Source organism: Crocuta crocuta, unplaced genomic scaffold (genome assembly GCF_008692635.1).
Source record: "Crocuta crocuta isolate KB4526 unplaced genomic scaffold, BGI_CrCroc_1.0 scaffold113, whole genome shotgun sequence".
In the NCBI taxonomy this organism is placed as follows: Eukaryota; Metazoa; Chordata; class Mammalia; order Carnivora; family Hyaenidae; genus Crocuta; species Crocuta crocuta.
This window is the reverse complement of record NW_027530368.1, coordinates 228,587-299,171: the sequence shown is the minus strand read 5'-3', so window position 1 is coordinate 299,171 and position 70,585 is coordinate 228,587. Positions and strand designations below refer to the sequence as shown.

The window sequence follows — 70,585 nt, the reverse complement described above, 5'->3', positions numbered from 1 at the left end:
ATACACATCCCCCCCCCCCCCCCCCCCACATTTTAGGCTTTTTCAGGACATCTGGCTATCCTTGGCTCTCTATTTCTGGTCAAATTGTGGACTGAAAAGCTGGTTAGGAGCCTTGGACTCGTGGGAAGGGTTGTTTTTAGGGTTATCAGGGTGAACTCTTTTTGGGAGTTCCATCCTCCACATATGTGAATGTCTTGGTTTGGTCACATTCTCCAGAGTAGAGGCTTCCAGTCCCCTTCCTGGGTGGTAAGGAAGTGTCTGCCAGCATTGTGGGAATCTGATGGGGGAAGGATGAGATTTCTAGCACTATATGTGCTCGTCCATCTTTCCCCTCCCCACCAACGCTGCTGGCCTCAGTCGCGGAAGTCCAGGAAAACCCTCTTTCAGATCGATAGAGAATAAACTTCTGGACTTTTGCTGGTGTGGGGAAGGGCTAGATGAGCCATGGTGAGGAAGAGAGGAAGGGATATTAAGCATATAACCTCCAAATAGTTTTCTTTTTTTTTTTTTTAAATGTTTTATTTATTTCTAGGAGAGAGAGAGAGAGAGAGAGACAGCGTGAGCAGGGGAGGGTCAGAGAGAGAGGGAGTCACAGACTGAAACAGGCTCCAGGCTCTGAGCTGGCAGTCAGCACAGAGCCCGACGCGGGGCTCGAACCCACGAACCGCGAGATCGTGACCTAAGCGAAAGTCGGACGCTTAACCGACTAAGCCACCCAGGCGCCCCCCTCCAAATAGTTTTCATTAGGTTCTTCTATTGGCCGCTGTCCTTAACGCCCTGGTGCCGGAGTACTCAGTCTGCCGACTGGACAATTCTGAGGGTGAATTAGGTTGGTTCTCACCTTTCTCCACTGCTGGCTGGATTTGCCTTTCTCAAGCCTGCTCATCAGTCCATTATGCTTTGTCAGAATTGTGTTCTGCTGGTTTCTTGTCCTGTTCTCTCCTGTGGTTTTGTGTCTCATTCATAGGCTTTCAGTGTTTTGTACTGCGCCTCTTGTCCTGTTCTCTCCTTTCTTCTGGATTTCTCCTTTTCCCTGTGGTGTATTTTAATGGTAATTCGGATAATTCGTCTGACAAATTAGCCCATGTAGCCATTTTTTCTATGATAGATTTCTTATCCAAAATGAGTTTTAAGATACTAGCCTTGGGGTTCTGAGCATTCAGTGCATCCTTGATCTTTTTCACTAATAGTTGTTGTTACACAACCATCTGACTACTTTTAGAAAGCAGTGGATATCTTGCTGGAAAGCTCAAAAAATTTTTAGCAAGAGTCTTTGATATTTTTCTTCCTTTTTTTTTTTTTTTTTTGAGAGAGTAGGAAGGGTGAAGGGAAGTGAGCGAGAGAGAGAGAAAGAGAGAGAATATCTCAAGCAGGCTCCACGATGCAGGGCTCCATCTCATGACCATGAGATTGTGATCTGAAGCTGAAATCAAGAGTTGTGCTTAACTGACTGAGCCATTGAGGAGCTTGATACTTTTTTTCTCATCAACTTGTCAAAGATAATCATTAAAAGCCTGTTCATTTACCTTGGTAAACATACTTCATTCAACCTTGGTAGAGGAGCAGATGAAGGATACATTTCAAAATCTAAAGCTGTGTAAATATGATTAGCTCACAAGTACGTGTGTTCATAACACAATGAGTCCTGTTTTTCACTCTGTAAAATTATCTTTAAAATTCTTGTGAGTTTTCCTCCAGAAACAACGCAATCTTAGTATATTTAATGTATATAGGATAAAAATGTGTATTGTAAAATATATAACAAAATTTGCCTTTTAACCATTTTTAAATGTATGATTTGAGTGGCATTAATTACATTCACATGCTGTGTGGCCATCACATGTAGAACTTGTTCCTCACCCCAAACAGAAAGTTATAATCATTGAGTAATAACTCTATTCCTATCTCCTCTCTTCCAGGCTCCTGGTAAATCCCACTCTACTCTTTATTTTATTTATTCATGTTTTACTTTTTTTAATGTACCTATTCTAGATACTTCTTTTAAATGGAATCACAAAATATTTGTACTTTGCATTTGGCTTATTTTACTGAATATATTTTCAAGATTCATCCATGTTATAGCATCAGAATTTCATTTCCTTTTGTGGCTAAATAATATTCCATTGTATAATATATTTTATCCATTCATCTCTTGATAAATACTTGGGTTATTTTCACGTTTTGGTTATTGTGAGTAATGCTGCAATGAACACTGACATGCAAGTATCTCTTTGAGTTGCTATTTTCATATTCTCTTTAAATGTATTCCAGGTATGTACCCTGGGATGTAATTGCTGGTACATATATGTTTAAGTGTGCTTTCCAATTTCTTCTTTAACCCTTTTTCTGGATTTGCCTTGGTGCTATTTGATTCCCACCTATTTATGAATTTTCCTTTCCCTTTTGTCAGAGAGGATACTTTGTATGATTTCAGTCTTTTAAAATTTATGGAAAGTTGTTTTGTAGCTTAACATATGGTCTGTCCTGGAGAGCGTCCCACGTGCGCTTGAGAAAACTAGATTGTGTTGTTGGGTAGTGTGTTTGGTAAATGTCTGTTAGAACTAGTTAATTTATACTGTTCTAGTCTTCTGTTTTCTAATTGATCTTCTAAAGTGTTTTATCCATTTTTGACTGTAGAATATTGAATTTTCTAAAAATTGTAGAACTCTCTAGTTTTCCCTTCAATTCTGTCAATGTTTGCTTCATATATTTTGGGGGCTTGTTCAGTGCATAAATTACTATAATTCTATCTTTCTGATGAATTGACTTATCAATATGTAATATACTTTGTTTCTTGCAACAGTTTTTTGCTCATAGTCTATTCTGTTTTATATTACTATAGCCACCTCTGCTCTCATTTGGTTACTGTTTCTATAGAGTATCTTTTCTGGGGGACTTGGCTGGCTCCCTTAGAGCATGCGACTATTGAACTCAAGCTTTTGAGTTCAAGCCCCATGTTGGGGGTAGAGTTTATGTTAAAAAATGTACATGCATACACACACACATGTATCTGTGTCTTTGGCACGATAGTGAGTTTCTTACAGACGACATAGAGCTGGATCTTATGTTTTGTTTTTTTATCCATTTGACAATCTCTTTTGTTTGGAGAATTTAATACATTTGCATTTAAGTCAGTAAAAAGAATGGACTTCTGCTATTTTGTTATTTGTTTTCTTTATATTTTATACCCCTTTTGCTTCTTGTTTTCTCCATGACTGCTTTCTTCTGTGTTAAGCTGATTTTTTGGAGTCAACTGATTGTCTTCTTATTTCTTTACCTGTATATTTGTTAAATGTCTCCTTTGTGGTTACCATGAGAATTACATTTAACATTCTAAATTTGTAATAATCTAGTTTGAATTGATACTAACATGACTTCAATAGCATACAGAATCTCTACTATAAAGTTCTGTTCTCCTTTTACATTATTTATGTCACAGATTTCATCTTTATATAGTGCGTGCTCCATAATGGATTTATAATTACTTTGTATGCATTTGTCTGTACTTACCTTTACTGGAGCTCTTTATTTCATCATACAGATTCAAGTTACTGTCTGATGTTCTTTTATTTCTGCTTGAAGGACTCCCTTTAGCATTTCCTGTAGAGCAGTTCTGATGGCAAGGAACTCCCTCAGGTTTCTCCTTCATTCCTCCCTCATTTTTGAAGGACAGTTTTGCTAGATACAGAATTATCGGTTGGTGGTATTATTATTATTTGAGCATGTTAAATATGTCACCCCACAGCATTCTGGCCTCTGGTTTCTGATGAGAATTGGCTGTTACTTTTGTTGAGGATCTTTTGATCTTGAGGAGTAGCGTTTTTCCTTTGCTGCTCTTGAGATTCTCCCTGCCTTTGTTTTTCTACAGTTTTCATTATACTGTCTTGGAGTGGCCCTCTACCTTTATTACACTTGGAATTCACAGAGATTATGGAGTTGCAGATTCATGTCTTTGCTCAAATTTTGGATGTATTTGGCCATTATTTCTTCAAATCTTCTTTCTGCTCCCTTCTTCTGGGATATCAGAAGTGCGTATGCTGGTCTGTTTGCTGGTGTCCCTCCAGTTTATCAGGCTCTATTCACTTTTCTTGTTTCTATTTTCTTTCTAGTCCTCAGACGTGGTCACTGTAATTGTCCTGTTTTCAAGTTTTCTGATTCTATTTTGTTTTGCTCCAATTAGCTGTTAAACTCTACTAGTGAACTTTTAATTTCAATTATTGTACTTTTTAGCCTTAGAATTTGTTTGGTTCCTTTTGATAATTTCTGTGTATTTATGGATATTCTCATTTTGTTCACATATCCCTTTTCTGATTTCCTTTAATTCCTTGTCCGCAGTTCCCTTTAGTTCTTTGAGCATATTTAAGACAGTTGCTTTAAAGTCTTTGTCATTTTAATTCCGATTTCTGCGTTCTCCAGAAATGTTTTCTATTACTTTGTTTTTTTGAATGGCCATACTTTCCAGTGTCTTTGAATGTCTTTTGACTTTTTTTTTTGTTGAAAGCTGGACATTGAAATATTATAATGTGATTCTGGAAATCAGACTTCCCCTCCTTCCCCAGAGTTTCCTTTATGATGATTATTGGACTGTAGTCCATTTGTTTACTGATGATTCCAAACTGCTTTTGTAGAGATTTGATTCCTTATTGTGTGTGATCACTGAGTCTATTTCTTAACTTGTATTTGGATAATATTTTCTTGAAAGCCAGGAGCTAAAACAAATACCTCTCCCAGTCCTTGCCAATTGTTTCTTCTGGGTTACTCCCTCAACATTTATCCAGGGTTGCAACTAAGCCTAACACCCCAAGTTGAAAACTTAGGGTCCTCTTAGATCTTTTCTTACCGTGCTTCTTGCCTTTGGCATATGTGTGGCTTTCTGCATTTCCCTATCTATGCTTTTGAATATCGTAATTTCCCAAAGTAACTCCCTTTCTCCCTCCCCCAGCTTTTTCTTCCAGGCTTTAGGTGATCTGTTGTGTATCTCAATGATAATCTTCTCACCCAGGCCTTTGTGCATTGTTGGTTTGTCTTACACCTATTTTTGAGCAATACCTGCCACTTTCTGGACTGAGTTTAAAGTTAGGCAGAGCAGAGATGAGTGCTCTGCTTCGGTCCTTCTACCCATGGACAGGCTATAATAGATATATACCATAATTTGTGAGTAGTCTGTTCTGTTCCTTCCAGTGACAGGGACCAAGGTCTGACACTGAGAATATAGCTGCCATTTTTAAGACTGCTGCCACATCAAAAGAGCAAACAAAAATGTCACAAAGCTTTCATATCATTATGTTTATTATTTTTTCAGGTTTTATTGAAATATAGTTGACCTATAGCACTGTGTAAGTTTAAGGTATACAGCAAAATGATGGGACTTTCATATATTGCGAAATAATTACAATAAGTTTAGTTAATAATCATCATACATAAAACAAAAAAATAGAGGGAAAAGGTCCATCCGTATTGTCACAAATGGCAGGAATTCCTTTTTTCTGGCTGAATAATATTCCTGTGTGTGCTTTCCCATTCTGTAGGTTGTTCCTTTTGCTTTGCAGGAGCTTTTTAATTTGATGTAGTCCCACTTACTATTTTTACTTTGTTCCCTGAGCTTTAGGTGTCATATCCAAAAAGTCAGTGCCAAGACCTATGTCAAGAATCTCTTTTCCTGCCTGGGGCATCTGGGTGGCTTAGTCGGTTAAGTGTCCGACTTCGGCTCAGGTCATGATCTCACCGTACATGGGTTCGGGCCCTGCATCGGGCTCTGTGCTGACAGCCAGCTCAGAGCCTGGAGCCTGTTTCAGATTCTGTGTCTCTCTCTCTGACCCTCCCCTGCTCACGCTGTCTCTCTCTCTCTCAGAAATAAATTTTAAAAAAATCTCTTTTCTTCTTTTCTTCTAGGAGTTTTATGGTTTCCAGTCTTTAAGTCTTTAATTCATTTTGAGTTCATTTTTGTGAATGGTGAAAGATAGAGGTCTAGTTTCATTCTTTTATATGTGAATATGCAAATTTTCCACCACCATCTATTGAAAGACTATCTTCATTTAGTATTGGCTGTTTTGTCATGTATTAGTTGCTTGTGTACTCAGGGGTTTATTTCTGGGTTCTCACTTTGGTTCCACTGGTCTGTTTTTAAGCCAGGACCATACTGTTTTGATTGCTATAGCTTTAAAATATAGCTTACAATCAGGAAGTATGATGCCTCCTACTTTGTTCTCCTTTCTCAGGAATTCCTGGGCTATTTGGTGTCTTTTGTTTTCCATGTAAATTTAGGATTTTTTTTTTCCATAAAAAATGCCATTGGAATCTCAATGGGAATGGTATGTAATCTATAGATGTTTGGGGATAGTATGGGCATTTTAATGATATTAATTCCTCCAATCCATGAAAATGAGACACAGTTCCATTTATTTGTGTCTTTGATTTCTTTCATCAACACTGTATAGTTTTCAGTGTATAGAATTTTCACTTCTTGATTAAGGTTATTAAGTATTTTTATTATTTTTGATGCTATGGTAAATGGGATTGTTTTCTTCATTGATTTTCAGATAATCATTGTTCATGTGTAGAAACACTACTGATTTTTGTATGTTAATTTTATTTCCTGCAACTTCACTGAAGTCATTGGTTAGATCTAAAAGTTTTTTTGTAGAATTATTAGGATTTCATACATATAAAATCATGTCATGTGCAAATAAAGTCAGTTTTACCTCCTTTCCAATCTGATGCCTTTGTTTCTTCCTCTTGCCTGATTGTTCTGGCTAGGACTTCCAGTACTGTGTTGAATAGGAGCTGTGAGAGGGGGCACATTTGTCTTGTTCCTGATCTTAGAGGGAAAGCTGTCAACCTTTCACCATTGAATTTATTAGCTGTTGACTTCCCATAAGTGGTCTTTGCCTTTTGGCACTTCATAAGGTGTCTTAGTATAGCTCTATTCAAATTCAACCTATTTAGGGTCTTTTGGTCTTCCTAGATCTGGATGTTCATTTATCTCTCAAGGTTTTGGAAATTTTCAATGATTATTGCTTTAAATATACAATTGATCTTGAGCAACACAGGTTTGTGGGTTGTGGATCCACTTGTATGTGGTTTTTTTTTTCAAAACAATGCCATACTGTAAATGTATTTTCTCTTCCTTAAGATACTCTTAATATTTTATCTTCTCTAGCTTAATTGTAAGAATACAGTATATGTATTATATATTAAGTCCATATACAAAATATGTGTTAATTGACTGTGTTACCTGTAAGGCTTCCAGTCAGTTGTAGGCTCTTAAGTAGTTAAGTTTTGGGGGGAGTCAAGAGTTTTATGTAGATTTTCAAGTGCATAGGGGTTGGCACCCCTAACCCCTGCATTTTTAAAGGTCAACTGTACTTTCTATCCCTTTTGCTTTTTGAAATTCCCACAATGATATTGTTTCTTATGATGGTATCCCATAGGCTCCATACTTTCTTCACTTTTTAAAAAAATATTTTTTATGTTTTATTTATTTTTGAATAAATAAATTGAGAGACAGCGTACGAGCAGGGGAGGGGCATAGAGAGAGGGGGAGACACAGAATCTGAAGCAGGCTCCAGGCTCCGAGCTGTCAGCACAGAGCCTGATGTGGGGCTCATAGACCATGAGATCATGACCTGAGCCGAAGTCAGACGCTTAACCGATTGAGCCACCCAGGTGCCCGTCTTCACTCTTTTTCATTCGTTTTTCTTTTTGCCCTTCAGTGGATAATTTCAAATGTCCCATCTTCCAAGTCACTGATTCTTTTGCATGGTTGAGTCTGCTTTTGAGGCTTTCTGTTGAATTCTTCAATCATTGTATTTTTCAGCCCTACAATTCCCATTTGTTTGGCTTTTCTTTTTTGGACTTCTCATTATATTTATGCATTGTTTCCCTAATTTCCTTTAGTTGTCTGTGTGTTCTTGCAGTTCACTACATTTCTTTAAGAGGATTATTCTTTTTCTGACAGTTCACAGATCTCCATTACTGTATAGTCAGTTGTTAGAGTTTTACTAGTTTACTTTGGGGTGTCTGCTCATCTGACTTTTTGCAACCCTTGACTCCTTATGTTGGTATCTACACATTTGAATAAGCAGCCTCTCTTCTAGACTTTCTAGGATTGCTTTGGCAGAGAAAGTTCTTCACCAGTCTTCTCAGTTTGGATGTTTAGACTTGTCAGCTTAGTAGCATCCTTGGGCAGGCAGGGCTTGCTGTCAGGGTCTGTTTTGGGGGTGAGGCCACCGCAGGAGCTCTGAGGTGGGTGTGGGATGCTGCTGGCTTATTTCCCTGATCAAGCAAGGCTGTAGGATGGGCCCCGTGGTTGCCTGGGTTCTCTGGTCAGGCTTACTGGGCAGGATGAGGTACTGTACTCAGCAGTAGGTAGGATTATGGATTAGCCTCCCTGCGCTGGCAGGGCAGCAGAACAGGTCCTGGGTCCCACACTGGAACTTGTTTGGGGATGTACTTTGGGCAAGACTGTGCCCTGAAGTCCCCGGGCAGATGCTGCCAGCCGATCCTGCCAGCATCCCCACTTAAGTGTTGTTGGGCTTCTGGAGGTTTCCTGGTGTTCCAGCCGAGCTTTCTGGGCAGGCGGGACTCAGGGGCCACACTCAGCAGTGGGAAGGGCTGTCACCCAGCTTCCCTGCCGTAACAGAGCAGTTGAGCGAGCTCTAGGCAGCCTCCCAGCTGTTCCTGGTTAGTTTTCCCACTCAGATGGGGCCGGGGCTACTCAGCAGTGATTGGGCCTATGATAGGGCATCCCGCCCAGATAAAGCCGGAGATCCAGCTCGCAGCATCCCCTTAGCTGTTCCTAGTCAGGCTTCCCAGTTAGGAGCGGCCGGGAGCTACACTCGGCCATGTTTTAAATTTTTCTTCTCCGCCCTGGGCAGAGAAGGGAACCTAGCTTGAAGTCTGGACAAGCAGGCTGCTTGTGGTCTTGACTGAAGCTGACTTGCACCCCAAGTTCTCTGGCTGAATGGTGCCACTGGCTTTGCTCTGAGGCTGATCAACTCTGCCTGCTGTGCTCTCTGCTCAAGCATAACGCCCGGGTGTTCTGACCAGGCTTCTCCTGTGAGGTAAGACTTGGTGGGACCCCCCAGTAAGTGATGAAATGTGCTGGGGGACGCCGGACGCCTATCCTGTGTTCTCTTTTCCCACGGGGGGAACCACGGGCTGAGGGTAGACCTCTTGTCATGGTGCTGCCTCAGCCTAGAAGAGGGGCAGCGTGGTGAGCGTGGCGACGCTCGCCGTTTGTAATGCAGTCTGTCTCGGTCTGTGTGGTGTGTGCGTGGGGTGTTTCGGCCGCACTTCCGTGTTCTAGGTTTTTTCAGAGGTGCCCAGGCATACTTGTTAGCCTATGTTGGTATCTTAGTGACTTCCTGCCTTTTATAAGTTGTCTTTTCATTGACCCCAAGTTTGCTTGGTTAATGTAAACATGACTGTTTCCCAGAGTTCTGAAAAAGTTGGTTGTGACCATTCCTGCTTCTCTTTCAATGTTTCCGTGGGAGGACAAGACCTTGAATCTGCCCAGTCCATGATTTTGCTCAAGTGTGTGTTGTGTTGAAACCTCTGTTTAGTGTTGCAGTAGAACGATTAATGGTTTAAGAGAAATAATTACCCTGAGTCTTTTGTATAATGCACAGCGTTCAAACTGCTAATGTTCTTCCTATTAGAAAGAGATCTATTTAAATTTTCAGTTTTCAGGGATAAGCTAGTCTATAACCCGTTAGAAGGGCTCCTATGTTCCAGACACTGTGCAAGGCATTTCATGTCTCTTATGGTTCAGAAAACCTTGTGAGACAGGTGCTTCTACTCCATTTTACAAATAAGATCGCTTCGGAGAGGTCAGCAGCTGTTCTGAAGTGGCACAGATGTGAGGTGGTGGGGCTAATGTTAAACCTCACAAGTGCCTGAGGCAGAACTCGGTTTTTTTCTTTTTTAAGGTTTTTATTTATTTTGAGGTCGGAGGAGGGGCAGAGAGAGGAGGAGACAGAATCCCAAGCAGGCTTCCTACAGTCAGCACCGAGCCTGATACAGGGCTGGGATCCACGAACTGTGATATCATGAACTGAGCTGAAACCAAGAGTTGGACGCTTAACTGACTGAGCCACACGGGCACCCACCCCTGCCCTCCCCACCCAGAACTCTTTTAAAATCAGTTTTTAAAAAAGTCTCCAGGGGCGCCTGGCTAGCTTAGTCAGTGGACCCTGCAACCCTTGATCTTGGGGTTGTGAGTTCGAGCCCCAAGTTGGGTGTAGAGATTACTTAACAATAAAATCTTTAAAAAAAGAAAAATAAAATGTCTTCAGACTATATCAAAATACAAAGGATGGTGAGGGATGTTAGTGTTTTCAAAAGCTCTTGATGTGATTCTAATGTACAACTAGTTCTGAGAATCACTGCATTTAACATTTTGCCTCCTATAGAAAGAGCAGAATAGAGGTGAAATTCAAGCAGGTCATTTTGCTTTAAATTAGGCCTCTAACCAAAATGCTCGGGGCATTTTCAGTGAAGGTAGTAGAGTGACCAAATTGTCCTGGTTTGCAGCAGACTTCTCCAGTTTTAGCACCGGAAGCCCTGCATCTTAAAAACGCCTTAGTCCTCACAGACTGGGATGGGGGGGCCACCCTACCAGGCAGATACTTAAAGAATTTAATGATCTTTAACAGTCATTTATGATTTAAAAATCCTAGAGGTGTTCCTAAAAATTTGAGCACAACAGGGAACTGGTTACCTATGTTTTTCCCTCTTTAGCTTTAAGAAATCTAAACGGGGCACCTGGCTGGCTAAGTGGCTAAAGCACGCACCTGTTGTCCTTGGGCTGTAAGTTCGTGCCCCACGTTAGGTGTAGAGATTACTTAAAAATAAAATCTTATTAAAAAAAAGTCCAAATGTGTCTAGGAACATTATGTGTTTTTCAATGACAAAGCTATCAGTGGTTCTTTCTCACTTTATAGAGCATTTAGTTTGAAGAAGTTTTTAATCTTAAAAAATAAGTTTATTTATTTTGAGAGAGAGAGACAGAGAGATGGAGATGGGAGGGGGATAGAGAGAATCCCAAGTGTGTTCCTCAATGAGAGCATGGAACCCAACTTGGGGCTTGAACTCACAAACCCATAAGATCATGACCTGAGTGAAACCAAGAGTCACTTAAGCAACTGAGCCACCGAGGCGCCCTTTTCTGTTGTTTGTTTTTTTATTTACACCTAAATTAGTTAACATATTGTGCAATAATGATTTCAGGAGTACAATCCAGTGACTCATCCCCTACATAAAACACCCAGTGCTCGTCCCAACAACTGGGATGGGCCCCTTTGCCCATTTAGCCCATGCCCCCACCCAGCACCCCTCTAGCAACCTTCATTTTGTTCTCTCCATTTAAGAGTCTCTTCTGTTTTGTCCCCTCCCTGTTTTTAGATTAGTTTTGCTTCCCTTTCCTTATGCTGATCTGTTTTGTATCTTAAATTCTACATGAGTGATGTCATATTAGCCTTTCTCTAATTTCTCTTAGCATGAATACCCTCTAGTTCCATCCATGTAGTTGCAAATAGCACGATTTCATTCTGATTGCTGAATAATACTCCATTGTGTATATGTGTGTGTGTGTATACATACACACACACACACACACACACACATACATATATACCACATCTTCTTCATTCATTTGTTGATGGACATTTGGGCTCTTTCCATATTTTGGCTATTTTCGACAGCACTGCTATAAACATTGAGGCCCATGTATCCCTTCGAAGCAGCACATCTGTATCCTTTAGATAAATACCTAGTAGTGCAATTGCTGGGTCATAGGGTAGTTCTGTTTTTATTTTTTTGAGGAACCTCCATACTGTTTTCCAGAGTGGCTGCACCAGTGTGCATTCCCACCAGCAGTGCAAAAGGGTACCTCTTTGTCCGCATCCTCGCCAACATCTGTTGTTGCCTGAGTTGTTAATTTTAGCCATTCTGGCTGGTGTGAGGTGGTATCTCAGTGGTTTTGATTTGTATTTCCCTGATGGTGAGTGATGTTGAGCATGTTTTCATGTGTGTGTTAGCCGTCTGGATGTCTTCTGTGGGAAAGTTTCTATTCATGTCTTTTATGCATTTTTTCACTGGATTATTTGTTTTTTGGGTGTTGAGTTTGATAAGTTCTTTATAGATTTTGGATACTAAGCCTTTATCCAATATGCCATTTGCAAATATCTTCTCCCATTCCGTTGGTTGCCTTTAAATTTGCTGATTGTTTCCTTCATTGTGCAGAGGCTTTTTATCCTAATGAAGTCCAAGTAGTTCATTTTTGCTTTTGTTTCCCTTGCCTCTGGAGACATGTTAAGTAAGAAGTTGCTGCAGCCGACATCAAAGAGGTTTTTGCCTGCTTTCTCCTCTAGGGTTTTGATGGCTTCCTATTTTATGTTTAGGTTTTTCATCCATTTTGAGAATATTTTTGTGTATGGTGCAAGAAACTGGTCCAGGTTCATTTTTCTGCATGTTACTGTCCAGTTTTCCCAGTAACACTTGCTGAAGAGACTGTCTTTATTCCATTAGCTATTCTTTCCTGCTTCGTCAGATTAGTTGGCCATACGTTTGTTGGTCCATTTCTGGGTTCTCTATTCTGTTCCATTGATCTAAGTGTCTGTTTTTGTGCCAGTACCATACTGTCTTGATGATTACAGCTTTGTAATACAGCTTGAAGTCTGGGGTTATCATGCCTCCAGGTTTGGTTTTCTTTTTTCAGGATTGCTTTGGCTATTCAGGGTCTTTCCTGGTTTCACAGAAATTTTAGGATTGTTTGTTCTAGCTCTGTGAAGAATGCTGGTGTTATTTTGATGGGGATTGCATTGAATATGTAGATTGTTTTGGTTAGTATTGCCATTTTAACAATATTTGTTCTTCCAATCCAGGAGCATGGAATATTTTTCCATTTTTTTGTGTCATCTTCTTTTTCTTTCATAAGCTTTCTATAGTTTTCAGTGTATAGATGTTTCACCTCTTTGGTTAGGTTTATTCTAAGGTATTTAATGGTTTTTGGTGCAATTGTAAATGTGATCAATTCCTTCATTTTTCTTTCTGCTGCTTCACTATTGGTGTATATAGATGCAGCTGATTTCTGTGCATTGATTTTATATCCTGCAGGTACCTCTGTTTTTAAGGAATTTTTAAAGGGGCCCCCTAGACCACAAGAAATGCTTAGCACCACTTATTAACCAGTTAAGTCCAAACATTTAAAAATAATACACATACATTTAAAATATTGCATCCTTAAATTATGACTACTAATTGGAATGTGTGTATCTACCACTAAGCAACTTATCAAACCTTTGAATCAAATTGGATGTTACCACTCACTTTCTGTTCCACAGGGAATTTCACGAGGTACTTGGCTTTTTAATCACAGTGTCAAAAGTTCAGAAATAACAGAAGTAAAACCAGTGAATCACCAAAGTAATAATTAAAAATAGGCAGTTTGTGAACTGGGAGTCCTTAAACCAAAACATGGAATGAAGCTCATGTATGTGTTATTATTCTTTTAAGTTTTATTTATTTCAGTAATCTCTACACTCCATGTGGGGCTCAAACTCACGACACTGAAATCAAAAGTTGTATGTTCTGACTGAGCAGCTGGACGCCCCTCAGTTATATGTTGTTATAAGCAGTTTATATAGTGAGAAAGCAGTAACTTTATTCTAAAGTCATTGGCTCTATTAGAATTTTCTTAAATGATAGTGAATTGGTCAGTGGTTACCTCATATCCACCTTGGGAAACAGTTTAAATTTTGCTTATGATTTTTAGAGGTGTAAACAAGAAATGACCCAGGTCAAGTCGGTCTTGCAAAATAAGCTGAATTAAGCTTTGCTTATAGGACTAAACTGGGTTTGCCTGCTCAGGGAATTTTCAACACGTCTCTGTTTGCTTTTAACAACAGCAGCCTATGGAAACCCAGCTTCACAAATACATATTGTCTTCTAAAGTACTGTAACACAATCTGATGTTGACACCGAACAACTTGAGCTAGCAGCTCCAGTGGTTTGTGAGTGGTGTTGAGCAGTGCTGTCTCCCTTGAGAACTGAAGATGTCCCACAATGCCCTGTGGGTTATAGCAGTGCCCAGGGCATCTCATCTCAGTTTGGGACCTGTGGGTCTAGTTATTTAATTCTGTCTCGAAACCATCTACATGAAATTACTCAATTGAGTAGTCAACCTTAATCCTCTTTTTAGAGGCTTTTTATTAAATGTCAAATCTTTATTGACATTAATTCATAATTCTCTGGACTAACTCCACGAGACTTCACTATTTAAGAGAATATTGTCAACCTAAATTAGTCTTTGATTTACAGAATTTTCCTGGGGCTAGCTGTTTCTGGCTAGCAGATCACACAGAATCCCTCGTGTGAAATCCTTCAGGGCAGTGATTCAACGGCACTATTCTTGATGGAAATGTGTTAGGTTTAGGTTTGTTTAGGTTTAGGTAAAGGGGTTAAAAACCACTGGTCTGAGTGTTTCAGTCAGTTGAGTGTCCAACTCTTGATTTTGACTCAGGTCATGATCTCCCAGTTTGTGAGTTTGGCTTTGTGCTGACAGCACAGATTGGGATTCTCTCTCCCCTCTCTCTGCCCCTCCCCAACTCACTCCAGCTCCCTCCCTCTCTCTCTCTCATAATAAGTAAACAAACAAAAAAACCCAACACTGGTTAATGGACTATGTATGCTAAAAACAAAAACATCTCTGGATATCCATACCAGTTTTCCTTGGTTAACATCTAATGACCTTTGAAAGTATCACGAAGAGTAATTAGTATGGTATTCAGTGGTACTCAGCCCATTGAGAAGTGTCTGAGATAGTTCACTATTCCAGACACTTCTGATCTATAAAGTATTTTAAAAATTTGATGCAACATTATAACATTCAATAAAATACACAGATCTTAGGTTTTCCATTCAATGAATTAACAATTGAATGCACTCTTGTACCCATTTTGCAGATCATGTTACAGAGCATTTCCATCACTCCCAGAAGATTCCTTGTCTATGTTCATTCCTCTATCATTTTAGTTAGGTCTGTTCTTACACTGAATCATAAAGTATGTATTCTTTTCTAACTTCTTTAACTTAGTGATGTTTTTGAGATTTCCTTATTATATACCTCAGCCCATTTCTAATGTTGAGTAGTTTTCCATTTTATGAATACACTAGTTATACCTTCTGTTTTGGGCTAACAGTTAAACTTATGTATATACCTTTAGGTCTTTGTGAACATATTTTTCTTTTCTTTTTTATGTTTATTTTTGAGCGAGAGCGGGAGCAGAGGAAGGGCAGAGAGAGGGAGACACAGAGTCCAAAACAAGCTCCAGGCTCTGAGCTGTCAGCGCAGAGCCCAATGCACGGTTCAAACCCATGAACTGTGTGGGTTTGACCTGAGCCAAAGTTGAATGCTCAACTGACTGAGCCACCCAGGCGTCCTGACATATTTTTTTTCCTGTGTAAATGCTCAGGAATGGTTTAGCTGAATTGTATGGCAAATGAGTTTAACTTGAAACTGATGAAAAGTGGTGATTCCATTTTATATTTCTAGCAGCATTGTAGGAGTGTTCCAGTAGCTTCACATTCTTGGTATTTGTGGATGTTTTCTTTCAGTCATTCTAGAGCATGTGAAATGGTGTTATCATGGTGATTTTAATTTGTACTTCCCAGAGGACCTAAGATGTTGCATAAATTTTGAGTTTTGATTAAGTCCAGCTTGTCCTTTGTGTCCAAAGAAATCTCTAAGGTAATTTTTTTTCCTACATGCTTTTGTTTATGGGTTTTACATTTAAATCCATGATTTTGTGTGTACTGTGTGTGTGTGTATGGGCGTGTCTGAGTAGAAAATAATAGTCAAAGGTTTTTATTTCATACAAATATTGAGTTCCACCAATATTGTTCTTTCATTTTCCCACTGAATTAACTTGCCATCTTGGTCAAAATTTGTCTGTACGTCTGTCTCTGGACTCTTATTCTCAGTCTACTACCAGTCTTGATTAAACTTCATGTAAGTTTTTTTAATACTATAACTTCGTAATCTCTACACCCAGTATGGGGCTCGAACTCACAACCCAGGGTTCAAGAGTCACATCTCTTGCCACTCAGCCAGATGCCCCCTTTAAACTTTGACATCAGATAAGCATGTCTTCCAACTTAATATTGTTTGGCTCTTTTAAGGTCTTGGCACTTATACATAATTTTTAATGTATTAACAAATCAGTCTTTTTTTTTTTTTAAGTCGAATGGAATTTTGATCGGGATTGCTAACAATAAAGAGTCCCCTTATCCAAAAATTGTTTTCCAGTTCACAAACATGCTATGTCTCTCACAAGTTGTCATCTTCTCAGCAAGGTTTTGTCTTCAGTGCAGAGGTCTCACAGATCTTTCTATAAATCTGTTCCTGGGTTGTTTTTTTTTTTTTTTTGCTGCTACTAGAATGTTACTGTTTTTAAACTTTAAATTTCTAATCAGATCACCAGCATGCCCTGGGCTTTTTTTTTTTTTTTTAAAGAGCATGCTAAATTCTCTTACTAGTTCTGGCTAGTTCTTTTTGCGGAGTACATAGTTTTCTATGTAAACAGCCATATCATTTGTAAATGACTATTCTACTTGTGTTCCAATCTATATGAATTTTTGACTGTATGGCTCTGACCTACAGAACAGTGTTGAACAGAAATGGGGAGAGCAGACATCTTTGGTTTGCTTAGTGTTTCACCATGAAGCATGATGTTAAGCGTAGATTTTCTTTTGCAGATGCTCTTTGGAAGACAGGAATTTATACTCCTAGGGTTTGTATTGTGAGAGGATGTTGAGTTTTGTCCAGGGCATTTTCTGTCTCGTTGAAAGGATCATACCGTTTTCCTCTGTCCATAGGTAAATCATACTGACTTTTAATGTTAAATAAACCTTACTCTCCTGGAATAAAACCTATTTGGTCAAGATGTCTTATCCTTTTTATACATTGCTAGGTTCAATTTGCTAATGTCTGAAGGACCTTTATTCTCGTTTCATGAGGGATATTGGTCTGTTATTGTTACAGCTTTTTCAGGTTTTGAATCATATTTGGTATTTCTTGGGAGTCCTCTACATAAATATTTTGTCACAGGCTTAAGAAATGCAAAAATCAATTGTTTGGAGGTGTTTTTAGTGGCCATTTTTGCGTTCCTAACAGCCAGTATTGTTTTTTACAAAATAACAAAGATGACTTTTAAAAGTTTCTTTATGTGAACAAAAGGCTGAAAAAAGTCCAGGGAGAGAATTGAGATGTGAGATGAATTACTAACAGGAAAAAAAAAACTTGCACTGGGGATTAAGGAATTTTTGCAAATGTTTTTGAATATCCTCTTATAGTACATGATGGATAAAAATTTTGAGGTTCCAACACCAAGTATAATGAAGCCCAGTATAATGAAATTTAAATTACTGGGAGTTTAAATCAATTTGTAGTTTTGAAAGCAGTTCTAATATTTTCCATTCTATGAAAGAAAAATCTCTCTGACCAAGTTAAAAATGTAAGGGAGAATGTCCAGCACCTCTTTAATTAAAAATGCAGGGGTGCCTGGGTGGCACAGCTGGTTAGGTGTCCAACTCTTGATCTCGGCTCATGGTCTCAGTTCGTGATTTCGAGCCCCACATCGGGTTCTGCGCTGATGGTGGGCCAGCCTGCTTGGGATTGTCCCTCCTCTCTGCCCTTCTCCTGCTTGTGCTCTCTCAAATAAACGTAAAAAAAAAAAAAAATACAGAAGTCAGAGGGAAACTTCCAAATGTATACTTTATTAATAAAATTAATTCATATGCAATAAAGATCTGCATAAGTAGAGAAAAAGTCTGAAATAACATTAAAATGAAAACAGTTACCTCTGGGACAGTAATTGTGCAGGACAGCTAAATGGTTTCTAGAAGAGATTCTATTCTTATATAGTTTGTGTAACTAAAAGAGCCCTTCAACTGTTCGTACTAGTGAATCACAAATAGAAATAACACATCGATCTTAAAATCTACAGAGCTTCAGGGGCACCTGGGTAGCTGGGTCGGTTAAGCACATGACTCTTGATTTTTGGTTCAGGTCATGATCTCCTGGTTTTGTGAGTTTGAGCCCCAGGTGAGGCTGTGTGCGCTGACTGTGCAAAGCCTGCTTAGGATTCTCTCTCCTGCTCTCAAAATAAATAAATAAACAAACTTAAAAAAAAATACACAGCTTCAAAACTAGAGGTGATAATGTCAGAAGCCACATGCTCAAATCCTACAATACAGTATTTTTTCCCTTCTTTGGGGCAATAATATACAAAATATATATTCAGGGTTGCCCTGGAGTTATTTAATGGATTTAAGAAAAAATTATTAATAAGCTCTCATTTTGAGAAACTTTCAGTTTCTTTTCAATACACAAATATTTTATCGGAAAGTCCACTACGTGTTCTGGATATTTAAAATACTTGTACCCTAAGCCTATCACCAATGGCAAAAACCCTAACAAAAGAGAAGTACCTAACAAGTAACGCCTTAGCACACCAAAACCCTCAAACATTAAAAGAAAAATGACAATAAGGAAAACAGTAACACAGGACAAAATATCAGTATCTATAAAACAAAGTTCTTACAAAGCCATTAACATGAAGGGATTTCAAAAAGCATTACAAACAGTCAAAAAAGGACTCTCTAACAGCCAAAAGAGTAATTAAAATAAAATTTTTTACATCTACTAAATTTTGTACCTACTTAAAAAAATAATGACTATGGCTGGCGGGGTTTTGCTGGCCTATTACACTTGTTTTGGCACAATACACTGGTACAGATTTCTGAAGGACAATGTGACAAGCAACAGTTATCAAAGGCCTTAAAATGCCTTAACCAGTTAATACTTAGAATAATTCATTCCAGTTAAGATTTCCATTTTAATTTACTTGTGAACAGAGACAGGATGAAGAGAACTAACAGATGTTGCTACTTTTGGTTGAGAAGACTCCCCAAAGCCCAAGTGGCAAGATTTCCCCAACTCCTCTCTTACAATGGAAACGAAGCCCAAAGAATCAAAGGGAAGTGTGTTACACTTCTACTGCTCCTGTGTGCTCAATTCCTGGAGACACTACAGGGGGGCAGCCTTTGGGGACACTAGAAGGTAAAACAGGGTAGACGGAGGGGGGTCCTGCAGTACTGCCGCCCCAAGCAAAGGAGTCAAGAGTGATTATATTAAAACCTCATGTTAGTACTTCTCATAGTTTGCTTAAACTTCTTTAATTACTGATTTAAGATGGTCTAGGTGATACTCTTCTATGAAGGATTCTGCTTGATTCAAAGCTTTTATTTTCACCAGAATAAGAATTACTTCTTTGACTTCATCCCTGGAAAACAAAAAAAAAGGAAATGAAGTGTACTGAGAGCACAGTGATCCAGTCATTAGTTGTTAATCTGAAACAAATTTTAAGCCAATATCTAAAATAGCATAAAATATTCCAGATTTTACCCTTTTCCATATAAGCATTCAAATATAGACTCTTATTAGATGTGTATGCTGGCAAATTTTAATGTGAATGACTGTAAAGTTAAATCCATCAAGAGAAAGCTGAGTTGTGGTGTGGGGGCCATTGGTGTATATGGGCTACTATGGGGGGAATATTTACCCACAGAAATGCTACAAATATAGGTTATTTAAAAAAATGTTTAGTTTTATTTTGGAGAAATGCCTTACCAGAACACAACTGTACTTAAGCCCCTAACCATCTAGTGCTGTGAATGAGACATACATCAAAACAGATCTAGCTATTGCTGGGTGAACATAAGGCTGAAGATGTGCACTTAACAACTGCTGAGGTTTTAAAATGGCCAGGAAAATAAAAAATACATTGAAGACCTGCTATTAAGAGGCTTTTGATTTATAGTTTCCCAAATTCCCCTGTGCAATAGTTTTCTGGAAATGCTTATTTTGGAAGATTTACATTTTAAAATATGAACTACTGGGGCACCTGGGTGGCTCAGTCGGTTAGGCGTTTGACTCCTGTTTTTGGCTCCGGTCATGATCCCAGGAACTGTGAGACTGATCCCAGAACCTGTGTCAGACTCAGTGCTGAGCTGACAGTGTAGAGCCTGATTTGGATTCTCTCCTCTTCCTCTTTCTCTGCCCCTCCCCTGCTCCAAATAAATACACATAAATTTTTTTTTTTTTTTAAAAAGAGCTATTATGAGTGAGGTGTGAGTATAAAGTAGTGATTCCAAAGGTTGCACATGAAAATATCTACTAATTGATTTAAAGATTTTGTTTTTAAGTCATTTCTATACCAAATATGGGGTTGAACTTGCAACCCCAAGATCAAGGGTTGCATGCTCCAGCTGAGTCAGCCAGGTGCCCTTCCACAGAGGTTTTCCAAAAGTAGTGTAAAAGTACAAAGTTTCCTAAAAATTGCTGAGTGTAAAAAAGAATCCTTGAACTATGCTTATGGAAATACAAATATGCACAATTACCTGAATTCGCTTCTCGATAATTTACGTGCAGACTGCAACAAGAACTGGATGAAGTTTTCTAGCTGGGGAACAGACGTTCTCATGGCAGAGTTTTGGAACCATTTTTCTGGTAAACATGCTGCTATCTGTTAATTAAAACACACAGTCGGTTTTTAGTAACAACAGTTATCTAAGGCCTTTTGCTAACATCAATCATCTCATTTAATCCTTTTCGTGTTCATGCAGGTTGTATGTATATTCTCCTATTTTATGGTTTATGGTTGAAAGCATTTTGAGAAGTTTTCGCCATCAAGGGTTGTACTTTTAAAATGTATATCTTAATGCCAATAGCTTAAAATAGACTATTCTTTATGACTAATCTCTAGTGGTATTTGTAATACTTTCTATACTCTGTATTCCTGAGCCATTAAATCTGTCAAATACAATTTACAACTAAGCACCAGAAATGCCTAGACATCAAACACTTTTAAGTCAAAATAAATATAAAATCTATACATTTATAAAATCTAGCTATATAAAATCTATACATTTCATACTAAAAGACTGGGTGACTTAGCATATGATATACATAAATTACAGTTAATGAATCAAGGAGGTGATTGTAAGATATTTAATACACTGATTTAAATGGTCATGTAGAATAGTCAATTACATTCAATTTTTATTTCTGGGGGACACCCCCACTTCACTTTACCATTACGCTATAGGTAATACAGGATTTGGGGGAAAGTTTGGTAAAAACAGAAATATGTTTAAGTAAAAAAAGAAAATTTCCTCATAGCAGAAGGAAGACTAAAAGGAAAGAGAATGAGAGAAAAGAAAAACCTGAGATCGTATTATACAAAAATTCTTCGACAAACAGGTTTTGCTATAGTTGGTAAGATCAAGATCAGTACTTACAAAAGTAAAGGTGGGGGAATAATACACCGCATGCACATTATAAGATATGTTAAATGGAAGTTCTGCAATGTATACTTTTCAAAACACAGCTGAGGAAAAAGATTTATCCTATTCTTTAATCCCCTTTTTCAATTATCCAGAAAAAAAATGCGGACACATGGACTAGGGGCAGAAATACCTCTTTTTCAGGATTTAAAAACCAGCCTTTCCTGGACTGAGATTTAAAGTTATTTGCACGTGCTTTTCACTTGTTTGTATCACCAATCTCAATAAGAATTCCACAGAACTATCTCGCTTTTCCATAAATGATCCCAGGACTTAAAGCCACACTATCTTGGCATGGTTTTCTACCCACAAGCTACGGAAAGAATGTTCTGTATCTTCTTCTCTACTTCTGATAGTAGACCTTAGGGTGAAGGGGGACTAAACTGAACCTGAAATACAGAGCATGGGCAATGAATTCAATTTTGGGGAGATAATGTAGTTTAAAACTAAATGATATAAAAACCATAGGCCAAGAAATCACAGTGGGGTAGGAATTGCTATCTAATGTTTTAGGTTTTAAAATTCATATTATAAACATTCTTTTCATATTGGGAAATTCTCAAAAATGACTTATCTGATGAACAATGTTTTTGGATATCTAAATTGTTTCTATTATAAGTAATGCTACAATAATACTCTTTGTACTTAGATTCTGATAGAAACAGCTCCTTACAAGAGCAAACCCAAGACTTCACTGTAGCTTCAAGTCATCCCAGGAATGCCACTTTTTAACAGGTAATCCTGAAATTTCTGGATAGGCACTGGTGCGGTTGTCCATCATGATAAAAACCATGACTCTCTTCCCCTCTGAATAAGACAAACTCATGGCCTGAAACAATCCTTTTCTTTTTGCTGGTAGCTGTTTTGCTCCACCTTCTTTCTTATGAAAATCTTCCATTTTGTACAACTCCTGAGAGTGTCTCTCTGCTTGCGAGGTGGAATGCAGCCCAACTCACTGGATCTCAAATCTACTCCACTGAATTTTCTGTTTTAAGAAATTTGTATGTGCATCTCAGATTTTTAATTTAGGATAAATTCCTTGAAGTAAAATTACTAAGTCAAAAGAACTTTAAAGGTTTTCTAGCCATCATGCCAAAAGTCTCCAGAATTCTACCTCTTATTCCAGCAGCACAGACTGTTTCTCAGAACCCCTGCACCACATGATGTGGCTGTGGTTTCCTCATGCTTTTGACAATATGAGGAATTAGAAAGTTAACAGGAAAAACAAAACCAAAAAAACCCCCAAACCTGGCCAGCATAACAGGTAAAATAATATCCTTACTGTATTATTTTGTATTTCTCTGATTATTAGTCTTCTTAATCTTTTCTACATGTTTAGGAATTATTAAAAAAATTTTTTTAGTGTTTTATTTTTGAGAGAGACAGAAACAGAGACGGCATGTGCAGAGGACGGTCAGGGAGAGAGGGAGACACAGAATCTGAAACAGGCTCCAGGCTCTGAGTTAGCTGTCCGCACAGAGTGCAATGTGGGGCTCGAGCCCACAAACCATATGATCATGACCTAAGCTGAAGTTGGATGCTCAACAGACTGAGCCACTCAGGCGCCCCGTATGTGTTTAGAAATTATTAACGTTACATGTCTTTTGGACATTTTTAATTGGAATAAATTGCTTACTAATTTTAAAGAGCTTTTTAAAAATGTAGATATTCTTGTGATGGCTTGTACCTTTTATTTGTTTCTCAACTTCCTTTAAAATTTTCATTGTAGAAAATTTCAAACGAGAAGGAATAAGTATGGTAACCCCAACGAACCCATCCTCCAGTTTTAACAACGATCAAATAATCCTGATACTCTCTTAATGCTTTTTGATTCACTGAAGTTTTATACTTTCATCAAATCACTTACCCTTTTCTGATCATTTCTTCTTTTAAGTTCAAAAGGACTGTCTTACCATCAGATATACTTATCTTCTTGGTACCATATTTTATAGTTTCATTTTTATACTTTATTTCACCTGAAATTTATATTGGTATTTACTGAGAAGTGAGAATTTAATATTGGTTCTGTAAAGAGTTAACCAGTTGGTTTACCACTATTTACAAATTTTTCTTCTCCCTGCTGGTGATAATTCAAACCAGTATACGAGGGGTTGCTTTAGGATTTCTAGTCTATTAAATTGATTTATTATGTGAGTACCACAATTTTAATTATTGTTACAAAACAGATTTTAAACATTAGGCGTAGAGATAACTTTTTTTAAGCTTTAAAAGAAAAAAGTAATCTCTACACCTAAAGTGGGACTTGAACTCATGACCCTGAGATCAGGAGTCACAAGCTCTACTGACTGAGCCAGCCAAGTGCCTCACAAAACAGATTTAAAAACTGAATTTTAAAAAATGATAAAATTAGAATCCATTCCTACACACTTACCTGGCTGCACTTTTCAACAACATCTGGCCCAGGACTGGCAGTAAGAAGAGCTATCATAAGGTAGCGATTTAGCAGCTTCCCAAGTCCTAGTTCTTGCAAGGTGTCATCTGGGAGGAGTCCATTCCAAAGAAGAATATTGCGGAAAAGCTAAAATACAGTCTCAAGTGAGTATATGTAGCGGTTTCTCTAAAGGAAAATTTAATAGTCTCCAGCAAACATAAAACATTGGTCAAACTCCTTTAAAGTCTCCTTATTAGCACTGGTAGAAGTGTCACTTTTATTTATTTTTTAAGCTTATTGATTTTGAGAGCGAGCGAGCATGAACAAACAAGCAGGGGAGAGGCAGAGAGTGAGGGAGAGAGAGAATCCCAAGCAGGCTCCATGTGGTCAGTGCAGAACCCAACATGGGGCTCGATACCAGGAACTGTGAAATCATGACCTAAGCCAAAATCAAGAGTCAGATGCTTAACTGATTGAACTACCCTGGCACCCCAGAAATATCAGTTTTAGAAACAGTAGAAAATATTTTTTAACAAATACTTAATTCTTTCCAAACTCCATATATCTGCTCATCCTATCTCAATTTTTAGGACTATCACCCAAAATCCATCTCAAAAAAGTTCACTGGAGCCTTTCCTGATCAAATAATTTACACTCCCAGAGCCTAGGGCCACGGGGAAGACCACAGGACCTAAGGATTCATAAAGGACTGCTGTTAAGTCAGTGCTACTGGGGAACCTGGGTGGCTTAGTTAAGTGTGTGTAAATCTTGGTTTTGGCTCAGGTCATGATCTCACACTTCATGAGTTCAAGCGTCGCATTAGATTCTTTAGCACAGGGCTCTCTGCTGATAGCACAGAGCCGGCTTTGGATCCTCTGTCTCTGTCTTGCCCCTTCCCCAATCCATCTCTCAAAAATAAACACTTAAAAAAAAAAAAGAATGAAAAAGACAACTCATTAAAAAAACAAAAATGCCAGTGCTACTGTTACCAATGTATGAACCTTATATACCATCAAACCTGACAACCTCACTGCTCTGATATATAAAATTAATAATCTGTGAGTTTGGAGAGAAATTAGGTAAAACACTCATAAGAAATTCTAATAAAATTAATACTGGTTGCCTTTCTTCCTCCACATCCATACCTTTCAGTGAATTTAATGGTGTTTTCCATTTTCTTTCCAGTGCTGTATTTACTGTAATGCCTTTCCACACTAAGTGTCATTGTTGATGTTGCTGCCTCTTCCTGGAAAAGTCTTTCCTGACTCATCCACATGATAAATATGAATTCACCCTATTAAAAACTAGACTTGTTGAGGTCATTTACAACTTTCTAATTGTCCAATCTAGTAAACATTTTCAGTCTATTTGGTGGCATTTAATACCTTGACTTCATTATTAAAAACCTATGCTTAGTTTCCATGATGTCACCCTCTTGTGACCACTCTTGAGCTTCACAATAATTTCTAAGGTTTCTCTGAAGACTTCATTTCTCTGCCTGCCTCTTATGTTGGTGTTCCCCAACGTTCTGTCCAGAGATGCCTTCTCATACTTCACCCCATCTCCTCAGAAGCTGTCATTTCTGACCATGGCTCCAAACACTGCTTAGATGTGGCTGACTCTGACATTTCCAGCTCAGATCTGTCCCTTGCAATTCAGATTCTTGTATCTATTCCTGTATTTGACCCACAGGTATCTTCAATTCACCAATTCACCTGAAACAGACCTTTACCTTTCCTTCAAACCTATTCTTCCTGTATCCCCTTCAATGCCCTCAAAGAATGTCATTATAAGTTACCAAGTTGCCAAAGTCAGAAACGTGGCTAGCACCCAACATAGTCTTTGTATGTAATTAGTCATTAAGTCCTTTCAGTGCTTCATCCTAAATATCTTCTGAACTCCACTTCTTACCATCTTTCCCTATTACCACTAACTTAGCAATGACTTCATCCTTTATCCTTTAGTTTTCTAAATGTCTATTTATTTTGAGAGCAAGCATGCGCATGAGCAGGGGAGGGGTAGAGTGAGAGAGTCTCAAGCAGGCTTTGTGCTATTAGTGCAGAGCCTGAAGTGGGGCTTGAACCCACGAACTGTGAGATCATGATATATGCCGAAATCAAGAGTCAGATGCTTAACCAAGTGAGCCGCTCAGGTGCTCACTTCCTTTTAGATAGGGAGTTGGCCAATGAGGGCTGGTAGGTTAAATCTAGCTTGCTGCCTGGTTTTGTAGAGCTAGTAAACTAAGAATGGTTTTTATATTTTGAAAGGATTAAAAAAAAAAGTAAAAGGGTATATTATAACATGTGAAGATTATGACACTGAAATTTCAGTGTCTAGAAGTAAAACTGAAATACAGCCATGCCCATTCGTTTACATATTGCTTATAACTGTTTTTATACTACAAAGGCAGAGCTGAATGGTTCAACAGACTATATGGCATTCAAAGCCTAAAATATTTACTATATGGTCATTTACAGAAGTTTGATGATCTCTGCTCTACAGAACACTGGACTTAAAGTTAAAAAATGTTATTTTTGTAGTTTTTTGCTTACCTTTATACTCGACCAGAACTGTCTTTCTTGGAACTTTGAATGTGGTGATGTTTTGTTTTCTACAGTGCTAATTTGAAATAGAGAAGGAACAAAATGCAATCTGTTAATCTTTCAGAACCAGAGTATAAAAAAACTGCGTTTGGCTAAAACTTAGCTAAACGAAGCCTTAACACATTAATGGAATATAAACAGAATGCTCTGATGACATAAAAATTACAAGTACACTTTGATCCAACAACCCTATTTTTGAGAATGCCTTCTATAGGTATACAGAATGGTAAGTCTATCAAATTAATCACAGCATTGTTGCGAATGGTTTCGCTCACGTGCATCTTATGCAGCTTAAAGAATGAATAAACTACTCTTGTGATGACTTGAAATGACCTCAAAGATGTACTAAGTAAAAAAAAGTAAGGTACAAGATAATGGTTACAACTGTACTCCTTTCTTATACAAAGACGGGGGGAATAAAGACTCCACCAAAACCACTAGAACTGATACGTGAATTCAGTTGTCACAAGATACAAAATTAACACATAGAAATTTGTTGCATTTCTCTAGTAATGAAGTAGTAGAAACAGAAATTAAGAAGAGAGTCCTGTTTATACGAAAAAGAATAAAATATCTAGGAATAAACTTAACCAAGTAGGTGAAAGACCTACACTCTGCAAACCATAAACTATGGATGAAAGAAACTGAAGACAACAAAAAAACATGGAAAGTTAATTCCATGCTCATGGACTGGAAGATCCAATACTGTTAAAATGTCTGTACTACCCAAAGCAATCTATAGATTTAATACAATCCCTGTCAAAATACCAACGGCATTTTTCACAGAACTAGAACAAATAATACTAGAATTTGTATGGAACTACAGAAAACGCCACAAAAAGTCAAAGCAATCATGAGGAAGAAGAAGGCTGGAGGCATCAACTCCAGATTTCAAGATATGTTACAAAGCTATAGTAGTCAACAGTATGGTACTGGTGCAAAAACAGAAACATCAATCAACAGAACAGAATAAAGAACCAGAATTAAACCCAAACTCATATGGTCAATTGATGGACAGCCAAAAGGGCAAGAATATACGAAAGTGAAACAGCCTCTTCCACAAATGCTGCTGGAAAACTGGACAGCTACATGCGAAAACAATGAAATTGGACCACTTTCTTACAACACATACAAAAATAAACTTCTATCACACACACACACAAATGGATTAAAGACCTAAATGTGAGACCTGAAACCATAAAAATCCTAGTAGACAGCACAGGCAATAATTTTTTTTACATCAGCCCTAGCAACATTTTTCTAGATCTGTCTTCCCAGGCAAGGAAAACTAAAAACCAAAAATACCCTACTAGCTTCATAAAGTAAATCCACAATTAACAGATACTTTCTGGCTTTCTGTGCCAGGCACTGTTCTGAGCATGCTCTTTATCTTCACAATGTCCATTAATTTAACACTTCACTTTACATGCGAAGATACTGATGCACACAAAGGACTGAAGTCAAGTATCTAGGCTCCCAGAATCTGTGGACTTAACCACTAGGAGATGCCACCTGTCATAGTCTTAAAAAAAAAAACCTATGTCCAAGTGCCAGACATCACACATGGGATACAAAAAGTAGCTAATATTTTGTTGAACTTTCAATTTGCATCTTATATTTTTTAACATTTTATTTTTTATTTTTGAGAGACAGAGCGTGAGCAGGGGCAGAGAGAGAGGGAGACAGAGGATCTGAAGCAGGCTCTAGGCTCTGAGCTGTCAGCAGAGCTGGTGGGCCAGTCGGACGCTCACCCGACTGAGCCACCCAGGCGTCCCTCAACTTGCATCTTAATAGGTGTATGCATATTTGAGAACATTTACTATAGTTCCTTTTGCATTACTTTCTTAAATCTGTATTACATGATTAGCTATTTTATTTAATCTAGCTATTAACAGGACTTACCTCTTTGGATACAGAGGAATAAAAACATCATCTTCTATTGCTTTCTTCATTCTCAAAACAATAGAATTAAGTAAATCCTATTATATAAAAATTTAAAAGCATCAGTGATAGTCGTAAGTCTAATTATCAAAAGAAGTAATTTTAACAGTATAGTACAAATAACTATCAATTAGGTACATGAGAATTATATTTACCATGTTAATGCATATAGCTGTAGCTGGTGCATTTTCACTGCTGTACAGCATATTCTGTGGCATGAATACTAATGATGGAACATTTAGGTGGTTGCGAATTTGGGGTCTATTACACACAATATTGTTTTTAATATTACACAAAGTTTGTGTACATGTCTTTTAACATACATTGGCATTCATTTCTAATGGATACACACATAGGAATGGAACTGCTGGAATCCAGTTTATGTCTCTATAGTTACCTTTGTACACAATACTGAAGTTTTCTGAAGCAGTGATATCCCATTTACATTTCCACCAGACACGTATAAGGAATTCTGCCTCCCTACACCTTTACTAATAGGTGGTATCCTTTTGTTTTTTAATGTTTGTCATTCCTGGGGTATGCAGTCATACTTTATTATGTTCTTAAAATATTTTTTTACAGAGAGAGAGGGGGAGAGAGGGAATGCAAGGGTGGGAGTGGAGAGAATCCCAGGCAGGGTCCATGCTCAGCCTGGAGCCCAACATGGGGCTGGATTGCACAACCCTGGGATCACAACCTGAAGTGAAATCAAGGGTCCCTCAACTGACTGAGCCACTCAGGTACCCCTGTTATATTTTAATTTTTATTTTCCTGTTGAGCAATGTGAAGATGAGCATCCACTCATATTCTTATCTGCCATTTGGATATACTAATTAAAATAAAAACTGCTTATCTATGTATTTTTTTAGATTTTTTTTTTTTTTTTAACTGATTTGTAGAAGCCTTTTATATACTCCAGCTATGGGTCCTCTGTTGGTTTATCAATGCACTTCGATGTAGTAAACTCACTTTGGCACATTCATTTTATTGTTTGTGTATCAAAAATTGGGAACAACCAAAATATTCAGTCACAGAGACTTTTTAGGACCTCATCATGTTATATCCATCCACTGCAAAAAAAAATCTTAAAGTTTATAAAGACTGTAGGAACATCCAAAATTAATATTTAATGAGATAATGTTAAGGGAAAGAAGTAGGATACAAATGTACACATTCACTAAGATTATAACTTTGAAGTAAAAGGCTGGATGAAAAATCCTACAATCGTATCAAGTTCTTGTAATAGGATGAAAAGATAAAGGGAGTTTGAATTTTTTTTTCCATGTATTACCAAAATTTCTATATTATCTCTATTCTTAAAAAGAAATCCATACTTGAAAAATAAAAATGCCACACACAAAAGGCTATTTTTAACTCCGGGACAATGTGTGTAGCACAAATTAAGCTGTCAAAAAACTCTATACTAACCAAATAACTCATAAATGTAGAATTCAAATTTTTTTTTTCTTCAGAAAAAGCATATTTAATTGAAGTCCTGTTTCTTTTTCCAAATATCTATGATCTATTCTTCCACGGTCACACATCAATATTTAATATTAAAAACAAAAATTCAGTTCTTTATACTCCAATTCTTAAACATTCAAAATTATTTTAAAAGAATAAAGATCATTTTTCTAGGCAATGTCTCCATGGAGTAGTATCTGAACTTACGTAAATTACCGAGTTAATGTTTGTACTAGAAAAGTTATGCTTTGATTTTTTTTTCCATTTAAATGTGTTTGAATGCTAGGCTTGACAAATGTTTCCACATTGTTTTTGTTTGTTTTCTTTTTAAGTGGACTCCACACTGGGCTTGAAACTCACAACTCTGAGATCAAGACCTGAGCTGAGACCAAGAGTTGGAAGCTTAACTGAGCCACCCAAGCACCCCTCCGTATTGTTTAAATTTTTGTTTCTTAAAAATAGTTCTGTAAAACAATGCTGTAAAGGACATTATTAAGTCAAACAATGGAAGTGTAACATGGATGGTATATGAAGTACAGTCAAGTTTACTGAAAATGATTAAGTGTCCCATGGTTATATAACAGACCTTTTTATTCTTAGCAATTACACAATTTACTCTCAAATTTGTTCAGGAGAAACAAATCATTATGTGTATATATACAACGGGACAGCAAATAATAAAGCAAACGGCAAAATATTAATGATAGGTGAACCCGGGTAAAGGCTATTTTTACTCATGAGAATTTTCTCTAAGTTTGATATTATTTCCAAAAAGACTGTTTAAAACAAATCCATATATTTTAAAGACAGTGAGCATGTCATTAACTTTTCAAGTATTTTGTGGGGGGGAAAAAGTCCTCCAAACAGTAACCACAAAACCACACACACACAGACCTGTGTATATATGCTAAAAGAGCTTTGAAAAGATTCTTAGAAGCTTTAGCTAGTTGTTTTCACATTGCTCTTTACAGTCACAGAGATAATCCTGGGTGGTGTGGGCAAATGTGAAGGCCCTCAAGGGAGACTGTGGGCAGGTACACACTACAGCAAGAGCAGCTGTGTTTCTATGTGTTTGTGTAGAGGGGTGTGTAAGATCTAATTTGAAAAAAAAAGTTCTGTTGATTAAAAAAAATCTGAAAATTAGCAATCTAAATACATAGCTGGTATCATTTTCACATTTGTACTAACGAGTCAACCAACCTATGCCTAAAAACATTTAAATGACAGGTAATCATAATCTCCTGAGGCCACCCATATCTTTGGCCAGCTATTAACTATAAGATTTCAGTTAACAATGAGAAACAAACTTCTCTCCTGTATCTCCCTCACTGGTCCTAATTTACTTCTTAGGATTATACAGAATATAATTTCCCTTCCACATGACAATTCTTTAGATTCTAAGACCAATACCTCACTTTTTACATTTTCTCTTTCCCATACCATCTTAGATACTCTCCATTTAATATACTTACACACAGAATTAAATGCAACATACCCAGGAAAGTCTTATCTGTGTGTAGAACACATATAACATTTTTACTCACAATAGCACACACCCAGTTAAAAAAAAAAAAAAATTCCCCTTAGTCTTTCTGTTAATCAGGTTGACACTACGGACTCATTGGGTTTACTGTTTATTATATATTCCTCTCTGGTTTACCTAGGTTGCTTCAAAACTGTTTCTTTCCTTTTATTTATGCAGTTGAATTTTTGAAAGCAAGGGTAGGACATAATATATATTCCCTTCATATTGTATATTTTGAGTCAATTTTCTCAGTACTTGAAATCTTTTTGCATACTATTCTACTATCCATTAGGATAGAATTCCTAGCTTTGTGCCATTGACACATCTTATTAGAATGCATTTTATATCTTCATTCAGTTCAATAAAAATATTGAACAGGGTAAATATTGAGAAGCTATCTCATACTAAAAGACCACCCCCATAAGTAGCCACATCCCTCTTGGTCAGTATTCTTTAGGTATACTCTACCAGTTTCTTGTATCTCACTATACCACTGTTATGCTTATCATTCTCCATATGATCCATAAAAACGATCAGAGCATACTTAAATATATTACCTACTCTAACTGCACAGTACCTTATTTATCATGAAAGTAACTGAGATAGTATAAGAGAATTTGAGTCAATAAGCAATCACCTGTATTTAGTAACTCTACCAATGACAGTTAACAGTGATCACTGCTTTTTTAAAAAAAAAAGTGTTCATAATCTACCTCTATCACCTACTTTAGAACTTAAGAAGAATCAAAACTATTCTCACCAGGGATTAGGTTACAGAATCATTTGCTTCTTACTTCAAAAACAGGAACTATGCTGTATGATTCCAATCTTCAGGAACCTTTTTCATCTCTTCAATTTCTTACACATCACTGAAAAAGATACAGTGATCTCACTGGCAAGGCAAACTGACTTTGTAGCCAGGAACATTACGTGGTTCAGTGATTCTTAACTAGGAGTGACTGTGTCATGCCCAGGGAATATCTTATAATATCTGGAGATGTTTTTGGTTGTTAAGACTGGGGAGCACTATTGGCGTCTAGCGGGTACAGGCCAGGGAAGCTGCTAGCATGCTACAATGCACAGGACAACTTCCACAACAAATAATTATCTGCTCCAGATGCCAAGGCTGCTGAAGCTGAAAAATCCTGATGTAGTCAGGTGTCCTACTAATCACACAAAGAACCCATTTTCAACATTCATAGTGGGAGGGCTTCTAGAATAAAAATTACAGGTATAAAAACTTCATGAGTTTATCTGTAACACTTTTGAAAGACTTTGGTTAGTATAAATTGCAAAGTGCCAGGCCTACCGCTTAACACCCAAGTAACCTTTTGCAAATGACATGGCCCTCTGGCTACCTTCTTCCATCTGTAAAATGCAATTAAAGTCAACACATTTTACAAGGTTGTGAAGATCAAATAAGATAATGTGAAAGTGTTTAATAAATGGTAAAGTACTGGGGTGCTTGGGTGGCTCAGTCAGTTGAGTGTCTGACTTTAGCTCAGGTTGTGATCTCACAGTTTGTTAGCTAGAGCCCCACATAGGGCTCACTGGTGTCAGCGCAGAGCTCATTTTGGATCCTCTGTTCCCTCCCCCCTCCCTATGCCTCCCCTACTTGTGCTCTCTCACTCAAAAATAAACATTTTTAAAACAACAAATGGTAAACCACTATTTATATTTAGGTTATAATTACATAGTTTCATATAAGGAGCAAATATAGGATTCTATGTCTACTTCCTTGTAGCTCTTCTCTACTAATTCTGGTTCTATGCTCTGTAACAACACAGAATAAATCTATTCCTTCTTCAAATACAGAATCTTCATGCATATTTTCTTCTAAGTTAAGCATCTCTAATTTCTGCAATGATTTTCATATGTTATCTGTCTTTATCCTGTTGGAGGAAGGTGAAAAATGCCCTCTTCCCCGTCATTTGCTATGTTTAAATCCTTTACTTTCCACTAGGTCCCAGTTCAAATGCCACCTTGAAGATAAATTCTTCCACGATGGAACATAACTTCTATCTCCTCTTTCTCTTATGAAGTTTCACAGCATTTTATCTGGGCTGCTCAGGGAAGGTAACGTGGTCAGTGACATGGGCTTAAGCCTTAAAAGAAGATTAATCAAGGTTCGAATTCTGGTTCTAACTCAAGATATTACTAGGAACAAGTTTCTGAGATTCAGTTTCTTCACCTGTAAAATGATGCTATCATCCAATTTTTAACAGAGCTGCCAGAACTGAGATGCTAGAATAGAGCTGCTAGAATGAAGGTACAACAGAGTGCCAAGTACACAGCAGGAATTAAATAAGTGTTCCTTCTCCTCCCCCAGCTCTCACTTCCTATTTATTTTTAATGTTTACTTATTTTGAGAGAGAGAGCAAATGGGTGGGGCAGAGAGAGAAAGAGAGAGAATCCCAAGTAGGCTCTGCACTATCAGACCGGAGCCCAATGTAGGGCTTGAACTCACAAACCACGAGATCATGACCTGAGCCAAAAATCAAGAGTCAGTTGCTTAACCAGGAGCCACTCATATGCTCCTCACTTCCTATTTTAAATAACAATTTACGTACATCTTATTTCCTTTAAGATCACATGCTTCTTGAAGGCAGAATCATGCTAATTTCCCTCTTCTCCCTCCTACTTCTCACAGCTTCCCTCCTTCATAGTAATTCCAAGTGCTAAAATTTAATGGTGTTCAGAATACGAATGTGACATGCCTCTCCTTGCTTCTCATCCACCTTGGTTATTCTACTCTACTTTCTAGATAGTCAATCTCTCTCAGCTTCTTTAAAGCTCAACATATAATAGGTTTACTGATTTAATAAGCACAACTATATGATATTCTCATCAACAGAAGAACTAAAAAACAGAGTCGCACAATAAAAGATTTACCAGACTCTCATCAAGGCCTCTAAAAGATCCCTCCTTTCATGTGTTAAGTAAAGCTAAATTCTAAATCATGGTAAGATGAAAACCTATACTGCTGAACTTTTTTAAGGATTTAAAAAAAATATTTTAAGTACAATCTACACCCCAATGTGGGGCTTGAACTCACAACCCCAGGATCAACAAAACTCACATGCTCTACCTACTGGAGCCTACCAGGTACCCATATCCTACTGAACTTTGAATCCTTAAAGGGATTACTATTCTTAACTTTGGGAGACTACAAATAAAGTTAGTATCATGAATGTTAACTTAATTTTAAAATAATCATTAAAGCAAAGCCAAAATACTACTAGATTTTTGCCCAAAGAACAAAGACAAAGAAGTCCTTTTTTCTTTTAGAAGCAATAAATTTCCACTAATGCATTTATGTCTGCGTATCTCTGTAGTGCCAATGTATATTCACAAACCTAAAGGATGGCTGGCTGGACATGAGAACAAAAATCAGGCCACTGAACAGAGAGGAATAAACTAATTAGAATAAATGTAATAATCTGGGTCTTATTACATGTGTATTCTGTAATAATGACTGTCATCCCTGTTAGAATGTTCACAAATATGAAGGAATAGTGTTTCATCTTATTATTACAAAGCAGAAGAAAAGGTCAATCCTAGTTTCTATTAATCAGAAGTAAATCTATCTTTCCCTAAATTGCTTTCTGGTAATTTCTTCTGCATCTTCTGTAAACAAACATTTATAACAAAATTACATTAAGCTATAAATAAATCAATCAAGAAGATCATAACTCTAGAAATGATTACCTGTTTGCCTTTACTAACTTCATTTCCACAAGTGGAAAGTTCTTCAAGAATCACTCTGCAGTGTGTTATTAAACTTGTTGTCTGTGATGTCGACAAGGGATCCCAAATGAATTCTACAAAGTCTGAAACAAAAGTTTCAGTAGTGTACAATTTATTTCCTAGATTGCTTTGCTTGTCATGTATAAACAACTAAAGTTTTTAGAAAAGACTTCCCTCCTTTGCAATTTAAAATCCATGCCATTCATGACCATTATGTATTTGCATACATCTTCAATTTCCTTGTCCTTTTTGGGCTCTGTACAACTTATCTCACTTAACCACAACCCTAGTTAAATCCACTTGTCACTAAATCTGTGGCTCCAACTATGTGGCTAAAACATGGCTGGAAAAAAATACACTTTAAATTTTATCACTGTGAAACCCAGAGAACCCTTCAAGCTGTCTAGCAATCATTGTTTACCTGGCCAATTCCCCCTCTCTCTCATCCAGATGATTATTTCCTGTCTTTTCCTTCCTCCTCACTGTTAATGGGCCTGACTCTTCCAGATGACTATTTACTTCTCTCCCCTTGCTTTCATCCTCAGCTGATTACTTCCTCATTGATGAGAAAACAGATCAATCAGAAGAGAAGCTCTACGGAAGACTACACACCTACCTGCATCTGTGCCCACATATTCTTGTCTTCCATTCTCACAGATGAAGCACCCACGCTGCTTGCTAAGGCCAATCTTTTACTTGTGCAAAAGGTCTCAACCCCTTTGGCTAATGGAAGATTCTGTTCCCAGAATTCTGCCCTCTTTATTTAAAATTTTTTAAAATATTTATTTTTGAGAGAGAGAGAGAGAGTGGGAGAGGGAGGGAGGGGCAGAGAGAGGAAAGGAGACCCAGTACTCGAAGTGGGCTCCAGGCTCTAGGCTCTGTGCTGTCAGCCTGACAGAGCCTGATGCAGGGCTCGAATTCACAAACTTTGAGATCACGACCTGGGCTGAAGTCAGATGTTTAACTGACTGAGCCACCCAGGCGCTCCCAGAATTTTGCCCTCTTAACTTCAGTACTGTCATCACTTCTACTGGATCTTTCCCCTCAGCCTACAATTATTCTCTTATACTAAAAATAATCTCCCTTGACACTTCTTTCCCCTCTAGTATTGCCTTATTTCTTTCCTTCATTTCACAACAAAATTCTCCAAAAAACTCTAAGCTTATCTATTTCCAATTTCTCTCCTCCTATTAACTCTTGAACACACTTCAATTAGGCCTAATCTCCAACCATTCTACCTAAAACTACTCTTACCATCAAACGTGACCTTCACATTGCAAAACCTAAAGGCTGATTCTAGTCCCCATCTGATTTATCTGCAACAGCTGATCATTCCCTTTACAAACATTTTTTTAAAAAAGTTTTACTTATTTGAGAGAGAGAGAGAGAGAGAGAGCAAGAGACAGTGAGACAGAGTGAGAGAGAGACAGAGAGAGAGCAAGTGCAGGAGGGGTAGAGAGAAAGAGGATCCCGAGCAGACTCTGCACTGTCAGAGCAGAGCCCGATACAGGGCTTGGATCCACGACCCACGAGCTCATGACCTGAGCCACCCAGGCGCCACCATTTTTTTTCTTGGCATCCAGGATACCACTCCGGATTTCACACCTACCTCTCTGGTCTTCTTTGCTGGCTGCCTGTCATTTCTTTTGACTTCAAAAACACTGCAGTACCTCAGGACTCAGCTCACTTACCTTCTCTTTCCCATTTATGTTTACACCCTTAGTATTTAAGGTCAAGCTTTCAATGTCATCCATGTGCTGATATATTCCAAAATTACATCTGCTACTTGGACCTCTCCTTTATACTCATATATTCAACAAGCTAGTTGACACCTCTACTTGGATGGTAGGCATCACAAACTCAGCATTTGTCAAACTGAGCTCCTGATAACACCACCTTACCCTAAAGCTCCTTTTCCTCTTTTCCATCTCAGGAAATGGCAACTCTGTCCTTCCAAATGCTCAGGCCCAAACCCATGCAGTGACTCTTGATTCCTCTCTTGTGCACACAACCAATCCATTCTCAAATTCTGTTAGTGTTATCTTTGAAATGTATGCTGAACTCGACTACTTTTCAGCACCTTCACTTTTAACAAACTCCTAGCCCAAGCCAGTATGACCTGTTGCTTCATTACTGCAAAAGCTTCATAAGTGGTCGGCCTACTGTTCATTTTCAACACAGTAACCCCAGTGATTCTGTTAAAATATTAGGCAGACAGTGCCATTTCTCCGTTCAAAACTCTCTGGGCACCTGGGTGGCAACTGACTTCAGCTCAAGTCATGATCTTGTGGTTTAGGAGTTCACGCCCAGCACTGAACTCTCTGTGCTGACAACAGAGAGCCCACTTCAGATTCTCTGTCCACCTCTCTCTCTCTGCTCCTCCCTACTTGTTCTCTCAAAATAAACTTAAAAAAACAAAAACAAAAACAAAAAAACACCTCTCCAATTACTTTTCACTTTTTCACTTACAAAAAAATGAAGTCCTTACAAATGATTATAAGGACTTATATAACGTAGCTCATGTTATCTTGTTAACCTCTTTCTGCTCTCCACCCTTCCTCACTCCAGTATAGCTACACTGGCCCATGTGCTGTTTTTCAATCAAACTAGGCTGGCTCCTGTCTCAGGGCCTTTGCATTTGCTGTTTCCACTGCCTTGGATTCTGTTTCCTCAGATATTCATATGGCCCACTTTTTCCTTTTGGAATTGGCCAATCTATTTTATTTATTTTTTATTTTAGAGGGAGAATGTGCACGAGTGGGAAAGAGTGCCTGTTGGACATAGAAGTGAATGTATTCAGAAGGTACTTTGATAAGAAAGATGCAGACTTTCTCTAGTTCCTTTAGACTTAAAATTGTGTAGAGTAGTACTATCCAAAGTAACTTTCTAAATGATGGAAAAAACACATTGTATCCGCACTGATGGCCATGAGCTACATAGGACTATTAAGAATTTAGTGTCATTGGTGTGACTGAGGAACTGAATTTTAATTTTATTTTGTCAAAATGTGTATGTTATTAATCACATTTAGTTACTGGTTACCACACTGAACAACACAAATACAGATGACACTAAAGGAGAGCATGAAATAGCCTAGAGGGCTCATGAAGAGTACAAGGGCATCTAGGACAGAACTGGAGAATATACAGTATTAATTTCTCATTATTCTACTTATTTGAAGTTTAATTTTAAGTGAAGTATCTGGAGTTTTCAGAAGAGTACTTAAATCAGTCCTACATATTCTACACTATCATTAAGAGGGCTAGGTAAAATTAGTAGCTTCCTAATACAACCATGACTGTACGACAAGATAGGCTGAGAAAAATCTTAAAAGTTTTAGCCAAACTGGCTAAGAAGCAAGGTAAGTGGTTGCTTCATCATTTAAGACAGTTCTATAGACTGCTATCAAAATCCACGCTCAGTGCAATGGTGAAACAGATTTTTATCAAGTACAATTTTAGATAAAACAAAGCTTCAGACTGAAGCACAGGCATCAATGGTAAGTGCAGATGTGAGGAAGATGTAGTAATGTTTTTTTTTAAAGAAAGAGTAACATGGGGCACCTGGGTGGCTTAGGTGGTTAAGTGTTCAGCTACGGCTCAGGTCACGATCTCGCGGTTTGTGAGTTTGAGTCAGGTGTAAGGCTGTGTGCTAATAGCTCAGAATATGGAGCCTGCTTCAGAATCTGAGTCTTCCTCTCTTTCTGCCCCTCCCTTGCTCATGCTCTGTCTCGCTCTCTCAAAAATAAACATTAAAAAACATATAACAAGGGGAAGAAGTCGAGAGAAAAGAATACATACAGTTGAAATCAAAGTATGCCCCTAATAAATGACTTAGGTGTAATAAAAGCAACAACTAATCTCACAAATGCTAAAAGCTGAAAATACCAGCAGTCTGGTAGACAATCGTGCAAACAAGTGCTTTTAATCACCTTCAATTATGACATCTCTTGATTTTTAATGCATATTACATTTCCTTGTATTTGAAAACTTCTGATAAAGATATCTGTGACTGTAACAGATATTAATGATCTCAGACTCTGCCAGAGTACAATTTAGTTTTATCAAGATTACAAAGCAGTACCTGTAAGTCGAGGAATAACGGTTTTGTTGATGACACCAGACAAGATTTTATCAGAACCATCTTCCTTCTTTGAATCTTCCATACTGGTAGCCACATATTCTTCTATAGATGTGAACCATGGCATCTGTTTTAAGCCTACAGCATCAAACTTATAAATAAAATTATTATTTTTTAATAGTTTGTTTTTAAAAAGTTAACTTTTCAGTAATCACTAGAGCTTTTCTGAGAATAAAAAAAAAAGTAATTCCATATTTTAACCCCTTATATAAAGTACTAGACCAAGCATAGGCAGGATGGCATGACCAGACATGATGTCTCAATAATATGACAAAAAACTACATTCCATGTATCATTCATATGACAAATATGCCAAACATGCCATATTCAGAACCTACCACACTTTACTAATGAAAATATACACTTGTAAGAATATCACTTAATATGGAATTTGTTTATAAAAATTCACTTTTGGTTCCCTCAATTCTCATAGGCACAAATGTGTATTTACAGGTGGTTTAGGTTACGAGGCAAGTAGCAGATGGCCAGTTATTATTTGTTGAATGAACAGATCTCTGCTAGGTATAACAGGATACTCAATTCAGCCTGAATGCTTAACAACGAGGCTCCTGTACAACAAACTACTTACCATTTCCTTAGGGATAAGCTCAGTTTCTGTACTAGGAGGACTGCCTGGCCCTGAACCCAACACAGAGCAACAGGCACGCATGACTGGGGCAGAGAAAGATAAAAGGACATGGCTATGTCTCCTTCACTTGGTTAAATTTTTATCTGGTTTCCTCTATTCTTCAACTTGGTCTTCTCATTTCCATTTTATTACTAGGCACATGCACATGGATGTTCCACTATCATTTCAGCATCCAGGTACAAAGTAAAACTTCCTTCGACATTTTTTTCTCTCTGCAAAGTTCCCATTTCTATGAATGGAACTACCACTATTCTAATAACCCAGAATCAGAACACTGGGGTCACCTTTCAATGTGGTGTGTTAGGGTTACCTCAGTATTTTACTAATTCTTTAATTTTAATACCAATATAGTTAAAAGTTATATTAGTGTCTGGTGTCCAGTATAGTGAACTCCACAGTTCCATATACCTCTCAGCACTCATCACAAGTGCACTCCTTAATCCTGATCACCTACTTCAGCCATCCCCTTAGCTCCTTCCCTTCTGGTAATCATCAGTTTGTTCTCCACGGTTAAGAGTATGTTTCTTGATTTGTCTCTTTTTCCTTTGCTCATTTATTTCTTAAACTCCACATTTGAGTGAAGTCATATGGTATTTCTGACTTATTTCACTTGGCATTATACTCTCTAGCTCCATCCGTGTTATTGGAGATGACAAGGTTTCATTCTTTTTTATGGTCACGTAATATTCCATTGTGTACACAGATACACACCCCCCCCACATCTTCTTTATCCTTTCATCAGTCCACGGACACTTAGGCTGCTTCCATATCGTGGCAACTGTAAATAATGCTACTATATACATAGGGGTGCATGTATGAATTAATGTTTTAACATTTTGGGGGGTAAATACCCAGTAGTGTGACTACTAGATCAGAGGGTAGTTCTATTTTTAACATTTTGAGGAACTTCCATACCATTTTCCATAGTGGCTGCACCAGCTTGCATTTCCATTAACAGTGCATGAAGACTCCTTTTTCTCCACATCTTCACCATCACTTGTTGTTTCTTGTGTTTTTGATTGTAGCCATTCTGACAGATGTGAGGTGATATCTCACTGTGGTTTTGATTTGCATTTCCCTAATGATGAATTATGTTGAGCATCTTTTCATGTGTCTGTTAGCCATGTGGATGTCTTTTTGGAGAAATGTCTATTCATGTCTTCTGCCTAATTGTTAACTGGATTTTTCTGGGGGGGAGTGTTGAACTGTAGAAGTTCTTCATAAATTTTGGATACTAATTCTTTATTGGATATGTCATTTGCAAATATTTCCCCCTATTTAGGGGGCTGCTTTTAGTTTTGTTTCCATCACTGTGCAGAAGCTTTTTACTGATTCTTAATTAATAAAACTTCCTGTAATCAACCTTTTCTTTTTCTTCCCTTTACCACTATCACTTATGTAAGGGATTCACTACCTTGGACCTGGACTACAGTAATAGCCTTCCAGTATTATCTTCATCTCTTCCTTTCCTCCAAGTTACCCAGCTGCTAGGGCTTCTTAAAACATTACTTCCATAAGGCCACTCTTCCAATTATTTACCAAAATAAGTTCCTATCTTTTAATTTAGGATTTGAACCTCTATGCAGCCTCTAGCTCCTGAACTAGGCTTTTTCCTTATGCGCCTTTACAAAAAAAGTTCTCCTTTTTTTCCCCATTTTAAATCATATATCCTTTAAATTCTCATTTAAACCCCCCTCTTCAGTGTAGCTTTCCAAACCAAATATTCCCAATACAGTATCTCCAACTTCAGAACTCTTGGTACCTATGTCCAACAGACTAAAATTCTTAAAAGCTAATGCCAGCTTCACACTTTTAAATGATTTAAAATGGACTTTGAACTTATCATAGAAGGTAAAAAAAATAAAAAAAATAAAAAAGTGTTTCCTTGATAGATGTTTAGTGCTATTCAGCCTTAAAAATAAAGGAAGAACCAAGAAAAGATGAATGCAGGTTACTACCCCAAAGCACCAATTATTAATTCCAACTCTGTATACACTAAAGCTAACCTGATAACAAGGGCACTTCAGTAATGAACAGGACAGAAATATTTCTTTTACATATTAAGCTTAAATACCTTAAGAGGATTCCAATCAATCAAGTGAAGTCGGATTAGGGGGTTTAAAAGCTTCGGTATGCATAAACTAATGAAAGCTTCATAATAAGAATCAGGAAACTTTTCTCGCCATTGTTGAAATTTCAACAAAATATTTTGGATATTACAAAAATCATCATGTACATCTTCAAAAATCTTCTTATGATCTTGTAAAATTTCATCTGTAAACAAAATGAGTCTCTGTATATTATGCATTTTAAGTTTGTGAACTTCGCTTCCTATAAACATGTATAACTATGAACTTAAAAGAGCTGAAAACTTTCCTTTCGATATTTACATATAAATTAGGTTTTATAAAAAAAAATCACTTTAATAGCAATATTGACACTAACAAAATCCACCACTTATTGATCTTCTGTACAACGTAGGTGTGACTATCTATTTACAGACAAGAAACAAGCAAACATGAAATTCAGGAGGGTTAATGGATCTAAGATCACACAAAATAGAGACCGTCTTCAAACCCATCTGTTTGACTGTAAAGCCCACCTTCTTTCTTTTTAAAACTTTTTTAACGTTTACTTATTATTTTTGAGAGACAGAGCGAGGAAGGGGGAGGGGCAGAGAGAGAGAGAAAGAGAGAGACAAAATCCAAAGCAGGCTCTAGGCTCCAAGTTCCAAGCTGTCAGTACAGAGCCCAACGTGGGGCTCCTGTGAGATCATGACCTGAGCCAAAGTCAGACACTTAACTAAGCCACCCAGGTGCCCCTGTAAAGCCCACATTCTTTCAAATATGCAATATTTTACCTATATATCACTAAAATAATGTTACTAAATTTAAGTGTTTGATTTATTTTCAAAAGACTTTATTTTTAAGTAACCTTTACCCTCAATGTGGGGCTCTAACTCATAATCATGAGATCAAGAACTGCATGCTTTACCAACTGAGCCAGCCAGGCACTCCTAAATTTAATTGTTTTCAATTAAAAATGGTAATATAGAAAGTATGCGGTAGAGAAATGAAACCAAAATGTTCATGGTTCCTTTATTAAAGATGAGAAAAGTTGAGAGAAAAAACAATAAAGATGCAGAAAACTCACAATGTTCCTCCATTTTATCCCATTTTTTCAAAAGCAGGAAAAGTCCTTCTTTTTTCTTTTTTTTTAAAAAGTAAATTCTACCCCCAATGTGGTGCTTGAATGCACAACTCCAAGATCATGAATCACAGACTCTATGGACTGAGCCAGCCAGGCACCCCAGGAAGTCTTAAAGGGGAAAAAAATGTGTTCCTTTTTTCTTGAATTTCCCTAACTATATTTAAGGAGAATCACAGCAAAGCATTTCCTACCATTTCAATACTTCAAATTAAGACATATTAGAAACCCGGTAACTGACCGTGGGTTTTCTGGAAGTCAATCATGTCTGCTGAAGACAGTTCATCATCACTAGATGTCCCTTCCTGATGATCACAATTCCCAGAAAGTGCCCTTGCTTGTCTTCTTTGTGACCTGTGTTTTGCAATAAACCAAAAACAAATTAAAACAGTTCCTAAACAAAACAAACAGTTCCTGCTGAAAAGAAATGCTTTAAAACAAAAACTAGGAGTCATCATTTAATTAAAATGTCCAGAACATGTACCATTATTAGCACACAATTTTGTTATAACTTTTGGCATTTTAGCTTCATTATCTGAACTGGTGGTTCTCCCTGTTTTTCTGGCTACTCAGATTTTAAAGAGGGGGGGGAACAATAATAACCAGCTTCTAGTTATAGGTAATTCCCAGACTGATAAATGCCATCTTACCCATTCCTTTTGACTGATCCAATATACCAGTGTGTCTTTAAACCCTAGGGGTAAGAACTGTTTAAATGTTGGTTTTATGTCATTCTCACAAATTAATGTTCAGTTATGGTTATTATACTATATGGGCTAACTAAAGTAGTGAAAAATACTTGCTCGATGATGCTCTAAGTCTTCACTTTATATAGCTACCTTCGAGATTCAACCTCTTCCAAAATCCATGGAGTTTTTTCATCTACAGCCAAGCTTCCATTTGTTGATGTCTCGGCTTTGTCTGTTAACAAATAAAATTAATTTCATACTGTAAATTCTTCAAAGAAATAAAATGAAACATTCTGAATACAAAAGTTGTATTTTGGGTATATATACATACATATATAAATATATATAAACACAATTAATATGCTTAAATTGCATACTTCACCATGTAATGAAATTACAATGTTAACTCCCTATCACAATATTAATAGGCATTGAGCCTGCTAGCCTAAGACACCTTGGCTGATGAATATAGTTCAGCACTTGAGAACAGTAATAAAATTCTACAATGTTTCTTTTTCTTGTATTCTTTTTCAGTTGTTTTCACCCATTTTTTTTCTATCCCTGAATTACTAAAAATATTTGCATTACCAATAAGTTATTCATATTGTTTCTTAACCTGTACCATAATTTATAACTAACTACAAGTCATGTGTTTGAAAGTCATTTTGCTTTAACCAGCTACTTGGTTATGATCTTATCTCTTTCACTATTCTCCAAAAGCACCTTAATCAAAGGAAGGCATCTTTGAAAATACAAAACCAGTGTGGGAACTAAAAGGCAGCATCCAAATCTTATTTGAGATCTTACAGATGATTCTCTACTGAAACCCACCAAAAGGTCTTTAACCTCCATCCCTAATCTGTGGATTGGCCATGAAATCTTTAAGTTAGATTTCCGACACAGCCTACAGACTTATGTCAACTCATCTCAACAAAGTCAATATATGGACACATACTGTCTCAAATACCAAATGAGTAGAAGTTATAATTTTTATTTTTTTGTCTTTGACTCAATTCAAGATATTTTGAAGCCCTAGTTATAAATATTTTGGGTTTTTTGCAAAGGGGTAGGTGAAAAGTTAGTGGGAAAATACACAAAAAAGCATTATTTTAAAACAGGAATGAAAATATTTTTATTCTCTAGCTGATAATCCAGCTTAATGAATAAGTCATATTGAATATGAAAAACACTAACGTGATAACTGTTGTAAATACGTTGATTCATGTTTTAATTCATCTTGCCTGCGTTTCATAAAGGTCATGGCTTGTTTTAAAAGGAGTGCATGCATGGATGACTCTATTTCTTGGATGCTGATAATCTGAAAATACACATATAAGTAACATTTTGTAGATCAATAATCATAAAAAGTAATACTTAGATAAGCATACGTACGTGCTCACTACTCCTATAAAAGGAACATTTTCAGTACTACCACATTTTAATTAAAAAAATATTGTGAGATACAGATCTGGCTGCCAATACTTTAAAACTGATAATCAACTAACTGTACTAAAACAGCTATAAATATCATAAATAATGAAAGCAAATGGGCTGGGGTCAGGAACATGGATAGGAGTGAAAAGATAAGTATTAGGATTTTTTTGTAATTTGAGAGAAAGCACACGTGTGAGTGGGAGAGGGGCAGAGAGGGAGAGAGAGAGAATCCCAAGTAAGCTGTGCACTGTCAGAGCTCGATGTGGGGCTTTAACTCACGAACCGTGAGATTATGACTGAACTGAAATCAAAAGTCAGATGCTCAACTGAGCCACCCACGCACCCCCAAATAGGATTCTTTTTTATTTCAGATATTAGGAAGGGTACAGATATTTTTTAGAAGCCTAGGGGGTAGACTGTGTGAGGGCACTTGAGGAAACTGATAAATCTGAAAAAAAGGGGAGATAGAAGAGACTTAACCAGACAGGTAAGAAAGCTATGAAGCAAAAATGAATGATTAGTTAAAATCGACATTCTGATGTTTCTTGGGCAATAATTCTCCCCAACTCCAATGATGTTTACAAAGCAGCTGCCCTGGGTACATCAATGTGTATGCCAATGAGACTTTAACAGTTTAATTCTTCAAGGATCGATGAAGAAAGTTGTATTGCAATAAATACTTCAGAAAGTAACTACCAAGTGACAGTAAAAGTAAAACTTGAAACAACTGGAGAGAAAAAAAACCCAATTGTTTGGTAGTTTTTAAAATGTAAATAAAAAGCAATGAAGTAGAGTGTATTTTTTTAAATGGTTTGCTTAAAAAAAAAAAAGTCAAATGTAAGGGCTTAGTATGTATAAAACAAAAACAGAACTTATAAAGGGAAAGAATGATCTATAAATATGATTAACACAAAAATGTCAAAGTCAGGATGTCAAAGAAAACACTGTAAACGAAATCAGAAGACAAAACGGAAAGTTTACCTACATCAAGTAGCATTAAAAACTTTAAGCAGTAGTAAAGAATTTTCACCATATAAGGAAAAAAAGAAAAGGAAAAAGGAAAATTGCGCCTATGAACTGAAAAGATAACAAGGCAAATAAGACACATCACAGACTACATGTGTTAATAAAATAAAGGTTTTGAGATCAAATATGTACAAAAACCATTATTTATAAAAAAATTTTTAATGTTATTTTTGAGAGCGCAAGTAAGGGTGGAGGGCAGAGAGAGCGAGCGAGCGCACGCGCGCGCGACAGAGACAGACAGACACACAGAGGATTCTAAGCAGGCTGTACTGACAGCAGAAAGCCCAATGCAGGGCTCAAACTCATGAACCGGTGAGACCATGACCTGAGCTGAAGTCGGATGCTTAACTGACTGAGCCACCCAGGTACCCCTGCAAAAATTGTGTTTTAAAATGAAGTAAGCTGGGGTGCCTGGGTGGCTCAGTCAGTTAAGCGTTCAACTTCGTCTTAGGTCATGATCTCACGGTTCGTGCGTTTGAGCCCTGCATTGGGCTCTGTGCTGACAGCTCAGAGCCTGGAGCCCGTCTTCGGATTCTGTTATCTCCCTCTCTCTCTGATCCTCCTCGCTCACACTGTCTCTCTCTCAAAAATAAATAAAAAACATTTAAAAAATTAAAAAAATAAATATATAAAATGAAGCTGAAAATAAAACTGATGTAATCTCTCTGGTATTCAAATAATTTAGCAATGATTCATAGGCCTTAAAAGATATTTAGAAACTCTGACTTAATAATTCACTAAGAATTTTTTTTAAACAGAATTTTAACACAAAAATTTAACTCTTGTTATTTACAATACCAAAATAATTGCAAAAAAAACTAATATTAAGGGGACACTTAATATCACAGCATGTCAAATATGTGTAGGAAAACCCTAAAGGAAAGTAGTTGTGGGATTCAGACTTTAAAAAAATATCTCATGGTAAGGGGATTTCTTTATAAACAGGAAATACTGTATTTATAACCTTATGTACCTTTTCATTAAGACAGTCAATTAAATTTTCCACATAAATTTTCATGCTTTTATAGAATTTAAAATTTAGAGCTTGATTTGATGAATTCTCTAGGTTCTGGATGGTATTCTTCGAGCTCTTGATATCTTGTATATATTTTTCATATTCCCTCAAGTGTGAGCGGTGAGTATCCTGTAGCAATGTTAATCTAAATAAACAAAATAAAAATAAATGAAAACTGTGTTTCTCCAACTTCTATTTCTACTACAGTAACTATCAGTCTAATGAGTTTTTTTAAAGCTACCTTACAGAAACCAACAAGGAAATGGACAATTATATAAACCTGGGTTTATGAGACTTGCTGAGCAAAGGAGAACACCACAATGAAAGAGGTCTCAAAGGAAATGGGAGGAAAGGACACTTACAGGTTTTTATGTGCTTGAGCTAATCCGAGGATAATTTTAGAGTCAAAGTTAATTAAGTGTGGATTGATCAGAATTTGTAAACTAGGTGAGTTGAGTTGCTAGACATTCCAAGGTCTTATATATGAAATACAAGAGTCCATGGGGAGTAACTGTTAAATCACTTTGTGGTCTTTCTTGGAATATGGGTATTTTTGTGAATAAGCTGGTATTAAAACCATGTGAGCATGTTATGATTTGGTATAATTTAATATTTTGTGACTCAATGGTTTTATGTGTCATTAGAATTTGATGTTGTTTGAGGCATGTTTTCTATATTTGCTGCAGTCCCCCGTACACTGCTCTTATTGATAAGACAGTCCACTTTTTTTTTTAAACTCTTATGAGTGTCACGTGTATCAACTAATGTAGCATGAAACAAGTGTCAAATATAATTCAACGTCTGCTTATTTTTTAAAAGTCATTTCTCTCTCCATATATGTGCCAGTAGAGGAATAAGAACACCATTTCTTTAAAAATATCTGGAATAGGTTTTTCACTAATATCCGACACTGTGAGTATATTAAAATTTGAGAATTAACTACAAATGAAGTAATAAATTCACAGTATGTGGACTTCAACTTTCTTTAAAAAATTCAAATCCTCCAGCTAACTTGCTGTATATAATGAAAAATCATTAGTTAAGCACCTGCTTAGACCAAATGTCATCTTTTTCTATCCCCCTTAAAGAACAAATGTCTTCTTCCCTGGAACAAAGATAATAATGTCTTGTAGTTATTTTGTGCCTTTTCTGCTCTTGCTACCTTAGTGTTTTGATTTTTGTAGTGACATACCTTCAGTCTTTTCTCACTTTCTTTTGTTCATCTTCTATACATTTGTGTCTCTGTGTGTGTTTACCACTGGGATTATAAAAAACGTTATAGTTCTAATAACTGATTTTAAGCTGATAACTTCAATCACATACAAGAACGCTATTCCTTATTTCCTCCACTTGTTACTGAAGTCCCATATTACATTAAAAAAATTTTTATTCATTAACAATGTTAGCTTTTTGTGTTTATCTTTTAAATTCTATACTTGAACTGTAGTGATTTTTACATCACCTTTAGAATACCATATGATTCTCTATTTGTTTACATTCTTAATCCTTACCAGACGGCTTTATATATATTTTAAGCCAAATTTATGTCAAAAGTTTTTTATTAAGAAAACTCTACACCAAGTGTGGGGCTTGAACTCACAACCCTGAGATCAAGAGTTGCACGCCCTATTGACCAAGCTAGTGAGGCACCCCAGACAGTCTTAAATTTCATATGCTTCACGCTACTGGCTGGCCACCTTCCATTTGAACTTGAAGGACTTTTTTTTAAGTACACTTTCTTTACCCAGGGTGATACACCAAACCAGAACCCAAACATGTAAAAATCCAAGGTGCTAGAAATACAAACTCAATTAATTCAAATTCAAGCTGGTCCAGACCCTGGTCACAAACCGTACTGAGGTGCATATAAGTACCAAGTCAGGAAGAGGGGGAAGGGAGTAGGGCCAAGAGAAAGGGGGGGAAGGGGGTTCCCATTGTCCCCCTAGGGATCACCTCACAGTGGTACCTCTACCTTCCCAGTGACAGCGAAGGCCTACTAAGTCCTAACCTTTTTAACCCCCACCCATCCCTGGCCAGGGCTTTGAATGCCAGTCCCAAATGGTTCTACCCTCCCTTGCCCCATCCTCACTTGCTCAGACTTCCAGCTTCACTCTCCGCCTCCTCCATACTCTTCTGTGATTAGTAGCAGGTTAGGGTTCCGTTTGAACTATAGTGAGGCTAGGGACCAAAGGGAGGCAAGGTAGAGACAGGTGAAAAGAGAAGAGCAGTCCAAGAATCTCTCTCTTCATGGGATCCCAAAGTGAACAATCAGCTCACTTTTGCGTCTGCTTGGATCTGAGAAAGTGCACTGTAGGCATAAGCAGCTATCCTGGAGACCTGCTACAAGTCAGAGAAGAGAATGGGCTCGCTGGCCAGCACCTGATGGGACTGGCTGGTCAGAGACAGCAGTGGCAGCAGCTTCTTCCAGTGGGTCAGGCTCTCGGCACAGCCAAGTGAGTGTGTACTCCCTTCCCGGCCCATGTACTCGTGCTGCTTCACGCCTCGGCCATCTGCAGCAGACAGGTCAATGATGCTGCTGGCTGCCTTAGCAAGGATGGGGGAGAGCCAGGCCTGTTCATCTATGTGAGCGGAAGACAGGCTGTGGTAGGTGGGCTCAGGTCCATTGAAGGCTTTGGTAAGGGGGCTGCTAAGGTCAAGTAGCAGCATCCGCTCCTCGATCCTGGTCTCAAGTACTCGTTCTCACTGCTCTAGCAGTGCCCCACGGCTGGGGTCGGACTGGGCGTTCACTAAGACAGTGTCTGAAGGCAGCCCTTTTGGTCACATCCTAAAGGACTTTCTTTTTAAAACAATTTTCAATGTTTATTTTTGAGAGAGAGAGAGAGAGCGTGCACGCGTGCATGTGCACAGGCAGGGGAGAGGCAGAGAAAGAGGGAGGCACAGAATCTGAAGCAGGGTCCAGGCTCTGAATTGCCAGCACAGAGCCTGACGTGGGGCTTGAACCCACAACTGCAAGATCATGACCTGAGCTGAAGTCAGCTTTTAACTGAAGGAGCTGCCCAGGAACCCCTTCAAGGACGTTTAATAGCAATTTTTGTAAGGCAATTCTAATGGTGATGGACTCCCTCAGCTTTTATTTGAGGTCTTTATTTTTCCTTCATTTTTTAAGGACAATTTTACTGGTTATAACAGTCTTGGCTGGGAGTTTCTTTCAGCACTTTGTATATAACATCCCAGTTCTTCTGGCCTATAATGCTTCTGTTGAGAAATCTACTGATAATCTTGTGGGGCTCCCTATTACGGGAGAAGGTCCTTGTCTCGCTGCTTTCAAAATTCTTTCTGCCTTTGAAAATTTGATTGTGTCTCAGTGTGAGCTTCTCTGGGTTTATCCTTCTTCTAATCTTCTGAGCTTGAAACTAGATGTCTACTTCCTTTCTCAGATTGTTAAGTTTTTGGTCATTGGTCATTTGGTCATTTGATCTCTGGATGAGCTCCTGCCGCACTCTCTTCTTCTCCCCGGAGTTCCGTAACATGTATATTGTTCTGCTTAATGTGTCCTGTTAAGCCCCTTAGGTTTTCTTCACTCTTTATTCTTTCTGTTCCTGACTTGTAATTTTAAACCAGTGGTCTCTGACGTCACTGCTTCTTTCTTCTGCTTGATCTAGTAGGTTGTTGATCCCCTCTAGTGAAATTTTCAAATCATTTACTGTATTGTTTAGCTACAGAATGTTTTTTGTTTAACAGTTTTGCTTTGTTGATTTTCTCACTTTGTTCATGTACTGTTTCCCTGATTTTGTCGTGTGTGTTCTCTTATAGCACATTCAGCTTCTAGAAGTAGATAATTCTGAATTGTTTGCCAAGTAATTCGTAGATCTCTACTTCTTCAGAATTGGTTCTAAAGATTTATTTTGCTCCTTTGGTTGTGTCAGGTTTCCCTGTTCCTCTTTATTTCTAGTTATTTCTAGTTGTCGTCTACATTTGAAAATTCACTTGAGGGAAATAGCTTCTAGTAGTGGAAGAACATCACCAATCAGCCTGGCTAGAGATGTGGAGGGCAGGGGGAGGTCTTCTGAAATCTTTTATGGGGGATAGATCTTCTCTGGGCTTCTATATGAAATTTCCCTATTACAGAATTTGTGGGTTTAAGTGTTCATAGTGTCTTGCTCCCTTTGGTGTTTGTCTGAAGTTCTCTAAGGCTTCTGGCTCTGTAGCAACTGAGCTCTTTTGTTTTCTGTGGCCCCCAGGTATTCAAGGTATGACAGTTCAGGATGCTGAGATAGACAAGGCAGGAAACAGTCCCTCGACGGTCCCTCCAAAAGCTTCAATATTATATGTATGTTCCACTCTTCTTTTTCCTTCTCAATGGAGAAGTTGTGAGTTAGGCTTTTTTGCTCTCTCACAAGCAGTGTGGGCTTGAAAGAGTGGCTGATGCAATTGAAATGAAATGGCTTTTCTTACCCATTACAATGTGGCTCTTCTTGGCTTTGAGCTTGCTTGGCATAATGCAACTTTCTGAACTGGTTTCTGGAGTTCTCATAAAGGCTTCTTGGACTGTATATTGTTAAGTTGGTATCCTAGGAGGAAATGAGGTATGGGGTTTCCTACTATGGCATCTTGCCATCACTCCCAACTTATTATTTTTAAAAATTAAAGGTTGTTTAACAATGCAGATAAAAGCTTATAAAAATATTAAAACAAGAATTTGATATATATGGATTTCAACCATGTAGTATGTATCTATTAAAAGATTAAAAAGACCTATACAGAAAGAAAATCAGTTGTGCTAGTGTGGTAACATAGGCATTGCTATTTTTTACTATAAATCTGTTTATTATTAGTATTTGTACTTAAGAATTAAAAAGAACATAGTGTTTTCACTATTAAATGTCTGGACAAATTATTTTAAAATCAATTCCACTTACCTAGTATTTAATTGCTTCTTTATAATTTCTAAATTTACTGGTGGAAATGAAATGGAAGTATCAAACTTCTTCACTGTTTGAGATTCAGTGCTGTAGGAAAGATCTAGGTCTCGTCCCTAAAATTATGAAAATTTGTATTGTTTTAAAAGACTCATTAATCTTACAAATATAACAGCATGAAAGGAGACTGGGTATTCCAATGTCTCATCAGCTCAAAATTCCATGCCTTTGACATTTTTCATAGTTACAGTAAAATTCTCAGTTTTAAAACATGGAACTTTAAATCTGCATGCAAGTGGCAAATTACAAAACCTTACTTTTCACAAAAGCTTGCTTCCTGGTTATTATTTTTTTTTTTTTTTAAAGAGAAAAGAGAATGTGCACAAGCACGGAGTGGGGCAGAGGGAGAAAGAAAGGGAATCTTAAGCAGGCTCCATGCTCAGTGAGGAGTCTGACGTTGGGCTCCATCCCTTGCCCCTGGGATCATGACCCGAGCTGAAATCAAGAATTGGACCCTCACCCAAATGAGCTACCTGGCTGCCCCAATATTATGCAATTTTATAATTAGTTACAATTATAACTATGTAATAGAAACATGGGAAAATATTTATAACGTGTCAAACAAACAAACCAGAATTTGAAATTGTATGCATATTATTGTTCCCAAGCTACATGCCAAGGCATTCAAGTGAACTCAAAGGGATGCTGTGAAGTATTTTAAATATACTCTTTAAGGGGCGCCTGGGTGGCTTAGTCGGTTAAGTGTCCGACTTTCGCTTAGGTCATGATCTCGCGGTTCGTGGGTTCGAGCCCTGCATTGGGCTCTGTGCTGACAGCCATCTCAGATCCTGGAGGCTGTTTCAGAGTCTGTGACTCCCTCTCTCTCTGACCCTCCCCTGCTCACGCTGTCTCTCTCTCTCTCTCTCCTAGAAATAAATAAAACATTAAAAATTTTTTTAAAAAAATATACTCTTTAAATAGTAATATTTTAAGGGAATACACATTTATCATTTATTGAAATACTAGTTTTAACTAGTTCACAGCTGCAACATTAGATTGTGCTACAGTCCTCTGATGAAGTCTTATTAGTGAAGGTGAGTTTGAGGGGCGGTAATAAAAAGCAAGTACCTACTGAAAATCAATTTGGAAAGGAGATGAGAATGGCAGTGTGCAATCTGATTCCAACATCTGAGCTGTCATGTAGTGCCCAAGAGGTGCACACATCCCATAAGTAACTGTGGTTACTTGAAAATGAAATTCAAAGATTTTTTCTTCAATTTANTTTTTGTGTTTATCTTTTAAATTCTATACTTGAACTGTAGTGATTTTTACATCACCTTTAGAATACCATATGATTCTCTATTTGTTTACATTCTTAATCCTTACCAGACGGCTTTATATATATTTTAAGCCAAATTTATGTCAAAAGTTTTTTATTAAGAAAACTCTACACCAAGTGTGGGGCTTGAACTCACAACCCTGAGATCAAGAGTTGCACGCCCTATTGACCAAGCTAGTGAGGCACCCCAGACAGTCTTAAATTTCATATGCTTCACGCTACTGGCTGGCCACCTTCCATTTGAACTTGAAGGACTTTTTTTTAAGTACACTTTCTTTACCCAGGGTGATACACCAAACCAGAACCCAAACATGTAAAAATCCAAGGTGCTAGAAATACAAACTCAATTAATTCAAATTCAAGCTGGTCCAGACCCTGGTCACAAACCGTACTGAGGTGCATATAAGTACCAAGTCAGGAAGAGGGGGAAGGGAGTAGGGCCAAGAGAAAGGGGGGGAAGGGGGTTCCCATTGTCCCCCTAGGGATCACCTCACAGTGGTACCTCTACCTTCCCAGTGACAGCGAAGGCCTACTAAGTCCTAACCTTTTTAACCCCCACCCATCCCTGGCCAGGGCTTTGAATGCCAGTCCCAAATGGTTCTACCCTCCCTTGCCCCATCCTCACTTGCTCAGACTTCCAGCTTCACTCTCCGCCTCCTCCATACTCTTCTGTGATTAGTAGCAGGTTAGGGTTCCGTTTGAACTATAGTGAGGCTAGGGACCAAAGGGAGGCAAGGTAGAGACAGGTGAAAAGAGAAGAGCAGTCCAAGAATCTCTCTCTTCATGGGATCCCAAAGTGAACAATCAGCTCACTTTTGCGTCTGCTTGGATCTGAGAAAGTGCACTGTAGGCATAAGCAGCTATCCTGGAGACCTGCTACAAGTCAGAGAAGAGAATGGGCTCGCTGGCCAGCACCTGATGGGACTGGCTGGTCAGAGACGGCAGTGGCAGCAGCTTCTTCCAGTGGGTCAGGCTCTCGGCACAGCCAAGTGAGTGTGTACTCCCTTCCCGGCCCATGTACTCGTGCTGCTTTACGCCTCGGCCATCTGCAGCAGACAGGTCAATGATGCTGCTGGCTGCCTTAGCAAGGATGGGGGAGAGCCAGGCCTGTTCATCTATGTGAGCGGAAGACAGGCTGTGGTAGGTGGGCTCAGGTCCATTGAAGGCTTTGGTAAGGGGGCTGCTAAGGTCAAGTAGCAGCATCCGCTCCTCGATCCTGGTCTCAAGTACTCGTTCTCACTGCTCTAGCAGTGCCCCACGGCTGGGGTCGGACTGGGCGTTCACTAAGACAGTGTCTGAAGGCAGCCCTTTTGGTCACATCCTAAAGGACTTTCTTTTTAAAACAATTTTCAATGTTTATTTTTGAGAGAGAGAGAGAGAGCGTGCACGCGTGCATGTGCACAGGCAGGGGAGAGGCAGAGAAAGAGGGAGGCACAGAATCTGAAGCAGGGTCCAGGCTCTGAATTGCCAGCACAGAGCCTGACGTGGGGCTTGAACCCACAACTGCAAGATCATGACCTGAGCTGAAGTCAGCTTTTAACTGAAGGAGCTGCCCAGGAACCCCTTCAAGGACGTTTAATAGCAATTTTTGTAAGGCAATTCTAATGGTGATGGACTCCCTCAGCTTTTATTTGAGGTCTTTATTTTTCCTTCATTTTTTAAGGACAATTTTACTGGTTATAACAGTCTTGGCTGGGAGTTTCTTTCAGCACTTTGTATATAACATCCCAGTTCTTCTGGCCTATAATGCTTCTGTTGAGAAATCTACTGATAATCTTGTGGGGCTCCCTATTACGGGAGAAGGTCCTTGTCTCGCTGCTTTCAAAATTCTTTCTGCCTTTGAAAATTTGATTGTGTCTCAGTGTGAGCTTCTCTGGGTTTATCCTTCTTCTAATCTTCTGAGCTTGAAACTAGATGTCTACTTCCTTTCTCAGATTGTTAAGTTTTTGGTCATTGGTCATTTGGTCATTTGATCTCTGGATGAGCTCCTGCCGCACTCTCTTCTTCTCCCCGGAGTTCCGTAACATGTATATTGTTCTGCTTAATGTGTCCTGTTAAGCCCCTTAGGTTTTCTTCACTCTTTATTCTTTCTGTTCCTGACTTGTAATTTTAAACCAGTGGTCTCTGACGTCACTGCTTCTTTCTTCTGCTTGATCTAGTAGGTTGTTGATCCCCTCTAGTGAAATTTTCAAATCATTTACTGTATTGTTTAGCTACAGAATGTTTTTTGTTTAACAGTTTTGCTTTGTTGATTTTCTCACTTTGTTCATGTACTGTTTCCCTGATTTTGTCGTGTGTGTTCTCTTATAGCACATTCAGCTTCTAGAAGTAGATAATTCTGAATTGTTTGCCAAGTAATTCGTAGATCTCTATTTCTTCAGAATTGGTTCTAAAGATTTATTTTGCTCCTTTGGTTGTGTCAGGTTTCCCTGTTCCTCTTTATTTCTAGTTATTTCTAGTTGTCGTCTACATTTGAAAATTCACTTGAGGGAAATAGCTTCTAGTAGTGGAAGAACATCACCAATCAGCCTGGCTAGAGATGTGGAGGGCAGGGGGAGGTCTTCTGAAATCTTTTATGGGGGATAGATCTTCTCTGGGCTTCTATATGAAATTTCCCTATTACAGAATTTGTGGGTTTAAGTGTTCATAGTGTCTTGCTCCCTTTGGTGTTTGTCTGAAGTTCTCTAAGGCTTCTGGCTCTGTAGCAACTGAGCTCTTTTGTTTTCTGTGGCCCCCAGGTATTCAAGGTATGACAGTTCAGGATGCTGAGATAGACAAGGCAGGAAACAGTCCCTCGACGGTCCCTCCAAAAGCTTCAATATTATATGTATGTTCCACTCTTCTTTTTCCTTCTCAATGGAGAAGTTGTGAGTTAGGCTTTTTTGCTCTCTCACAAGCAGTGTGGGCTTGAAAGAGTGGCTGATGCAATTGAAATGAAATGGCTTTTCTTACCCATTACAATGTGGCTCTTCTTGGCTTTGAGCTTGCTTGGCATAATGCAACTTTCTGAACTGGTTTCTGGAGTTCTCATAAAGGCTTCTTGGACTGTATATTGTTAAGTTGGTATCCTAGGAGGAAATGAGGTATGGGGTTTCCTACTATGGCATCTTGCCATCACTCCCAACTTATTATTTTTAAAAATTAAAGGTTGTTTAACAATGCAGATAAAAGCTTATAAAAATATTAAAACAAGAATTTGATATATATGGATTTCAACCATGTAGTATGTATCTATTAAAAGATTAAAAAGACCTATACAGAAAGAAAATCAGTTGTGCTAGTGTGGTAACATAGGCATTGCTATTTTTTACTATAAATCTGTTTATTATTAGTATTTGTACTTAAGAATTAAAAAGAACATAGTGTTTTCACTATTAAATGTCTGGACAAATTATTTTAAAATCAATTCCACTTACCTAGTATTTAATTGCTTCTTTATAATTTCTAAATTTACTGGTGGAAATGAAATGGAAGTATCAAACTTCTTCACTGTTTGAGATTCAGTGCTGTAGGAAAGATCTAGGTCTCGTCCCTAAAATTATGAAAATTTGTATTGTTTTAAAAGACTCATTAATCTTACAAATATAACAGCATGAAAGGAGACTGGGTATTCCAATGTCTCATCAGCTCAAAATTCCATGCCTTTGACATTTTTCATAGTTACAGTAAAATTCTCAGTTTTAAAACATGGAACTTTAAATCTGCATGCAAGTGGCAAATTACAAAACCTTACTTTTCACAAAAGCTTGCTTCCTGGTTATTATTTTTTTTTTTTTTTAAAGAGAAAAGAGAATGTGCACAAGCACGGAGTGGGGCAGAGGGAGAAAGAAAGGGAATCTTAAGCAGGCTCCATGCTCAGTGAGGAGTCTGACGTTGGGCTCCATCCCTTGCCCCTGGGATCATGACCCGAGCTGAAATCAAGAATTGGACCCTCACCCAAATGAGCTACCTGGCTGCCCCAATATTATGCAATTTTATAATTAGTTACAATTATAACTATGTAATAGAAACATGGGAAAATATTTATAACGTGTCAAACAAACAAACCAGAATTTGAAATTGTATGCATATTATTGTTCCCAAGCTACATGCCAAGGCATTCAAGTGAACTCAAAGGGATGCTGTGAAGTATTTTAAATATACTCTTTAAGGGGCGCCTGGGTGGCTTAGTCGGTTAAGTGTCCGACTTTCGCTTAGGTCATGATCTCGCGGTTCGTGGGTTCGAGCCCTGCATTGGGCTCTGTGCTGACAGCCATCTCAGATCCTGGAGGCTGTTTCAGAGTCTGTGACTCCCTCTCTCTCTGACCCTCCCCTGCTCACGCTGTCTCTCTCTCTCTCTCTCCTAGAAATAAATAAAACATTAAAAATTTTTTTAAAAAAATATACTCTTTAAATAGTAATATTTTAAGGGAATACACATTTATCATTTATTGAAATACTAGTTTTAACTAGTTCACAGCTGCAACATTAGATTGTGCTACAGTCCTCTGATGAAGTCTTATTAGTGAAGGTGAGTTTGAGGGGCGGTAATAAAAAGCAAGTACCTACTGAAAATCAATTTGGAAAGGAGATGAGAATGGCAGTGTGCAATCTGATTCCAACATCTGAGCTGTCATGTAGTGCCCAAGAGGTGCACACATCCCATAAGTAACTGTGGTTACTTGAAAATGAAATTCAAAGATTTTTTCTTCAATTTATCAGTGTTATTTTTTCCCAAAGACTACTAAGTTAATAGGACATAAATAGTATAAAATTCTGGCTCGAACTACTCACTAAGTGGAACTGTTTGGTACTTCTTTTGGCCTAGGGGCACCAGAATAAAATTATGGACACTGTGGGCTCCATGAATGGGAAGTCTAGGAATTTCTGATATATACTATGACTATAATTAAACAAATACTTAAGAAGGAATTATGCAAACCTAAGCAGAATAACGACGGTGACGTTTTTTCTCAAAATATTTTTCTTCATGCTGTTGCTACATTGATTTACTAAAAAGGGGAGAGGGATCTAACTCTATTACAGTTATACAAATAGTCCTCTAAATCATTTCTCTGGTCAGAGATTTCGAAATACTGTTATAATCAAACACTTACCTTTACTTAACTTCTTAGTTTCAGTAACACGGAGGTCTTAACAATACTTTATTTATAAGAACACATCATCTTTCAAAGTATTGTTTTTTGTTTTGTTTCTTGTGATTGTGCAAGCAGGGGAGGGGCAGAGGGAGAGAAAGGTTCTTAAGCAGGTTCTACGTCCAGTGCGGAGACCAATGTGAGATCTCATGACAGTGAGATCATGACTGGAGCTGAAATCAAGTCGGACGCTTAACCAACTGAGCCACCTAGGCGCCTTCAAAGCATTCTTGTTACAGATTAAAAAATATAACCTTTATATTTACATAGCTTATAAGCACTTTGTTTTAAATCATTATGATTGATGAGAAATCAGATTTAGAAAATTTGGGGTGCCTTGGTGGCTCAGTCCACTAGGCATCTGACTTTGGCTAAGGTCATGATCTCATGGCTCGTAGGTTCAAGCCCTGTGTCGGGCTCTGTGATGACAGCTCAGAGCCTGGAGCCTGCTTTGGATTCTGTGTCTCCCTTTTTGCCCCTTCCCTGCTGACACTGTTTCTCTCTCTCAAAATAAACATTAATAATATTTAAAAAAAAAATTTGCTTAAAGTTGCACAAATATTTATTGAGGACTCACAACATTAGGCACAGAGGGATAAAACACTGAATAATAATTTTTTTTTTTTTTTTTTTACTTATTTCTAGGACTTTTGAGCTCAGGAACAGTGTTTTTTTAAATTAGTTTTGTTTTAAACACGTTTGTTTAAACTTTACATTTATACACCTACCATATGTCGCAGTTACCATAAAATTTAAGATAAAAAAAAATATGGTCCCCTTAAATGGCCTAATAATATGCGGAAGCTGTTTATAATCTAGTGGGAAAAGAACATGATATATAAAGTGTAAGTGAGTTGAACAGTGGGCAAAAGAGAGGTCTGTGTCCTAACCCCCAGAATCTGTCAATATGATGTATTTGGAAAAAGGGTCTTTGTGTTTGTAATTAAGTGAAGCATCTCAAGATGAGAACATCCTGCATTATTCAAGTGGGCCCTAAATCCAATGTCAAGTTTTCTTATAAAAGACACAGAGAGGCACAGAGAAGGCGGCCATGTGAAGGAGACAGAGCGAGGGGTTATGCAGTCAAAAAGCAAGAACACCTGGAGTGACCAGAACTTGGAAGACAAGATTCTTCGCCCTAGGGCCTTCAAAGGGAGCACAGTCCTGCTAACACCTTGCTTTAAGAGTTCTAGCCTCCACAACTGTGAGAGAATCAATGTCTATTTTAAGCCATCAAGTCTGTGATAATTATAGCAGCCTTAGAAAATTAATACACATGGGATAAAAAATTATTACCTCTGTGATTTTAACTGCTTTCCTCATCTGTTGCTGTTCCCAAATATCTTGATTTTCATCTTCCTGACTTTCTTCACTTGTTTCTTCATTTCTAGGTGCTAGGAAAAAAAAAATTCATGAATAGCATTTTTCCATTCTAATAGCATCAGCTAACATTTTTTGGGGGCTTATAATGTGCTGCTGGCTTAGCAGCTTTACATGGGTTAAGTTATTCTTCACAATAATTCTGGGGAAAAGCACTATTATCATCCTTATTTTATAAAGAGGACACTCCTATCAGGAATTTAATAATAACTTGTCTAAGGAATATGCTGAAGCAGAGACCTGAATCTGGGAATTTGTACTCATCACCAAACTGTCCCACTGAAAACACTATAGTTTCACATATAGAGAAAAAACACGGAAAAAATGAAACATTTGGTACTCCTTAACAGAGATTATAAAATTTTTTTTAAATGCTTATTTATCTTGAGAGAGAGCAAAAGCCCACACATGACCAAGGGAGAGGCAGAGAGAGAGGCAGAGGATCCCAAGTGGGTTCTGCACTCGATCTCATGAATCATGAGACCATGACCTGAGCAGAAATCAAGAGTCAGATGGTTAACCTACTGAGCCACCCAGGTGCCCCCAGAGATTATAAATTCTACCTGGGAATCAAAATATTGAAGAATAATTTCTGGGTTGTAAGGAACCGAAAGTCTCATTCTGAAAAAATATTATTTGAAGTGACAAAAATCTTGGTAAAACATATTACTGTTTATAAATGAGAAATGTGGAAAAAAAAATAAATGAGAAATGTGAAAATAGTCCTTTGAGACTTAAGAACTATTGGTAGAGGAAATTTTTTATTAGAGCAGGGGAGATTTTAATAAATGAAGCCTAAAATCTCTGTACATGCTTCCCTGCTAAAAAAATCTTTAAAAAGGTGATAATGAAAGTTTTCAAGATCAAAAATAAGACTGCACAAATTTTTTAACCTGTCAAAAAAGATCAAGTGGAGGTCAGATATTATTATACATTATCTTTGGGTAATAACATTTTAATACATTTATCTTTTAGACTATGATGTCATTGACTAAATTGGTATTAAATAAAAACCAACTTCTAATACCTTTTAAGGTAAAAACTTATTACATTAAGTTTTTATGGAGATTTGATTATTATATTTTAGTGAAAAATCCCTTAATGTTCATATATTGCAAATAAATTAAGTATGTACTTGTTTCATCAGCCATCCTCTGTCTAAGTGTTTGAGGCTGTAGGGTAAATGGTATTCTCTTTTCATGGTCATCAGGCTCACTCTCAGTATCTTCATCACTGTTTTTCTTCATCCCAGTGATGGCAGAGGTATGTTTTACATCCAAAGAAATAAAATCATCTTGGGTCCTGGCCAATTCACGTTTCCTGCGGGCTGCCTGAATAAAAGCTGCATCAGGGATATTTACTGAAAGAAAAAAAGACAACAACACTGAAAACCAAACACCAACAGAAATACATATTCCTTGTATTTAAATAAAAGGCACCATTTTTCTAAGTTTTTCACTATTCTAATATGAATGTAACTATACAGTTCAAAACTTACATCAATTATAAATTATTTTTATAGAGATTAAATGTAAATTAAAAAAATGAACCAAATCTAGAAATATCAGAAAATATTCTACCACTTCATTTTATTTTTGAGCTTATTCATCAGATGTTGTTGCTGACTTTTTGTTGAGGGCTATTTCTCATTTCCAGAAGCTCTGAGACTGTGAGGGGAGTAGGGATGTGGAGAGTTGAGCAAAGAGTTGCTTAGTCAATGAGAACTGTGGAGGTTAGAATGAAGGGGGATTGGCCAGTTAAAACTCACAAAGAGGGACGCTATATATATTATGCCCTGCCCCATCCCAGAGCATCCAAGCATATAGGGAATAAGAAACTAAAACCACAAGCCAAGTCAGCCTCTAAGGTCCTGTGGTGATTTCTACATGAATAAATGTAAGTTAAAAAGTATAAAGAAAATAATCAGGTTCATTGAAGAATATTTAAGTGAGATCTTTTAACAGAGCCTTGCTTTAGTTTAGTCTTTTGTTTGTTTATTTTTGAGATAAACAGAGAGAGAAAGAGAGACAGATAATTCAAAGCTGGCTCTTTGCTGACAGCAAAGATGTGAGGCTCAAACTTTTGAACTGTGAGATCATGACCTGAGTCGAAGTCAGATGCTCAACCAACTGAGCCACCCAGATGCCCCTAGGTTTTCTTTTTTTTTTTAATGTTTTATTTATTTCTAGGAGAGAGAGAGAGACAGTGTGAGCAGGGGAGGGTCAGAGAGAGAGGGAGACACAGAATCTGAAACAGGCTCCAGGCTCTGAGCTGGCAGTCAGCACAGAGCCCGACGTGGGGCTCGAACCCATGAACTGTAAGATCATGACCTAAGAGAAAGTCAGACGCTTAACCGACTGAGCCATCCAGGCGCCCCACCCCTAGGCTTTATTTTATAGAGTATAAACCACATTAATATGGACTCTTCCAACTCAAAACAAGTTTCTTCGTGCATGATCTAAGCTGAAATTTATCTTTACTTTCTGGAAAAAAATAGTTTCTTAAGCAAAATACTAAGGTAAACCATATGGGAAAAGAAATTTTCACTTTTTGAAGCAATTCAAAATGTTCTTTAGGGATGTCAAGCCCCCAAGGCTCAAGTAAAATGTTCTAAACTTTACTACAGACTGATCTAGAGTCTTTTTAAAAAAAATTTTTTTTCTTAATGTTTATGTTTGAGAAAGGGAAAGAGACCCAGAGCACAAGTGGAGAAGGGGCAGAGAGAGAAGGAGACACAGAATCTGATGCAGGCCTCATGCTCTGAGCCATCAGCACAGAGCCTGATGCAGGACTCAAACCCATGAACCATGAGATCATGACCTGAGCCGAAGTCAGACACTTAATCGACTGAGCCACCCAGGTGCCCATGATCCAAATTCTTTGAGAAATAAATAGAAAAGGTTATGTGCCTTTGAGAAATAAATAGAAAAGGAGACTTGGAAATGTTCCAACTTTTGAAACAGAAAAAAGGAGACAGAATTCAGAAATTACTGACCAAAATGCTTGACATCGGTCCTAAGGAAAACAAAAAAGTGCTTGAATTATGAAATGGTAAGTGGTTATCATTAAAAATCATTATGTTCATTAAGAATAAGGAATATCGGGGCACCTGGGTTGCTCAGTTGGCTAAGCATCTGACTTTGGCTCAGGTCATGATCTCATGGTTCATGGGTTCGAGCCCCGCGTCGGGCTCTATGCTGACAGCTAGCTCAGAGCCTGAAGCCTGTTTCAGATTCTGTATCTCCCTCTCTCTCTGACCTTCCCTGCTCACGCGGTCTCTCTTCCTCTCTCAGAAATAAATAAAACATTAAAAAAAAAAAAGAATAAGGAAGATCAAATCAAATGATTTACTTTTTATAGACTAGCACTAATTTATAGATTAGGATCAGGGACATGATGCAGGTCAGATGCTTCTCCATCCTCCATTAAAAAACATTTAATAGTTTCCTTGTGGAAAATGTTAAAATGTGTGGGGAAAATCACATACTGCACTGGATTCTTAACTGGTTGAATAATTACTCAAAGGAAAAAAAGTTGATCATGAAGTGCTATAGCCATCTGCTAGAGGGCTTTGTATTTTGTCTTTGTCTGCTTTAATCTTTTTTTAAAATTTATTTTGAGAGAGAGTACAAACAGGGGAGTGGCAGAGAGAGAAGGACAGAGAGAAGCCCAAACAGGCTTTGTACTGTCAGCCCAGAGCCTGACACAGGCTTTGATCACATGAACCATGAGATCATGATCTGAGCCCAAATCAAAGAGTTGGACTCTTATGACCGAGCCACCAAGGTGGTGCCCCTGGTTTAATGATCTTAATATGACACGAATGAAGATAAAAAGACATGTCCTTAAAACTGGGAGGGACAATTAATATATTCTAAGGCTGAATTAAGACTCAAAACCTTCACTACAAGCTATACTAACATTTCCTGATGCTGGTTATACATCAGAACCACCTGGGAAGCTTGATAATCTACTGGTACCCAAGCTCCCCATCCCAGAGATTCAGATTCAGTTGATCTGAGGTGGAGCTGAGCAACAGTATAGTTTTACAGTCCTCTGAGAAACTTACTGTGAAATCAGGGTTAAGATGATAAACTCGGGTTCAAATACTCAAATTTATGAATACAAAAACAGAAATACTTGAAGTGGAAGTGATAATTGCAAATGACTTGGTGGGGTTTAATAAATCATAGGAATAGACTCACTAGTGAGATACTAGTTGTATATAAAGCTAATCCTTTCTGAAGCTACAATAAAGAAATAAAATTTCAAGAGTATTATCCTCTCTTGTCTATACACCAACACCTAACTCAAAGGTTCCCATATAGCAGATGCTGGCCAAACATGGGATGAATTAATAAAGTTAGCATATTGCTTTATAATAAAAACATGCAGATTTAAGTTAAATAATTTTCACACATATCATCTTATCTGAGGAGTAGAGGTTAATATCATGCCCCACGAGTAACACACTGTATCTGCAACAACATCAAGGCAGTAGTACACTATTGGATCATTCTAATAGTGCCACTGTCTGAACAAAAAAATAAATGCACTCCTTGGTCCATGTACCAATCTCCAAACTTCTCACATTCCCTCATATTTTCTTCTCCAGAAGAAAAAAATGTATCCCTCACAGAACAAGTTTTCAACCTCCAGTGTTTCTGATATGCACATTTCAGAAGGGAAACTTCTCTGTGCTGTGCTGTCCTTGTACTCTGCAAGACATTTATCATTTCTTGTCTCCACGGCACTACAGGCCAACAATACCTCAGTCACAATAATTAAAAACTATCCCACATATTTGCAAACAGTCTTTCCTCCGTAGATGGACACTGCTACCAACACTTTACAACTACTGGCTTATATGGCCTAGTCCACCTTCTTCTATGCCAGTACTATGACAATTTGAATGTATCCAAATTCAAAATCCAGTTCCTTAGTTGCACCAGCCACATTTCAAGAGCTCCACAGCTACATGTGGCTAGTGGCTACCGTAGTGGACAATGAAGATGTAGAAAATTTTCATTATCAAAGAAGTTTCATTGGACAGCACTCTGTCTAGAATCTAGACAACGCTTCACTATCTACTAGGTTTCAATTCTGAATACTGGTTTCATCATTAAGTCCTTCTGTAACTTGTGAACTTATGTAAAGAAAAAAATTACTAGAGCTACTGCTTGTTATTTAATGCTGATAAAGCACTTATTACTACATTGCACATCTTTAAAAATGCATTTAAACAATTACATTTCAAGTTAATTTGTTTCTTTTATAAAACTACATATTTTTATTTTCTCAGAAGGTGTGCCAGTCTTCATGAGACTGACAAGAGTCCGCAGACAGGACAAGTCACAAACCCTTAAGCTTGAGTAACAGGCCAGAAGAATATGTTCATCAAGTATCTGCTACAACTTCTAAATTCTGTCACTGTTAACACAAAAAGCAGTCACAGACATTTATTTGCAAAAGCAGGTGATGGGTCATATTTGGTTCACAAGTGGTAATTTTCCTTGAACTGGACTGATCTTTCTAAAAGACAAAAATGGTCCTGCCATTTATTTGCATAAAATTTTCAGTAATTCTCCCAAACTCTGTATTATCTGACTCCAATTTGTCTCTTTGCTTTTTTTGTCGTTTCTCTATCTTACACTCCAACCAAATATTTTCATTCCAACAACTATTTTTAGTTCTCTGCATATGCTATGTTGTCTTCCCTAGGGTTTTATATTTGCTATATCCTGTACCCAAAACATCCACACTAACAAATTCTTGCCACCCTTCAGATACTGGCATTAATCACCCAGTGTAGCACACCGGTTAAGAACACAGGTTCTGGAGTAGATTGCCTGGGTTTGAATCCTAGCTCTGCCTCTTACTAGCTGTCTGACCTTGGGCATGTCATGTAATGGAAAAGAACAGTCAATTTTGGCACTGTGACAATCATTAGTAATGATGTACTTGCCCCATACTTCACTATAGTTGTGTTACCAATAATAAGAATCACTGGTGTAGAAAATGCTGATATTAGAAATAAAGTTAACTTAAGTCACAAAATTTACCAACCTATTGATGAAAACTCTTCTTCCAGAGAGCTAGAGCTGTTGGATGATGAACTCTGACCATTCTTACTTTCTGAGGAATGCTCGGTTTCACCTTCTTCATCTGTTGAAAGATCAACTATTCTGGATTCTAAAAGGACATTTTTTGAACAAAGAGTCAAGACAGTGGAATCAATAACTGAAATTCTACACAACATATAGCATATGTATAATACAGTATTTTAATTTTTCTCCACGTATTTGAGGTATATGTACAGATCTTTCTCCATTTCCATTCTTTCTGAAACCAATGGATGATCTAATAAATGTAGACTTACCCTATTTAAGCAAACTGCTTATCTAAAAAAATATTCTCTTAAAAGATGCAATGAGAAAAGGAAACAGTACAGAAAAAAAACCACAACAACAAATGAAGGAATATTTAAAACAAGAAAGAAAAATGGTGGTGGTTAAATTGAAAAAGAAAAAAAAACTAATGTACACTTACTATATGCTAGGCACTGAAATCTGTTTTACAAGTTATTTCACACAATTATAGAATTTCGCAATTCTGTAAAGTAAATGCATGATGTTATTGACAAGGACATTAGGGACTAGAGAGGCTAAGTAACATGTCCAGTGTCACAAAGTTACGAAGTGGAGAAGAGGGCTTTCAATCTAGTTTCATTCAAGTCTGGAATCTAATTCTCTTTATATGATATTTCAATGGCTGGTGGCACGTAGTACTGTAATGAGCACTGCGGTCTCAAACCACGAATCTCTTTTGATTCTAGTGTGTGATTTTGGGAAGAATAGTCTGCCAAATAATCTATTAAGCAAAGACAACATTAAGAGATAACCCCATAAAGGTGTTGTGAGAACTGAATGAACAAAATGTGAAGGAATTCATTGTATTATTGACAAGAAAGGGCTTGTTAGTTTACAATTATTTTGTATTTTTTATAAATTTTAAAACTTAAAAAGATTACATAAATAGTACTCTTTATCTTAAAAATGTCCCGTAATTAAGAGACCTATATAGAGTTAAAAAAAAAAAAAAAATCTGGAGATCAAAACTTAGAAGACAGAGGAATACAAGTACAGATTACATCTTTCTGTGCTACTATTTACAACTGCTCTTACCTGTTCCCAAAGTCGACGAACACCAAAGCAGTGATTCTTGGAGCATGGTCCATCAACCTCTGGAAGTCCCTAGGACCCTTTCTGAGGGTCTCTGAGTAAAAAACTATGCTCATCATAATATTAGCATCTTATCTGCCCATTTTACTCTGCTGCTATTTATTTACACAATGAAGCAAGAGCAGGGGTGGGTAAAACTCCTGGCTTCTCAGTGTGAATCAATCAGTGACAGCAATGTGTGGTAGCAGTCACTGTATTGTTCACCACCATGCATTGCCAGGAAAAAAAAATCCAGATGCACTTCCATACTCAATGAAGCAATTAGAAGTCACTAACTTTATTAAATCTTGACCACTGAGTACACATCTTTTAAATATTCTGTAGAACAACATGGAAGTGTGTATAACGCACTTCTGGGGCCTGCTGGAACACAATGGTTCTCACTGCAAAGCACTTGTGTGACTGAGTTGCAAGGTGATCTAGCCATGATCTTCAAGGAGCAATACCACTTTACTTGAAAGAATGACTGATAAACTCGAGTTATTTCCACATGTATACCTGACAAATTTTCTCAAAAATGAGCAAAGGTGTGCCTATCACTTCAAGAATTAGAGATTTCAGGCGAAAACTGGAATTTTTGAAAAACATATCCTGCACTGTGAGCGTCTTTGCAATACTTAAAGACTGATGATTATCAGTAGTAACATTAACAGACTGGGGGGGGGGAATACTGTATAATAAAATGTACCAACATTTGCAAATGCTATGAAAAATAATTTCCAATAGTCAATGCAGGATGTAACCAATCATGCATGGGCAAAAGTTCCATTCAAGTGCAAAACAGACCAATGATTTTAATGTAAGGGACCATAAAAAAAAAAAACACCTGAAAAACACTGTTTCAGCTACCAAGTTGCAAACTGACCTTTAAGTAATTACTGTCTGAGCTTTGTTGTAATACCAAAGCAGAACACCCTCAATCATCTAAAAGGCTATTAAGTATTCCTATTCACTACGTACTGTGGTTTTCTTTTCAGATTTCAAATGAAACAACCTATCACAACAGATTGAATGCAGAAACATCAAGATTTGCAAATGGAAAACAATGTCACTGTCACTACTTTTTTTTAATAAAGTAGTTACACGGGAGAAGACAATTTTTTAAATCTCAAAACTAACGGAAAACTGCATCATTAAGCTCCAGTTCTAACCAGAACACATCTTATGTAAACATCTTCATGCTGCTTAAATTCTAGACTTAAAAACGCAAAGGTACTTCAAAACTACTGCATTGTAGTTCCCGCCACTCTTGGTGGAGTCTACAGCATCTTCAATCCATTGTGCTACCAGGTGACATCCATCGTCATTCTAATTTGCGTTCTTGCAAGTAACTGACGAAAACTGAAACAAGCAAAGGAAAACGTCCCCTAGATTTCTTCTAATGTACTTATTCTAGCTAAGTGTTTTCCAGAAAACTAATTGGCGACGTTTCCAAAAGTGCATAAAACTTTCTCCTACCTAACAGTATCACAAAACTTTTTTAAAGTTCTGGGACGATTAGGTNGCTCCCCCGGAGCCCCGGGTTCAGCAGACGGCTCTGCAGCGTCATCGCTATCACTGGAGGGGGCTCGGCGCTGCCGGAAAGTCCTCTTCGGCCTTTGAGCCATGGCTGACGCCGGGTGGCCACGCACGCGCTGTCTTCCCTACACCCGCCAACCCGGTCTCTGGCGTCCACGCCGGTGCGCGCTCCCGTGTATAAGGCCTGGCCGCTGCGTGCGCGCTGGTTCCCCGCGCCGTCCGCTCCGCCTTCGTCCTGCGCATGCGTGTTCTGCCTCTCTCACCCCCGCCCCGCCCCCCCCCGCCGCCCATGGTTCTGGTCTGTAGAGTTCGGTTCCCAGGGCTGGCCTGGAGATGCAAAGCGCTCTCTTTGCAAGGCCTGCTTGTACCATAGTGGAGATTTGTTGTTGAAAGAGCCCCTTAGACTCCTGGCGATGAGTGCCACGGTAAGCAGCACTCACAGGCTCTCCTTGTGCAAACCCTATCTAGGAATCAGGCACTATACCCACATTCTAGACTGGAACCGCATCTGCTGTCTTTTACTTTCTGAAAAAAGTAAAATTCTGTCTGCAGCCGGGAATTAAACAAAAAACTTGAAGGGGGTGGGGGTGGGGAGATTGCTTCTGAAAGCTAACCAGTAAAATCTACACATAAATGATAGGTGCACGAATAAGCAAATATCAAACGATTGCCCTCAGGTGACAAGTTTTCAACAGAACCTGGTTAAGTGCTTTGGTCCATAAGAAAAAACTGTATCTGAGAACGGAGGGTGTTGTTTACAAAGCCGCACGGTGATGAGGATGGCAAAAACCGTGGGAAACTTGGACTGTATCCGTTAAGCTCTGTGTGGAAAGGGGAAGCCTTCAACCAGGGACTTTTGAGTTGTTGGTCTCCCAGGTAAAGCCCATTCAAATTTATTTGGGTGCCTCTGATCATACGCATCTGAACTAAATTATCATTCAGTTCATTTAAATTCTCTTGCTGTGCTTTTCGGTCCATGTTCAGGAAGACTTTCCAAGAGGTTCGAGGAAAGGATTGTTTCAAGAGATAAATTTTCAGGTGCTCACCTCCCTCTGTGTGTAGGTGCCAGAGACATTCATGCAGCTCTCTGCCAATGTAGCCTTTCTTCCCCTTCTTAGGAAGAAGACATATGATTCTCTGTCCATTCCAAATGTCCTACAGTACATACCCCACATGTAAAAACCTTTGCAGCATGTAAAATTTTATTGTGGGATAAGAGAATAAATACTTCTCAAGTCATCATAACAATTCTGGAAATCAGGTGTTTCCGATGGCTTACTTTCAACAAAAATGGAGCACCAGTAGTGCCAGGGTGGCTGAGTTGGTTAAGCAGCATGCAGACTCTTGATTTTGCCTCAGGTCATCATCTAATGGTTAGTGGAATCAATCCCTGTGTGGGGGCTCTGCACTGATAGCATGCGGCCTGTTTGGGATTCAATTTTCCTCTCTCTGCCTCTCCCCTGCTTGAGTGCATGCACACCTGAGCTCTCTCTCAAAAACAAAACAAAGCAAAACAAAACAACAAACTTAAAAAAAGTGGAGGACCAACTTGAGCTGTCAGCTACTCAAAATAATGTTTAATTATGAACCACTGATTTTTGCATGGAGTTCAGACAGAGTTCTAAGAAGATAGACATTGAGAGAATATACCCCTTCATATGTGGAGGGTTTTCTCAGTGACTGTAGAATATAAAATCAAAATATAATAATGTAGTTAACAATGAACACTATTCCATTTTAGCAATAAGTTACAGCTGTAGGTGAGTGCATGAACTAACGTGTGTGGGAAGACTATGTTTGTCATTATGAGATGCATTCCCAACAAAGATGTTCTTTTGTAAGAAAAATTGTGATG

The 70,585-nt window shown here is 37.9% G+C and overlaps 1 protein-coding gene and 1 pseudogene across 1 annotated transcript; both read right to left on the bottom strand.

Moving 5' to 3' along the window:
* Positions 1–17,754: 17,754 nt before the first annotated feature.
* Positions 17,755–67,196, bottom strand: GCFC2 (GC-rich sequence DNA-binding factor 2). The gene is made up of 17 exons (XM_077766217.1): positions 67,156–67,196; positions 66,038–66,163; positions 61,107–61,331; positions 59,888–59,985; positions 56,873–56,988; positions 47,196–47,382; positions 44,957–45,080; positions 43,913–43,994; positions 43,315–43,427; positions 41,941–42,140; positions 39,161–39,308; positions 35,039–35,160; positions 28,303–28,379; positions 26,350–26,416; positions 23,798–23,944; positions 20,461–20,585; positions 17,755–19,343 (listed from the first exon to the last, which is right to left on the bottom strand). Exons 3-17 carry the CDS (start codon positions 61,216–61,218, stop codon positions 19,226–19,228), a joined length of 1,836 nt encoding a protein of 611 aa, XP_077622343.1. The 5' UTR covers positions 61,219–61,331; positions 66,038–66,163; positions 67,156–67,196; the 3' UTR covers positions 17,755–19,225.
* LOC144233378 (ragulator complex protein LAMTOR1 pseudogene) lies at positions 49,483–54,659 on the bottom strand (annotated as a pseudogene).
* Positions 67,197–70,585: the final 3,389 nt, after the last annotated feature.

What these genes read in the sequence shown, in the direction of transcription:
- GCFC2 (XM_077766217.1), bottom strand. Translation starts at nt 61,218, where the DNA reads ATGAAGAAAAACAGTGATGAAGATACTGAGAGTGAGCCTGATGACCAT. An exon ending in GAGGATGGCTGATGAAACAA is followed by an intron (nt 59,986 to 61,106) that starts GTACATACTTAA and finishes TTTTTTTCCTAG; the next exon opens with CACCTAGAAATGAAGAAACA. An exon ending in AAGTTAGTAAAGGCAAACAG is followed by an intron (nt 28,380 to 35,038) that starts GTAATCATTTCT and finishes TTTATATAATAG; the next exon opens with GATTTACTTAATTCTATTGT.